We start from the raw sequence: 71,615 nt of genomic DNA on the forward strand, positions 1-71,615 counted from the left end.
AAATAAAAACTATAAGAGGTGAAAAATAAAAAGAATCTACGTGCATTATATCCAAAATAGGAGGAACCAGCTCCTAGCAACGAACCACAACCCCTTCGACATCCGAAATAAATGGATTTAATGCAATTATTATATTGATGGCAGGTAAATGTTTGCATGACATTATTCATGGCTTCTAGAAAATATGAACGATTATGTTCTAAATCTCAATGTTGATTTTAATTTATTTTTTTATTTGGATTAAGTGAGATAAATATATAATTAGGAAGAGCTTAAACAGACGTGGAGCTTGGGAATAAAACCATATTGACTTTGATCTTCTTTGGGGGTGTGTATAGGAAAGTAGCCCGACAACTCACCAAGAGGCAAGAACCCATCTTAGCTATGATTTGCTTGGTGACATGCACGTTTTGGTCATTCAAGCCAGCCCATTGCCTTCATAGATTTTGCTTCGGAGATATTGTTTTCAAGATTGGGTTTGGTCGGTGTACATTATATAATTAATTGATTTAAAAACAAAATAGAAATGTATTTAATAGAGTTGATAAATACGTATGTACATAGACATGTTCTATGATTGTATTTTTTATCTCGAGAAAATAATCAAATATTATTTAAGATTTTAACGGATACTACTGGCCCTAATCTTTTGTTGAGGTGGAATTATTTAGTATTTATTAATAGGATCATAAATTTTATTAATGAATAAAAAGAGAATGGTATTAACATTATCCAAAGCCTAAACTAGCTATCCTTACATCACAACTCAAGACATCAGAAAGGATCTCCGCATCAAAGAAATGAAAATACGAGGTGCTTGAAAAAACATAACCAACGGCAATCACTCTTGGCAGACCATCCTCCTCTCAAGAGTTTTACAGATAGGCCATCAGAAAAGAAGAAAGCTCACACACACAAGCCAGAAGTAGGTCATGAGGTAAGAAAATGCAAGGCAAAGAGGACATATCAGTGGTGAAGTTGTTTGCAGAATCATCAAATCCAGGTGTATAAGCACCAAATACTGGCCATCAGCATGCTTCCTGGCATCAAAACTCGATAAAATCACCAGCCACGAATCCTGACACGAACATCTTCCAATGATACTAGAAATTTCTGCTATAGATCTTCACAAACTGGTTCCTCATTGGGACGTAAACATTCATAAGAACACACTGAAGACATTCGATATCACCAGCTCTCACATCCATATGGTGTGTGTGTGTGTAACCCAAGATTCCAGTCTAATAAAAAAAAGAAGAAATCTCTTTGAACAAGTCAACCCTTCATGCTCATTGTCTAGTAAAATACTTGGCATCATATTGTGTGTAACCCAAGATTCCAATCTAATAAAAAAAGAAGAAATCTCTTTGAACAACAAGTCAACCCTTCATGCTTATTGTCTAGTAAAATACTTGGCATCATATTCAGGCATTCTTTTACCCACAAGGATATAATGTAGATTTCTTGCAGAATGAGATTGGCCATGGGAGACTTGACGCTACCAATGTTTTTTATTTTTCTTTTTGGAGCATGCGCCCCTAGTGATTTTTAGTATATTAATAATGGACTTTGTAATAAAACCGAAAATAAAGGATGGGAAAAAAGCGAGGAACTGGCAAGCTTTCTAGCATTACTTGTGGTGGAATCTTCAGAAGTAAAACTGCTAGTTAAATTGTCTTCAGTATTTACGCAGTTAAGGTGCTTCTGCATAAATGGAGTTCTGGACAGCCCTGATTCAACTCTGCTGCATGAGACGTATTGCCGTCCTATATTGCCCCTGTTTCATATGGTCTATAGGCTCTACTTCCCTTTAAATTGCAGCATTCAATTTAACTTTTAAGACCATCTGTCTATGCACAATATAACAGCAAGATCATGAACCAGTTTGTCCATGCACAGAACAAACAGATCTTGGACTTGAAGATATTGCCCATTGTCCAACTGCTGCTTCATTGGGTTAATGCTTCTAGGTTACAAATTCATACTGTTTCAATCACTTGACAATAGCTCAATTACGTGAATAACTTGATAATAGAAATGAAAACACAACTCACGTGTAAAATCAATGGTAGGTTTTGCTTTCCTAGACATATTTTAAATGCTTCTTTCCATCTCTTTTCTCATATTTCTGATGACCAGAAACAAAACCAACCTCTCTTTCTGTCATCTTCTTGAAAGAAATGGTTCGGATCCCAGAAGACAATGACAACTGCTCCTGCTTTGCTACCAGAAGAAAATGAAAGTGTAACTTCTCAAAGGCGTCAGATGTCTTGATCACTAATTTTCTGCGGATAGAACACGAGATGTAGTTCGAAGGTACAGTTTTTTTTCAAGTACATTTTTACATAACCTACTCTTAACAAACAACGAAACATTCTACGATGAAGGGCAAACTGGACCAACTAGAGGACTTGCTAATCTTCTTCCTTGTTAGTTGATTTTGTGCTTGCATCAATCTGGTCAGCCGTCTCCTTACATTGTTTAACAACTGAACTACCTGATTTAATCAAGCCACTGAAAGAACAGAAGGATTGGAACCCTGGTTGCGGTGCCTGATCACTGGTGTTTTCACAGACAGACCTGCAGCACCAAAACAAAAATACTGGCTCCTCAACTTCTTACTGGTTGAGCTTTCTTTCTCTTTCACATTTGGCGTTCCATCATCGAATAATCTATTGGAAGTAGATGGCCCAGCGACATCACTTTCAATAAACACACCTTTCTGTTTGTCCAATGAACTAGGAGAAGAAATGGATGATTTTGAAAATGAACTTGAGCGTGATCGACCTGGGATAGTTATTTGTGGCAAGCCCTGCATAACACCATGCATTATCCCTGAGGCCAGCTTCTTCTTGGCTGTTGGACTAGACTGATTACTCCTGACAGAAAGCGTCCTCTTGTTGTTTGGAATGGATGAAGCATTTGAAAACTGCTGACGAAGTGGGGTTGGAGTTTCCTCTGAACCACTGAATTTCTTGCCCGAAGCCACCGAACCCTGATCGATTGATTTCCTTAATTTTTCTGATTTTTTATCCTTCAGCCGGGGCCATTGGAGAACCCTTTTCAATTGCTGAGCTGCATAATTGAAAGAATCTCTTCTCTTATGAAGTGCTGAGCCCTGGTTGTCATTGGTTTGGTCAGGGTGACTCAACTCAGATGAGGATGGACTCACTCCTGCTGTGGCTGGATCTGCGTAGGCATCAGAGGCAATTTCAATGCCCGTGTACAAAAATATTTCATTGTCAGAGATTCTAAATGAAGATCCTGGACTGCCTCCATTGCCTTGCATCTTTAAGCGAGAAGCAATGGCTCTTCTTGTAGTGTAATCCTGACAACCAAATATTCCGCCTGCTGAAATGAGTTGCCTCATTAGTATATCTGATGATGCAGAATGTGGCCGTTGCCTAAGGAGATCAAGTGGGGTCATGCCATCTGCATCACGAACATTGACATTTATAGATCTTGCAGACATTAGGAGCTTTGTTAGATCAGAGTGAACATTCCCAATAATGGCCATGTGAAGAGCAGTCCTTCCCTCATTGTTTTTAGCATTTATGATATCTTCCATTTTGAAAACTTTACCACTCATCAACTGCTTCATCAGCTCAATCTGCCTATCCAATCTTCTAAAAGCAGGATTCTGGAAGCCAGACACTGCCATGTGGAGAAAAGTTTCTCCAGCAATGTTTATTGATGAGGCCAATAAGGGGGATGCAACAATCAAAGCTTCAACAACTGACGATTGGCCCCTGTAAGCAGCAATGTGCAACGCTGTGTTCCCCAGATTGTCTGTGGAGTCCATGATTTCAAAGGATGCTATAAGATCTTTAACTACCTGCATAAAGAGCAGAAATGCTTATAAGCTTAAAAGATCCAGTAGTTGCCAAATTGGGATGTTGGAGTTTACTCATTCACAAAAGAACACATCATGATCTCATCATTGATAATATTTTCACAAGATCATTACAGATAATAATGGCATTATGCATAATGTTTCAAAACCAAGAGCGATGATCTAACTATTTACCATCACCCATGATGAGCATTTAATATGAGAATTTACTCACTGTGAGGTTTAAATGAGTTGCTTGGTTTGATGTATGAACTAAACTCTATGATGCGTATCCTGGATCATGGCGTTACAAGATTTATGGGCATACATGCAAAAAATCTAAAGTACAAACAATTATCCATAACTTCAGATAACTAATTTGGAACCACACATATTCAATTGAACACTTATCAAAATATTCATCACATGATGGTTATATTAAAGTCTCACTGGGAGATCAAAAACTGAGGTATGTTGTACTCCTTTCATGCCTCATCTTGGGACACTAAGCATGGATAACGGGAAAAGAAAAAAAACCTTACTTCTCAATCAACAATAAAATTAACAGGAAATGCACATTAATGATAGGCAGGATCTAGATGAGCCCTTCAATATCACCTGTTTTTGTTCGCCATTTTGAATACTAAATACTACTTAAAACTTCAACAGAAAGTCCACTAGAAAGAAAAGAAACTTCACACTGGGTATAAATTTGATGTCAACTGCAATACAAGGTTATGAATTGTGTGTAGCCTCTAATTTCACTTCATAGGAAGAGAAAAACAACAAATCAGCTTGATGTTAACAATGTAAGATTGTAATCAGAATTAGTTCAATAAATGGCATAACAAATCTCGACTTGAACACGTTAGTTAGAGCCTCACCTCAACCTGCCCTCTGGCAGCAGCAGCATGTAAGATCGTTGCGCCCTGCTTATCTCTGTAGGCCAGAACATCAGTGCAATTACTTAGGAGCTCCTTCAAAATGATCAAACTCCCTCCTCTAGCAGCGGCATGAATAGCCCTGTTCATCATCTCCCACTTGTAAAGAGACGGAATTTCTCCTATGTGCTCCTCAAATTCTCCTTTAGCTGTCAAAAACCTTGGAGAGATAGCAAAATCATAAATAAGCCTAAAAACCTCAGAGTTCTTACTCCTGGCAGCAGCATAAAGTGTATCAGTAACTCCATACTCTCCCTCACCAAAAACAAGTAAAGGGTTCCTCTCAAGAAGTTCCTGAACAAAACTTAAGTCTCCAGCCGAGGCAGCTGTGTACATAAGCCATCCACCATAGCCAGCTTGGATGAGAGAGTTCTTCCCCTTCTTGGATTCACACTCGTGGAAAAGTTTTCTTGCAACTTGAGAGCGACATTTAGCAACATCATCAAACTGTTCCTCGTCATCCCACACAGACTCAAGGCGGCGAATCCGCCTGAGAGACGTAAGGTTGATGAGGTGATTGTTATCAATTCGAAGGAGCTCTCTTACCAAGTCATAGTGACCATTAGCAGCTGCCCAATCAATGGGAGAGGCAAACCACCACTGGTCTCCTGTACTCTCCCATCTAAGAGGAAAATATGTAGGAGGCATATTGACAATTAGAGAACCACAAACAAGTCACGACTGCAAGGTTGATAAGATTATTGTGGAAAGACAAAAAATTTATGCAAGTTGATCGGTGTCCTTATGAAAAAGAATTCAAGGCAGCTTAAAATGGCAAGAAGCTGTCTTGTCAGCTAAACATTTATCACACTGAGCAACTGAGGAGAGGAGTAAAGCAGGAAAAGTACTTCAAAGGCAGAAAGGAAAAAACCCAGCTCGAGACTGGAAGCACAAGACAGAATCTCCTGAACTAAAGGCAATAGAACAAGATCAACAAGTAATTTTCTGAACTAACAAGACTTGAGAGGGCTAAAACTTACGAAACAAGTAGGGAATAACCACATGCAAAAAAGATAAAAAGATAGAGATGGAGAAAAGCAGCTAAAAAGCCTAACCAGGGACTAAGAAGATCTAACAATAACTCAAGCAGTTGAACCACCTGCATCAAAACTCATTACAAGTCTGACAAAGACCAGGAACCAGAACAAGAAAAGAGCCACATGGAAAGAAAATAGAGGGCACCTATCACAATAGTAACCAACCAGCTAAGATTATACGAGAAGGGAAACAGAAATCATTCCCCACACAAAGAGAACCCAGAAAAGGTTACATGCAAGTCTAGATATAAAAGGTAGCATATAAAGCATTAAAGCCAAGAACCAAGCTGTTTTCAGAAGACAACAAGACAGAGATTATATGTGTTTTCAACAGAACTTGCAACTTTTTATGGTGGTAAACAGGAAAAGATTTAGACCCAAAAGAGTATTATAATGATGATGGTGAAGTATGGGCACACAGAGAGATGTTTTTGCAGCTTTTTCTTTGGGCTTTGGAGTGATGGTAATGGTGGTACCAAACTTAATCAATGGAATGAAACTTTTACAGTACACAGATAGAAGTGGGTGTAATAATAATATTATTATTAATAATAATAGAGCTAAGCTAAGCTAAATCTTATCTTTTTTGCATCATGTACATATATTCTGGCAAATGAATTTGTTTACACTTTATCATTTAGGATTTAAATCTCTAATTTCTAGTAAATACACAGTTCAACATGAATGATTCAATAAATAAATAGATTTCAAGATTAATGATTAATTTAAACTTAGATTAGAAAATATTTAACTTTAATCGTTAAAAAACCAAGATGAGAGAATATGCTGAAAGAAAAAATAATAATAATCTTGAACTATTAATATCAAAAGAGGCTTGTAATTTACTTATTGTTATGGTCTATGGAATGTTGATTACGCTACCAAGACAAAGGTGGGGAAAGTGGTGGTTCTCGCATGTTTTCGGGATATTTGAGATGCGGTGCTGTTCTGGTTTAAAGGTTGTGTTTGAAATTATATAGGTGATAATGATTTAAAATATTTTTTATTTAAAAATATATTGAAATAAATATTTTTTATTTTTAAAAAATTATTTTTAATACCAATAAATAAAAACAATCTAAAAATATAAAAAAATATTTATTTTAAAAATAAAATTCAAGATTTGAGGAAACATGAATTACACTGCATGTCTAAACATATTTTAAATTTTAAATTATTTTTTATTTAAAAATATATCAAAATAATAATTTTTTAATTTTAAAAAAATTATTATTCACATAAACATATCAAAATAATCAAAATATATTTAAAAATAATAATCTTATACAAAAATAATAACTTTTTAAAAAACATAATTCCAATTGTATTTCCAAACACCATCTCGTCATCATCTTGATGTGTTTTTAGAAAAATATTACTTACTCCATTTAACAACATTAGTCTACAGAATTGAGTAATCAGCGCTGAATAATTCGTGCAAAATCTTATTAGTTTACTAGTTATGAAATGGTCGGCTGCTTTTGCAACCGACTCTTTGATCTGCCTACCATATCTTATGTGTTCCCAGATAATTATTGTGGACCGACTTTTTTTAATTGAATCAGCGGTGATAAATTTGCAGAAAATAAAGTTATCAATTGAATGATCTATTTTTTTAAAAAAAATGTAAATTGATTTTACCGATCACCGGATCTCGAGTGATTCAGGTTTTTTACTAGATTTATTTCACCTCTTATATATATATATATTTTTAATGAAATTTGACCCCCACAAAGTCTGGATTCCGTAGCAATGGTGGCATAAAAAAAAAAAAAACCTACGTGCTACAAGGCCAAGAAGGACCAAGTATTTGTGGATCAACTAATCTAATTAATTTCAATTTAATAAAAAAACACAATTAATTTTGAAGGAGAGACTATACTAATTTAGTAATTTTAATTGAACTTATATAGCCAGACCACTTTTGGAGTTCGTCTGATTGATTGATGAATCCGCACTCCAATTGCTTATATAGCACTAGATAGGTTGTTAATGGTATGCAAAGGATCTTACCCCCTTTTTTAATTAAAAAAATTAAGGTGTTGTTAACATATTTTATTGTAATAAAAAATTATAATTATAATTCCTAAATCAAGTTTTACTTTTAAAAAATTCCTAATAATTTTAATAAAATTTTATTAAAAATATAAATAAAAATACAATTCTTGTGTGTTGTTGTGAGCAATTTGTTTTACGTGCCATTAAAATTGATTTTTTTAGTTATTCTTAAACCTTTCTAACTTGATTTTTCAATTTTTATTTAACTTATATTTTTAATTAAATTATTGAAAACATCTACTTAATTTAAGTTAGTTGACTTGATAAATTTAAGAATCGCATAAAAAATTTATAAAAAAAAAACATATGGATTGACCTCCTTATAGTTTAATAGGTTCATTTAAATAAAAAAGAATACTTATTTAATTATATAATAACAAAAATAAAAAATAAAAAATTAAAGTGAAATAATAAAAAAAGATTAAAAAAAATATTGTTTTTTAATTATTTATTTTGATTCTTGTCTTTTAATCTTTTTTTATTAATAAATTAGGAGAAATTTCCATCTATAGTTTGATTAAAAAATGACCTAATCAAAGAGATTAAAAATCAATAACTAGAAGAAGAAAAAAGAACTATTGAAGTCCATCATTTGCACTGTGCAAAACCTTTATCCATTTTAATCTTTTACTTAATTAGTTTCTCCATGTCTTTTTGTTTTTTTCTTTGTAAAAAAATCTAAGACTTAAATAATATTACTGATATTAAACTCAGTTTGGCCGGTAACCACTTGATGAAACAGTGCACGATGAACAGTCGATAAAATCATTACAGGCTTGAAGAAAATAGTACAACTGAAATGATGCTTCTTGGATACAATATACAGTTTATTTCCAAAAGGAATCCATGTGAGAGGATCAAGCCTTCTAGGTACAAGTTATGATTTTGATCCCCTAATCGATCTCTGGCCCCCCTGATTGATCTCCGGTCTCCCTTAATTATTTCTTTATCTTCCCTCCAGCGCACCGTCTTCTCCATGGTCTGTCAGCTAAGAGTTTCATCGCTCATGTTTCCACTCCACCATGGGCACCCTCGTCTAGGTACGACAGAATTGCAAGCAGAGAGCCTTGCTGGGGACCAGAATTTGCTGAATAAATTGTCCTGTTGGGAATTTAGGCTTGATGATTAACTCCCAGCTAAAAATTGTTGGGGTTTGGGCTGCGCATGCAAGGATTTCGTTTGAGATTTGGTGAGCTGTTATGGCAAGGTTCCATGAAAGTTCCAAGTCCAACTACTTGATCACTCATCAACTCTAAAAGCGAAGATGGCCATGTGAGAGAGGCAGCTTTAACTTTTTGGAGTGCCATAATTCAAGGGTCTGTACAGAGGGTGGGTTGCCATCTTTATTTAACCACAATAATGCATGTTCTGTCAAGTATCAGTTCCTTGCTCGTATCATTTTCTTGCTTCCCCGACCTTTTCTTTTCATCTGCTCTTACTTCCACTGGTCTATTTCTTGCGTTGTCTACGATACAACCTCGTCTTCACATGGCATAAAAGTAAGGCATGGCAATCTCCATTGCATCACAACAGCCTGGTCCCCAGTCCATAGCCGTGCTAGATATTTTAAAAAATTTATAAATTCCGGATGGGGCGTTAATAATTTTTTTATTTTTGATATTCATACATTAAAATTATATATTAATTGAAAACACAGAAAAAACATTAATGTAATGTTTTATCAAGCTAAATACACTTTTAAAATATACTCAATCACATTTTCAAACACAACTAAAAGGACAAGGGCCAACGACATACCTGGGCCACTAGATTATAAAGATTAAAGGATTATTGTGAACATAATTACCTGTTCCAATATCACACTTTTCTCTACATTATGCAACAGGAAAAGTTCGGCAAATAATAAAAATCTCAATACTGTCGTACACCAATTCATTATCAAAGAAGGGCCACCAAGTTATGATTCAAGAGAAAAGGGATATGCATGCACCACTCGGCGTATAAGTTGATAGAAAAAGGATAGAATCACCTCTGCTAAGTTGGGTAGGAAGGCAACAAGAAGTGGCTTCCACCTATCAAGTTCAATGGCAATGTTTGGGCCCAGCTGTATAAATCAATGAACTTGAATTGCATGAGTTGAAGCAAACCCTACTCCTATTTTTCATGTTGATGCAGAAACAAACAGGTGGGAACCCAACAACCGATGAAAGCTACTGCTTCCCATCTGAAAGGGTGGCTCCGTATGTTAGGCCAAAACTTCTGTCCGGCTTCAAACTAGTTCAGCAGAGCAAGAGGTTTTTGAAAGTGTTTCCCAATCTGAACATCATACTTGATCGCAATTTAAACATACCATATGCCTAATGGGTCCTGCTCTGCAAAACTACAAAAGCACGCACATGCCACGAATTGAATGTGATGCTACATGTGAAAAAGAAAAAACTCATTATGCATGTCCATGGCTCAGCTGAATTGCGAGGCATCCTGACATGATACTGCATAATTTACCACCACCCCACATTGTAATTAACCAAAACACGGTATATGGCAATCACTTCATAAAGTGAAACAGTTAAAAGTCGAGGTTGCAATTCTCTGACCAAGCAATGAGGCACTGCTGTCTGGTGAAAAGAATAAAAAGCCAATATACAGTAGTCTCATTGTAATTTCTTTCCGTTTATTCAGGAAGAAACCTCATTATAGCAATCAAGTAAAAGAAAAAACATGGAAGAGGTTGTAACAGTGGCGAGTCAACAATCAAAATCCTTTATCCATTAAATATGATGGATTATGCTCTTTTAAACAGCACAAAATGTTCCAATGAAAAGATAGAGAGTATAAAAGATAAAGTACTAGGGCAGGTACTACATACATATGTCAAAACATTTATGCATCCCTCGAGTTCCATTTCATCATTTTTCACGCAACTCAATCACATCAAGGAATCCAAGAAGAGAAGGATGGATCGTACTTAACAATGAGACAATATATCTTTTACGGATTTATTTCTATCAGTTCTTGGCTTTAGAAAAGTTATTTTCCTTGATTCTTGCCCGGTTGTCCAGCTTGACAAAGCGTTTGAGATCTTCGTAAGGGAGAGTTTCAATATTCTTCCGTCTCAGCTCGCTCAATGCTGGACGTTTATCAAGCAATCGCCATAGCCAATCAGGGTATTCAGAATCGTCCAAGACCTTGGGATCTGTTCCATCCTTGAGAATATTGGCACCAACTGTAGTTGTAGACTTGACTTCTTTACCCAGCGATGATGCTTTTGGAGCATCAGCTGCTGCTCCCCCTTTGCCACCTTTCTTTTTTGCCCCAGCAGAAAATGTTCGTCGATCCACCATCCCCACTGCCTCCTTAGTAATCACGATACCTCTCAAAGATTTAATGCAGTTCATTGCCATAACTTTAACCCCGCAACACCAACTTTCAGAGGCACAATGAGAAAAACATCCAAACAAATAAGATCTCATTCACATTCATATATAAGTACACACTTTCACAAAACCACAATTTAGCATATCTCTAACTTCTACTCAATGTGGTATTTGTTTTACTTAATAGATGCCAACTTAAATTCATGATAAAATCCGAGTGCAAACCCAATTCCCACGTTCTCACAGGAGTTCATGGAACATTCTAGGCAGATTAAAAAAAAATCAAATTACAAAGAATTAAAAACAGAGATTCTCTAAAAAATGGTTATTTCCCTTTATCAAGTACAATCTATAATTGCCTCAATTACATTTTTCTACTACTGCATACATTCAGAGTGGTTGCAAAGAAGGGAGACGTAATATTCAAACTGCAGCTATGGAATTACAAAGAAGGGGTTGCTCAGTATTTTTCTTTCCCTTTTTTTTATCACACAACACAAGAACTGCAAACCCTCCTAAATTCTTAGCTAGGATGCTGCTTTGATGAAAAATAAAACCCCTATTTTAGTTTCCTAAGGAAAAAAAAAAACCCTTCTTTTCCATTTCTACCACTATAGAAACCCCAAGTATATCTCTAGCAAGCATCCAAATTCATTTAGAATGCTGAGAAGCACAAGATCATAATAACTAAGCACCAATCTAAGTAACTCAGCAGTAAAGTAGAATGGTACCTGGTAGTGCCAGTAGAGGAGATCAAAATCTTCTGACAGAGTTGCCGTCGATGCCAAGAGGGTGACTGAGGAAAGAGAAGAAGCCCTAACCAGCTCTTGATGCTCGATGGCGTTTAATCTGGGTTCACTAAGCTTACAAAGCCCACCTTGAGTCTTCTAATCAGAGGCTTTTAGCCCAACCTATTCCATTGGAAACGAATGGGCCTCAACTTTCTGCTAGCATGTTTTCCTAACTGAGGGGCGTATTTTTGTAATCCATACATGCATACGTATATATGACCATGAATATCTTCCACTGGATTTTATACTTTTCACCTCAAATAATATGAAACAATAATATATACACGTTCACACCCATTCATATTAGCGTATTAACCCTTGCTATAGCAGGTAAATAATATTTTTTTATAAAAAAATCTTAAAAATATAAAAAATATTTATTTTTTAAATCTAGTGGTATAGCCAAATCTAATAATCTTGGATCTAATGGCCTAGGAGACCTAAGAGCTAGGAGTCTAAGGATCATGTCTAGTAATTTATTTTTATTTATTATAAAAAATATTTAAAATATTTTTAAAGAATTATAAACTTAAACTTAAATGTTAATTAATTTTTTTTATATAAAAATATTTAAATTATTCTTAATGTATTTTTAAAAAAATTAAAATATTTTTTTATAAAAAATATTAAAACTATTCTTGAAGCAAACAAAAATTCTAATTAATTTTTTTTATTTTTATAAAAAAAATTTAAAATATTAATTAATTTTTTTATAAAAAAATATTTAAACTATACTTCTTCTAGATAAAAATTTTAATTTTTTTTAATTTTTTAATTTTTCTATTTAAAGTATTCTAAATAATGTTTTTATAAATAATTTTTTATTAAAAAATATTTAAATTACCCTTGAAATATCATTGACAAAAATGCTAATTAATATTTTTATAAATTATTTTTATTTTTAATAAAAAATATTAAAATTATAATTGAAGTATCATAGACAAAAATGTTAATTACTTTTTTTTATAACTATTTTTTTATTTTTTACAAAACAATATTTCAACTGCATTTGAAGTGTCCTAAATAAAAATTTTAATTATTTTTTTATTATTTTTTTTATAAAAAAATTTAAATTATCTTTGAAATATCATAAATAATTTTTTATAAATATTTTTATTTTTTATGAAAAAAATATTTAAATTATTTTTTAAGTATCCTAAATGAAAATACTAATTAATTTTTATATAATTAATTTTTATTTTTTATAAAAAAATATTTAAATTATTTCTTAAATAATTATTTTTAATAGGATTGAATTTAGTGTCATTGTCAAATTTAATAGCCTGGGTCAGGCAATTTTTTTTAAAAAGAAACAACACACTCCATGATCGTTTTAACAACTAGAGTATAATTTATAACACAAACGCTTTATATATATATATATATTATTAACAATGTTAATTTTTTTATTTTTAAAAAAACATAAAGTGTATATGTGTGTTATTCATAAAAATAAAAACTTATTTAAAAAAGCAAAATTTTATAGATCAATTCAATATCTCTAGTTTATTTATATAATTTTACTCTTCAAAGAAAAGATTAGATTTAATTTTATTGATCCTGTAATTTATTGTAATGTAAAAGTTTTTTTTTCTATTTTTCTATTTTTCTAACAGTGAATTTTTATTCGTGGGTTCGTGAGTTTTTATTTATTAAAAAAGTTTTTTTTATAAAAAAAAAGATGTCAATCGATTGTTTCTTCTTATGTCAGAATAGTTAAATTTTTCAAGAATTTAAATCAAATTCAAATCGACGATGCTATCTAATGGTGAGTGCACTTTTATATATATATATATATTAAAAAATAAAAAATTAATATTTTTTAATGTTTTTTAATAATTTTGAGATATTGATGTTAAAAATAAAAAAAAATAATTTTTTAAATAAAAAATATTTTTAAAAAACATGTTATATCACATAATAAATACACAATAAATAATTTCATATTATCAAAAATAAATAAATAAAACTGAAAAAGAAAAAAAAACATATATTTTTATTTTACTTGTCAAGCAAGCAGCAACCCAAACATAATTAACCCGACCCGCCCCATTCATTTATGCTAAAACCTCTCCTCTCCTCAAAGTCACGTCTGTCATAAACCCTAAGACCCGCAAAACACCTACTTCACGTCTTCAACGATGGGTAGCAGCCAAGCAGCAGTTTCCTTCCTTAACAACGTCGCTCGCGCAGCTTTTTGTCTTGGTGCCGCGGCCACCATTCTCAACTCCTCTCTTTACACCGTCGATGGAGGCCAACGCGCTGTTCTCTTTGACAGATTCCGTGGAGTAATTGATACTAGCATTGGTGAAGGGACTCATTTCCTCATCCCTTGGCTTCAAAAGCCATTTATCTTTGACATCCGTACACGACCTCACACTTTCTCTTCTGTCTCTGGTACTAAGGATCTTCAGATGGTCAATCTTACCCTCCGTGTTCTCTCTCGTCCTGAGGTAATAACGAAATCATTTGCTTTTGATTGAAATGAACGGAAATGGATGTTGCTAGATTTGATGGTTTTGTAAAGGTATAGCTTTGTTGTTTCTCTTTGTATTTTTCAGGTGGTTTTTTTTTTTTGTGTGCTTTGACATGGTTTAGTTAAGTAGCACAAATGTCAGGTGAATTGGAGATGGGTTTTAATTGGTTTAGCTATTGAGCACATAAAGGAGATGAATTGTCTGTGATTGTCATGTTGCTTAGTTGTTGGGTTTGTCCTTGTGATGGGTTTTTGGAGGGCTTTTGTTTTGTTTTTAATATGCGTTTCATATGGTTTAGTGAGCTAGCAGAAGTTAGGGAGATGGGGTTTTAGTTCAGATTGCTAGCAAAAAGAAAGAGGCTTTTTTATCTTTTCATTGTATTGTTTAGCTGGGCTGTTAAATTATGAATTGGGATTTTGGTTCTGAAGATTGAGTGAGGACTGAAGTCTTCTGTTTTTTTTTACTCCTTTTCTTTTACTAAAATCAGACTGAATCAGGATTTTACATGGTCAATTTGTATGATTGTATTTTTGTTTTGTGTATATTTTTTACTGAAAAATGGTTATTTAAGCAGGTGTCACGTTTGCCTCATATCTTTCAACGCCTTGGGCTTGAGTATGATGAGAAGGTGCTCCCCTCGATCGGCAATGAGGTGTTGAAGGCTGTGGTTGCTCAGTTCAATGCTGATCAGCTCCTCACTGAGCGTCCTCAGGTGTCAGCTCTGGTCCGTGATGCACTCATCAAGCGTGCAAGGGACTTCGACATAGTGATGGATGATGTGGCTATTACCCACTTGTCTTATGGAGTGGAGTTCTCAAGGGCTGTAGAGCAGAAACAGGTTGCGCAGCAAGAGGCAGAGAGGTCCAAGTTTGTTGTCATGAAGGCTGACCAGGAGAGAAGGGCTGCAATTATCAGGGCAGAAGGTGAGAGTGATGCTGCTAAGCTGATCTCTGAGGCAACAACAAAAGCTGGTATGGGGCTCATTGAATTGAGAAGGATTGAAGCATCAAGGGAAATCGCTTCAACTCTGGCTAAGTCACCCAATGTGGCATACCTTCCTGGTGGTAACAACATGCTTCTGGCACTGAATGCAAACCGGTGAATAGGTATTTTCTACTTCTTTTCATGTTTACATTTGGGTGTTTGAATTTACCTATGGGAGTTCGATTGATATTTGGTGCTTGCCACTGGAATCTTTGGGTTGGCAGTGCAGTTTTGATGATGTGGCTTGGTGATTAGTATGAATGTTTTTGCCCTTATGTTTGGGTGCTTGAATTTGCCTGTGGGAGTGGGATTGATCTTTTCTGTTCACCACTTGAATTTTTGTCTTGACAATAGAATTTTGATGCTGCTGCTTGGTATAATTAATATAAATGCTTTTTGTACCTGTACTTGGGTGCTTGGATTTCAATGTGGGCGTTGGAATGATGTTTGGTGTTTGCCATTTGAACATGTGGGTTGTCAATGGAAATATTCTGCTGCTGCTGCTTTGTGATTTTAAGTGTAAACGGAAATATTCTGCTACTGCTGCTGCTTTGTGATTTTAAGTGTAAATGCTTTCCCATTGCTTTTGCCTCCTCACCTCACCCTGAAATCCTCCAGTCAGCTTGTTTGTGGTTTCATTTTTGTTTCTCATTCATCTTATTTCCATGTAAAACATGGCTATCAAATCTCCTTTCAAGCTAGTCTTAATAAACTCATGGATCTCAGCCCAATAATTCCGCTACTTCACATTGTCATTGAATATCTCCACTCAAATCTCCTTTCAAGCTTGTCTCAATAAGTTTATGGATCTCAGCCCAATAATGCCACTACTTCACATTATCATCGAATGCCTCCACTTATAGATCTGTCTTCATAATTCTTGATTTCATTTTTATATTTTTTGCAGGGTATTCTGGCATGATGTAATGGCATTACCTGATTGTGAATTGCTGGAGTATTACTTCCTTTATTAGCATAAATCTTTTGATTTTGAAGAGACCATATATCATATGAATCTGTTAAGATTCAGAAGTTGCAGGATGTCATGTTGAAGGGAAAACTTATGGATTTTTGTTATATGACTATGCTAAGCTATTTCATAACTCACAAGGATTTGAATACTTGTGTGCTTAAAATTTGGTGAATGAATGTGGTTCTTGTTTGTGGCCTTTTTTTGTGGTTGAACATGCTTGAGATACAATAGCCTTTGCCATGATACATACTTGAGATTTGATTTTCTAACATCTGATTACGTAGCTGTTTAGATGGAAATATTCATAACTGTTAAAGAGAGGGAGTGGTCACAGGTTTTTGGAGTCATAGCTATTGTGCAGGTATGTGGATGATCTACAGAGGTTAACATCACCATGGCTTGCGCTGTGGAGAATGTTCATTTCCAATTTAGAATAGCTATTATGTATTTACATGTGGACGTGATGCTCTTGACTACAGTATAAACAATGCCTATCATTACAAGTTACTTGCCTGCTTCTCTCTCTGTTTAACAATAATTGATATGCCCGTGATGACTGTTATGGATGCTATACTTGGTCGTCGCTGAGGCAAATAATATATAGCATTTACCATACAATAATTACATGTTTGATACAACATAAGGTGATGAACAAGTACTTATTCCATTACATTATATTGCATATTGTGAAAGTGTGAAGCTTGTCTCCTCTCACTTAAAAATTTATTCTTGATTTTAATCTTCATGTTGGTAGTGAATCTTTGCATGTCACGGATTTATTATTACCATGTATTTGAACATGTTTGTGTTTGTGATTTTGCAGGGAATAATTCTGTATTTTGACGGCCTTTTTCCTAATGGCCCCAGTTGTCATATCGCAATCAGGATAGCCTTCTGTTATGATATGAATAAGAGGAAATGATTTAAAATTTGACAAAATTCTAAATAATATTGTTTACCGCCTTAGCTAGTGGATAACACTGACTCCTACTTTTCAGCACACAATCCCTTTTAGTCTGCAACAATAGGTATTTGTCTTGTTTTCCTTCGTGTCTAAGTTCATGTACACAGGTACTCAAGAAGGTAGATTGATTCTGTGTTATCTAAATCGAGTCAATTGACAAGTAGTGTGCTGGAGGGCTCGATTGCACTTAACCAGCACGCCATTCTCAGATCTTTAGTTGAAGTGAAATTAAGTGACGTGATTTGATGTCAATTTACTGAGCTTGAAAAATATCAACCAGTTGAAACGAAATTGCATGAATGGCACTTGGTTTCTTCCTTTTGAATCAGAACTTCGTGATGAGTACTTTTATGTCCGAACTCCAGCAATCAATTTTCATTTGTTAAAGCCCATTCTCTGCTCCTCTCCTTGTCTCCTCTCGCTTCATCAATGAAGCATTCAAGAATTCATCCATGGCTTCGACAGAAGGCCCCCTGAAATCTTTTTCAAGTTAACAGCATCCATGATCTTATCCCTCACTTCAGATGCATTCTTTCTTACCTACTTCCCCTTTCCCGTTTCATCCATTACCAATGTCATTGCCAACTCCATCATTTGCGATGCAGATATTGTGTTCTGTGATCCAAACAATATGTACAGAACTGAATTCACTGGTTTTGAATCAAGCTAGTTTCTACACAGCTGAGGTGTAATTCCAGCTTGATCTCGGCTTTTCGTCGACAAGAGAACTGGCCCAATTAACCAAACTGGGTTGCCTACTCATACAATATTTCACTGTTCACTCTTTTATAAAACATTGTTGATTGTAGCATTGTTTTTTTTTTTTTTAATTTTTAATTTGGCCTTAAACTTTTATCTTGTGTGATTTAGCCCTATTAAATCCAAATTAGCCTCCAATTGTATATTTTTTAAGGGGAGAGGGTTGAATTGAAAGATAGAGGACTAAAATGAAAAAAACAAATAGAATAGGAGGCGTGTTTGAAGTTTGTTTTGGAAGTTTTTTGTGTCCCCAATCTTTTTTAGATATTAGGTTACCTGTCTTTGTAATTTTCAAAAATTTTATTTTTATAACAAACTTTGTTCTCATCTTTTTCAGTTTTTTTTTGTTGAAGGAAAGAGAAAATTACCAAATTTCAATATATGTAGAGTTATTGTCGGTGATGATTTCAACTACCAAAACAACTGTTTTTTGTGTTGGATTAGGGGTGTGAAAAAAAATTAAAAAACTGATTAAATCAAGAAAACTAAAAAAAATAATCAAAAAAATCAAATTGTGAAAAAAAAAACTAATTAGAATCTTTTTTAAAATTTTCAGTTTGATTTTAGTTTAATAAGCTTGAAACCAAAAAAATCAAATCAAATCAGTTCAGTTAAAAAAAATATATAAAAACACTTTCTAATTTTTAACTCTAGCATCTCCTTACTTTGTATCCAGCAGTCATCCTTATCCTTTAGCCCTCACAAATCTTACAACTCTTAAATCTCAATTTCTCACACTCATAGCTCTCACAAGCCACCCTTTAGCCCTTATAAATCTCACAACTCTCAAATCTTAATTTCTCACATTTGTAGCCCTTACAAGCCACCTCTTAGCCCTCACAAATCTGTTACACTCTTAAATCTCAATCTCTCACACTCTTAGCTTGATAAAAAAAAATAATTTCTCTATCATTGTACAAAACTTCATGGCTAGATCATCCTCTGTTCGTTTTGATGTTAGCTAAAAAAATTTTAGGTTGTTTTTTTCTTGTATGGATGTAATCATCCAAACAACTTGAAAGTTAATCTTGGCTTAACCACTAGGGTATGACATTGGAAGTCATTCAATTTTATTTTTTTTAGCTAATTGATGTCATGTTCCCAAAGACTTTATAATGAAGCGATATGCATGGATGCTTGCATGTCTTTTGAGTGAATTCATATAAATTTTTTTAAATGTAATTAATTATATATTAAGAGCCCAAAAGAATTTCAGATATAACAAAATAGTTTTGGATCTTTCACTCCTGATTCATTCTTTTTTTATTAACCTATGTAATATTTATTTACATTCTGATTTTGTAGGAAAGTTTTTTTTTTCTTCACAAACATCAATGTTTTTATTTTTGTTTATTTTGCATAATGTGTTTCTGCATTTAACTTCTAGATTGCTACATTGTAGATTAAGTTGGCCTCACATAATACTTTTCTCAATTGTCAACATGTAATCAAGTTGATGTTGGTATAATGTCTCACAAAAATCTTGATATATTTTTTGATTGGGATGATGTGCTGCATAATGAAGATTTATATTTTTTGTATGAAGTGTTTTATGATAAGGTTATTGTTTTTTTTTAATGCCCTTTTCAAGGCAATGCTTTGTAATTTAAATTTTAACTTAGTGTGTGTTATTTAAACTTTGATGTAAGAGTCTTACTCCAAAAACAAATAGTAGGAAGGCTTGCATTATATTGAACACAATATTGGCACCAATAATGTAATTTAAACAAATATTCAATGTCAAAAAAATTAAATATATTTTGGAATTTTGTAATAAAATTAGACAATATTAACATTAATTATAAGCCCATCAAAAAAGCCCATTAGAAAGCCTAAAAACGTCCCAAAACACAATACAGGTTTTTGCTGGTTTTTTTGAAAAATAATTGAATCGAGCCAAAACTAGTCGGTTTGAATCGATTTCTATTTTTTTTTATAAAAAAAATCAATTTGGTTTGAACCAATTTCTGTTGTTTTTTATAAAAAAAAATCAGTTTTGTTATTTTTGTAGGTAAAAATTGAACCAAACAAAAAATAATCACCCCTATATCAGATAGTTTCATATGATAATGAGGTTACAATTAGATTTTTTTTTAATCTTAAAAACACCTAGAAAAACATATCTAGACTTGACAATATTTTTGGATTTCAGGTTGATTTTGGATTTTTAAACCGGTTTTTTTTCTGTTTCTAGAGGCCATGGATTGATTTAACAAGGTTTTTAGAATATCTCTTAGTTTTGTTGGTCAATAATGAGTTGAAAATAAATTTATAGGTAAAAGAAAAACCTCATTTTTCTAGCCACACTACCAGCTGGATTAAAGACTAAGTGGATAACATGTTGATGCAAACAACACATTATTTTTTTTTTGGAAATGATTGGGGTGGACGATGCATCATTTACCCTATTAAACTTAAAAACAATAAAAAGCTTAGGCGCGAGCCATAACTTTTGAGCCTAACTTGATTCTTTTTCATAAAGAAAGATATATTTTTTTAATTGATACCTTAATTTATATGAATTTTTAAAAATAATCTTTTGATATATGATTTAATTAATACCCTTTTTCTATGATTGTTTTCCAGTTTATTTAGCTTTTTTTTTAGATTTTGATTATTATTTTATGATAATAGGTGTGTTTAATTTTAAAGAGGATTGTATGATTTATATGTGATTCTTTTTAAATTTTTTTTTATAGAGATTGAATTTTTTTTTTAGTTTTTAGAAGATTTTTAATTTGTGCAACATTATATAATATTTTATTTTATTTTATTCATGAAATATGAAAAGCTAACATGGATTAGAATCTTTTTTTTTTTATCTCATTTTGTTTTCAATTTTATCATTTGATATTGTTTTTTAGTTTTTTTTAACAATGAAATTACAGACAATTATTATTTGTCAAAAAACCTATCGTTAATGATTTATCCTTTATATTGTAGGGAAAAGTAGATCAAGGCTGATAAAATAATTTTTCTAACTTGATTTTGTGTTTTTGGATCAGTTTAGAGGTTTTTTGAGTTGAAATATTGGTTTTTTAAGATTATAAGAATGTTTATTAAATGTTTTTAAAAATTGTTTGAAAACCTCCTTGTTTTTCTAACCATTCATTTACTAGTCAGAAATTAGACATTCAAATGAAGTGTCGTTTGATTAATTTATTTTAAAAAAGGAGAATGACATATTATTTGCAATTGGACAAAGAAAAAAAATGAAAAAAGAGAGAGGAAAAACCAGACATGTGACCTTTTTATTTTATGGATTAGTCATACTAGCCCACCTAAGTCTATGCATCTAATCTCTTTTTTTTCTTTAAATTATTTTTTCTATAACGTAAATTTAAATTCATCAATATATATTTTATTTTTATTTGATCACTTTCTTCTGAATGTCTACTTTTAGTGTTTTATAATAAAATAAAAGATAGATTTAAAAAAAACATTATTGAATCCAAGGAAGTTTGTTCCTCAGGCCTTGGATTTCAGGGGTTAATCAGGCTACCTCATTTTAATAAAAAATATTATTGTTTTAATATTTTTTTTTAAAATAAAGTGAAACCACACTATCTTGAAGTATTTTTATTTTTTTAAGTCAAACCAGCCTCGAAATTTTTTAAATTAAGATTAATTAATTAAAATTTTATTTGGGGTATTATATAATAAATTATAATTTAGTTTTACTTTTTATTTTTGTAATAAGATTATAACATATTTCTCAAATATTAACAAGCACTTTTTTGTTATAGCCCTTAATGATATATTTTTATCTTAAATTTTATTTGACCGCTTTTCTTTGCGTGTCTATTTTTATTATATAATTAAATAAAAAATTAATTAAAAAAATAACTTGTTAAATCCAATTGAATCCATGACCCATGCAGAGGGCTTGGATAGTTAACATGGTTGATAAAAACATCGCCATCCTAATTTTTTTAAATAAAAGAACAATAATTTAATTTTTTTAGTCAAAATAGGTTTTAAATAAGACCATCAAGTCTTGTTCTGATGTGCTATTTCAAAAATATCACATCAAGTTAATTCAAATATAATTTTATTCAAAACACATACTATGCTAGAGACCGTGTTGTAGGGTAAAGTTGAATTAATAAGAAGAAAAAGAACTATGCTAGCAAATTATTTTTTTGTTTAGTTTTGTTTATTTTTCTATAAAAAATATTTACATATAATTAAATAAAAAAATTAAACAATATAACAAATACAAGATGTTGTTCCTTTATTTGTATTTATCTTTTAGCTTTACATTTTAGTTTTTGATTATAGTTAATAACTTCTTTTAATATTTATTAATATATATAATTATCAATTAATTTTATTAAATACATATATCAAATTTTCAAATCACATATAAAATTTTCTTAAAACCTTAGCAATACATATATAAATTTTTTAAGTTAAAATTAATTTTTTATCCAGCTCATGGTACCATGACTAGTGATTGCTAAATCAACTTCTAATAAAAGGTGACTGTCTTAAATCGAATTAATTAAAAATTAAAAAATTATAACTAACCTCTATTATTTTTCTAGAGTTAAAAAAATAACTTGTTAAATCCAATTGAATCCATGACCCATGCAGAGGGCTTGGATAGTTAACATGGTTGATAAAAACATCGCCATCCTAATTTTTTTAAATAAAAGAACAATAATTTAATTTTTTTAGTCAAAATAGGTTTTAAATAAGACCATCAAGTCTTGTTCTGATGTGCTATTTCAAAAAAATCACATCAAGTTAACTCAAATATAATTTTATTCAAAACACATACTATGCTAGAGACCGCGTTGTAGGGTAAAGTTGAATTAATAAGAAGAAAAAGAACTATGCTAGCAAATTATTTTTTTGTTTAGTTTTGTTTATTTTTCTATAAAAAATATTTACATATAATTAAATAAAAAAATTAAACAATATAACAAATACAAGATGTTGTTCCTTTATTTGTATTTATCTTTTAGCTTTACATTTTAGTTTTTGATTATAGTTAATAACTTCTTTTAATATTTATTAATATATATAATTATCAATTAATTTTATTAAATACATATATCAAATTTTCAAATCACATATAAAATTTTCTTAAAACCTTAGCAATACATATATAAATTTTTTAAGTTAAAATTAATTTTTTATCCAGCTCATGGTACCATTACTAGTGATTGCTGAATCAACTTCTAATAAAAGGTGACTGTCTTAAATCGAATTAATTAAAAATTAAAAAATTATAACTAACCTCTATTATTTTTCTAGAGAATCTAAACACTCTCTTTCTTCTCATGCATCCTTATATCTGTGAGAAAAAAAAAAACCAAATTAAACGAAAAACACTCTCTTGTACTCTTGTCCTTAATTGCATGTAATAAATATAATTTTGCATGATTTTTTTCAGAAACCTTGGTTTTCTCTTCCATGATTTTTCCCTCTAGTCTCTCTCTCTAATAACACTACACCCCCACACAGAAATACTAAATTTGAAGCTAAGATCTTTGTTTATATATATATATATATACATATATATATATATATAATCTCTTTGTTTTTAAAGGATCAAGAACGGTTGTTTTGCCAGGTTGAAGACTTGAATGGGATTGAAGCCGTAAAGACTTGTGTTAGAAGCGGCAGTGGCAAGAAGGTTAAAGAAGAAAAATCAATTTCATCATGGTTCTAGCTTGCTTTTTTCCTTATTTTTAGTCCTCACTAGTAATTTAGTCATTAAAATTATTATTTTGAGATATAAAGTTTAATGAAATTATTAAAGTTCAGAAAGCGAACCATAATTAATTAAATCTTAAATTAAATATAAAGAAACAACCCAATATAAAGTGCACAAAAAATTAGGATGGTGATCCGACTTTTTATTGGGCCTCTGAGCTTTAGAGGAAGATGGGACTTTTAAAGGCATGGATTATTATGGGAGAAAATACGTAACATGGGTGGAGGGAAGCTGGTCATCCGAGCAAACATGGCGTCCCTAGGGAATATACCAGCAGGAAATTTATCTCAAGTTATCAACAATGTCATCCACAGCCACATTATTCATGTAAAATAACAGGTGAAAAAGGCATTTCCTGCCGAAGAAAAGGATGCAACGAACGAAGATGTACGCGAAACCCAAATTAACTCGTAGAATTAAGGAAACTGTAGCAACTTCCCAATTTGCATTAGGGGAGAAAACACAGGAAACATGATCATCAAAGTAAAAGGTTGGAAAGAGACCAGATGGTGTATATAACCAGTCCCAAAAATAACATGGTTCAATTATAATTATTCCAAAAATCTCCTAACCCTGACTCATTAAACTGCATGCTAAGCCGAAAAGAGGAGGCTCTCCATCGCAAGATCAAGCCAGAACTACAGAGCCGGCTTATTGCACAGAGGCGATATGAATGATTAAGTCAATCACGCGAGAGCTGCATGGAAAATACAAATAAAAAAACATTAAGGATCAGATAAAAGAAAGACAAGGTGACAGAGAAAAGAAACAACAAATCAGCCAAGTATAAAATCAAGATAGCTTTGAATAGGTCTGGAAATAACCATTACCTGTAGCCCCATTCATTGTCATACCAGGAGACAAGCTTCACGAAGTTATCATTCAATGCAATTCCCGCCTTGGCATCAAATATGCTTGACCTGTCAAATTCCAGCCATTGAAAAGCCAGCATAAATTTTAAATCCACCTATAATAGAACAAGGAAACCTTTTTCTTTCCTTTTTTTTTTTGAAAAGAAGTTGAGAGTATGCGAGGGGATATGTTCTCATGTTTATAGAGAGAACTCCCTCCCTTTCTCTATGCAAGGGCAAACCATGTCACTTGGAGTCGATGCATAATTGTATATCATCATGATCTCCTCACCTGCTGTCACCCATGAAGTCGGTTGAGACAACATCATCCTCAGTATAACCAAGGATTCCCTTCAGATTGGTCTCAGATTCCTCCCTGCATCACACACAAAAAAAAACAAAAGGACACAAGGCATGAGCGATCAGAAACTTCAATAGGACAGTCAATCATATAATGCTACCCTTTGAATAATGTCTGGCAATTTAGTAAGTGTAATTTGTGAAGTCCCTTTAAAGACTGACACTCAATCACTATAAGAAAAACTAAATGGTTCATGATCTCTTCATTGGAAAGTATTCAAAGATTTTCCAGGCTACAGCAACATGCAGGGCAGAAACCAAAACAAAAAGGATGAAGATAATTGCAGATGAAAAGAAAAGGGTTTATGGTTTATGATCCTTACTTGATAGCTGCTTTGATCTGGTCATATGTAGCCATCCTTACTTAATAGCTGCTTTGATCTGGTCATATGTAGCCTTCTTCTCAATTCTCACAGTGAGGTCAACCACTGAGACATCAACTGTGGGAACGCGGAAAGCCATTCCAGTCAACTTTCCATTGAGTGCAGGCAAAACTTTCCCTACTGCCTACACAATCACAAAATAACACAGATTTTAATGGGATTTGATGCCAGACGAGAAGGAAAGAGAGAGAGAGAGAAGAGAAGAGTGGGGAGGAAAAGAGAATTTGAGAAAGTGTAGTTTCAATGCCGTCTAAAGCCCCACCAAAAAATTAGATTAGGTGCTATATTCATAGACAACCAGGAGTCATTAACGAAATAACTTAGAGAGTAAATAACTCATAGCCCAACAAAAAACAGCTGGTTTCAATACATTCATTTTTTGTAGATAAAAATTACAAAAATCCTCAAGAGGTTCCTCTTTCAGGGTTAGAGACAAGTTAGCCACATCGATGACAGCAAAATAACACAATATCATGCATCTATCATCACATAAAAAGGGATGCACAACATGCATACAAAAGTAAATTAGAAATCCAGATAAGCAGTTTTCTAGTAAGATAGGTATCCCATGAGGAGGTTGTTGATCTTTACTTCTTGGCATAAAGAGACAACGAGAAACATGAAATCTGGTAGGATTGATGGTGAAAATAGACAAGTGGTTTTTGGACAATGGACACTTAAGATGTCTGAGAAGAAGTCCAAAAAACAAAGGTTCGCCTATCATTATCTCACTTCTATAAGAAACCATTGCTGGTCAAAATAATGCATGCGGTATGCAAAGCAATGACAGGTGAACTATTTGATGCCAGTCATTAGTACCTTAGCAGCTCCAGTACTGCTGGGAATGATATTGAAGGAAGCAGCTCTACCACCTCTCCAATCCTTCATTGATGGTCCATCAACAGTCTTTTGTGTGGCTGAATAACATAGAACATAAGAGAATTAGTCAAGGAGAAAATGTCTACATCAATTGGATTCGAGTAAATAAAAACATAGCACACACCAGTAATGGAGTGGATAGTAGTCATAAGACCCTCAACAATACCAAACTTGTCATGAATGACCTACAAGCATATACATACATACAAGAAAGATGTCAGTACAAAACTAAAAAAATTATTGTCATCCCTTTACAATAAGAGAAAAGGAAAGAGCCCACCTTGGCCAAAGGAGCAAGGCAGTTGGTAGTGCAGCTGGCATTGGAAACAATGTTGAGATCAGGCTTGTACTCCTTCTCATTGACACCCATAACAAACATGGGAGCATCCTTGCTAGGAGCAGAAATAATAACCTTCTTTGCACCACCCTAGGATCAAACCATAAAACCAAGTAAGATACGTATGCAATTCACATAAAACATGCTAAAAACTAAAACTAACAGCTCGACAGCCAACATGCATTTTAACAAATCCTTCAAAATGTAAAAGTTAACAAACCTCAAAACAATAAGAAAAAGTTAAGCTTTTAAACTTTGTTTTCCCAAGAAATGGAAAATTCAATAGAAACTTCATTCACACCCTATCATAAGAGGACGATTTCCCAGAAAAAATCAAGTGACAGATTTTTGAAACATCATAACCTTTTCCACCATAGAACATGCATTTTTACACTACACATTACAAACCTACAGCATATAAAACAGGATAAAAAGTTACAATGATTGAAAACATAGTTCAAGATTTGAAGGAAACTATCTAGAAATAGTGCATTTCAAAAAAATAAAAACCCAAGCAGAATATAATCTTTAATATCCAGATACCCATACCGTAAAATATGAAAATAGAAAATATCAAACACCTTCAAATGAGCTGCAGCTTTGTCCTTGTCAGTGAAAACACCAGTGGACTCAACAACAAAATCAGCACCAGCAGCGCCCCATGGAATCTCCTCTGGGTTTCTAATTACAAGTAGAAACAAAACATCAAACCACCTCGTAATATAAGTACTTTGATTAACAAATTCTACAAAAAAAGAAAGAAAGAGTTAGGCATACCTGACACCAAAAACAGCGACTGGCTTGTCACCAAAAAGAAGAGTCTTCTCATCCTTGACCTTGATATCTCCGTGCTTCCATTGCCCATGAACAGTGTCATATTTGAACATGTATGTCTACAAAAACACAGCCAGCGTAATATATAGTAGCGGATCAGACGACATGTCATTCAGGATGTTTAGATTTCAAAAGAGCCAGAAAACAAAAGGTCAAGTAAAATAAAAAAGAGAGTAAGTGCCATGTAATCAGTGGTGATAAAAGGATCGTTGACAGCGACAAGCTCAACATCATCTCTCTGCAAAGCAACTCTCGCCACCAAACGCCCGATCCTTCCAAAACCTACATTTAATTTGATTTAAAAAACAAAATAAAAACACTAAACACAACGACGACGAGGTTGAATCGCTGACCGTTGATACCGATCTTAATCTTGGCCATGATGATGATGATGATGATGATGATGAAATGGAGTGTAGCGTGATGGTGAGTGAGGTGCTTACTCTTCTTTATATATAAATATTATACAACGGAATTAAGGAGCGATTCTTGCGATCTTAAGAAGAAACGGTTAGGGTTGAGCGGACTTGTCGAGGCGGTGATTACGTGATAACCACGTAATTTCCTAAAATTGGAGGGATCATGCACCGTTTATTTCGATAACCAGCGGTTTAGAATTGGTCAAGAACTCCGAACAAGATTTTTTTTTTTTTTGAAAATGCAAAAATTAGTAAGCTTGGAAGGAAGAGAATATTTGACATAATGACAGACTCCGTGACACTACGATATCCTTATTTTCTATTTTACCTCTACTTTATCAAGATGGCCACTATGACATCACGATAACTCTACTGGAAATTTTAAGGAATACGCTTTGTTTGTTTGATTTTATTATAATGTATTTTTTGTGCTTTATATGCTGAATATTTACTTGTTTTTTTTTTAAAAAATATTTAATATGTTATTATTTGATTTTTGATTTTTTCATACAAATATTTTATTTTGAATGCATTTCATGTTTGCTTTGTTTGGATATAAATTTATAGGATGGATAAAAAAAAATTTGAATAACTGATTAAATTAAGAAAATAAGAAAAAAACAATTAAAAAAATCAAAATAAAAAAAATTGAATTAATTGATTAAAAAATCATAAAAAAGTTTTGATTCAGTTTTTAAAATCTAAATTAATTAAACAGAATCAAACCAAATTAGTTTAATCAGTCAGCACTTAAAAAAACAAGTATAAATAGTTTTAACCCCAAATCTATCTTCTTCTCTTCCAATCTTCCATCCTCTCTGTCTCTCATCTCTCATCTTTCAAACTTGCCATGTCAAAGGAGAACTGCTGATGATTCTTCCATCTGGCTGACAGGGTAGGTATCTGGAGGGGGTTGTTCATTTGTTTATAGAGGATGGATGACTGGGGGATAGGTGGTAGTTTGGAAGTGGGAGGAGGCTATGTGGCTAGCCTTGAGGTAGGGAAACGACTGGTGGTGGCCATTAATGGTCAGAGGCAGAAGCTGACAGAAAGAACAGGGATCAGAGTAGAACAGAACCAGAAAGATATTCTAGGGGCAGGACTTAGATCAAGGAGAGCTTTCAAACAATGATATATTCTAAAGATTCGAATGATCAGTTTTTGTGAGGGTTAAGACACACAAGATATCTACAATTGGAGATGATCCAGCTATGGATAGAGAAGATGTTTATTTGCCAGCACAGCCTCTATTTAGTCGCCAATTCTAGAGCTTCTAAATACATTTCGGTTTGAACCAGATTGAAAGGGAAAAAACCAAACTAAAATTATTCAGTTTGAATTAGTTTTTTGTTTGGTTTGATTAAAAATTTTAAAAAAATTGATATAATTATTTATTTTGATTTAAAATCAGATTGAACCGAAAAATATTTATTCCTATGAATTTATGCCCTTCCTCCTTCTACACCTTTTTCTTTCGCACACATATTGCCTTAAGCTAGCAATCAGAAAATTAATGGTGTCCTAGCGGATTTCACTGTGGACTAGAGCTCATGAAATCTCGATTTTTATTAGAAGTCTACAAGGTCATCATTAGTACCTAACCTATCTAAACATAATGGCTAGAACCTTTCTTGATTAAGGTGTCTTCTTATAATATCATTGGACAAGCTCGACGTGTATGAAAAATTTCATGAGATAAATGACAAGACAATGAAGATCTACTTGAGAACATGCTGCAATTTACACATTCAAGCAACATTGAGTTAATTTGTGTGATGAATTAATAGATCATTTCACACACACACACATATATATATATTTATTTATTTTTGGTTGAATCAAAATCTTGAAGTTTTATTTTTGATATGTACGAGTTAATGCATTAAGCTATTTTTATATTTTCAGATGAATGGAATTTGTAAACTACCTGCCCATAATCCAAGGATAATACGTCAGCACATTTCCCACATTTTTGATTGAATGGAAATCTTCAATTTTTATTCTCAGAATAGGTGAATTAAATTTTAATGGTTTGAGCACATTTCCCACATTTTTGATTGAATAGGTGAATTAAATTTTAATGGTTTGATGTTGGAGAACATGTATATTACCTAATTTTCAAATGAATAGAATTTTAAAGTTCTCTTCTCATGTTCTATGGGTTAACGCTTGAAATGATTCCAGATTGTCGGATGAAGGGAGTCTTAAACAAACTTCATAAAATGTATGGATAATGTGTTATGCTATCTCCCACATTTTAATTGAATGAAAATATTTAATTTTGTTTTCAAAATGGATGGATTAATACACGGATCTACAAGGCAGTTTACCAGGTCTCAGTCCCGTATACAATGGCGGAATCAGACAATATCCATATCCAATACGATCATTTTAGCACCCATCATCATGCATTCTTGCATCTTTCACTTATTTTCTTTGCAAATTGCTCCAGTAGTCGAATGCAGAATAAATGCCCCTCCTGAATCCGATTCCCTCCCGGACTCTACAATACAAGACTCAGAGAGAAGCAAATGAAACACCAAAAAAGGGCCCAGTTAGAAGTGAATCCTCAGAGAAAAATTGACAAATTAAGAAGAGAGGTACCGAAAATTACAAATCTGATAGTGTAAGCGCAGCAAGTCATCCCAATATAGAAAAAGACATCTAGGAGAAATCAAGACCTGACACAGGAACAAGTACCATTTGTCAATAGGCAACCTAAATCCTGAGTGCGAGCAGTTTTCTTTGTTTTTTTGTCCCCACAAAACCATGGAGCAAATGATGCCTCTCTAAGGTCTCTATATGCTATATGCTATAGTACCTCCTATAATTGACTAGACAGATGAGGAGCCGAGAATGACAATGATTAAAATGAATAATTTTAGGGTATAATAATAAAATTAATTGGGATATATATAAATTAATTTAAAAATTCATATTATTTTTAAAAAATATATAAAATATATTGTTAACAAAAATTAAAGTGTAGTTCTCATCAAGAAATTAAACTCGTGTAATTTAAAATATAAATTAAATTAATTAATATATATTAAAAAATAATATGAATTATATTATGAGATCTCACTTAATAATTTAAATTTTTTAATTGAAATGATTCATTAATATAGTATCAGAATTTTAATAACTTATCAGTCATAAATTTAAATCTTATTATTTTTATTTATTTGATAAAAATTAAATATAAAATAATATATATCTATATAAGTTTCAAGTTTAAAGGACTTTTATTTGAGGAGGTATGCTAAAGAATAATATAAATCATATTTTAGAATCTAGTTTTAGCTATTCGATTAAGATGTTTTTTTTGATAATTTGAATTAATTAAATAAGTTAGTTTTAGCTATTAGATTAAGATGATTTTTTTGATAATTTGAATTAATTAAATAATATTATTTTATTTTTAAATTAAAAAAATATTATTAAAAAAATATATTTTAATCAAATACCTAACCATGTTCAGAAATTGATTTAATAACCGTGGTTAAAACAAGGAGCAGTGTACCATTATTCAACGGATACTTTATTAATAATCATACTGAAGAATTAATTACAACAAAACCTTATTTTATCATTTATCAATAAAGTTACAGGAAGCTCAAGGACGTAGATCATAGCTTCCACTCTCCCAAGAGTACACACAAGTAATTCCACCATACTATATTTTCTTACTAGAACATGTCTGAACACAGAATATGGATTGTAATACTATAATTGTTTTTATTTATATTAATCTAGACATATGGATTATGATGCTACTAATTTTCTTTGTTTTCCTCGTAGTCTTGGCTGCTATAAGGGCTGAAAGCTTCCGAGAACCAATTCTTCTTCCTCCAGGAATTCCATCCCATCTCTTCACAGATATCATCGCTGTGGTTGATACTGTAAGTGGAAATGCAATGCCTCTTGTAAAATCTGGTAGTCCTCTTCATGACTTGTATCTCTTCATTTGTCTGTTCAAGCATCTTTTCAATGCCTGGAAGCTTGAATTTCTCATCTGCTAGTCTAGCTAGCCAAATGCATCGCAGCTCTGCGGTGTGCAGGTTCGATACACTTTCAATATATCCCACGAAAGCCATGTTAGGAATCAATGGATGAATCGTGCCCCTGCCAGATATGTATTATCCATTTAATCAGGTTCATGTATCATCATTTTCTAGAAAATATTCAGCGTGAAATCATTTTACATTGATTTACCTGTACAAGGGCATGATCCCAGAAGAGTCTACAACAAGACTGGAAAAGGGTTCTGGTAATAAATCTTGGAGCTTCTTTTTTCCATCATAACCAGTGGCAAGAAGCACAACATCAGCCTCTAATCTGGTTTTATCTTCAAATTCAATTCCTCTACTCCAAAACCACCACTTTGATGATCTTTTGAACAGTATATTTCCCTTGTCTGCCTCTTCAAAGAAATTTTCAGGCAAGACAGCCATTTGGCAAGATGCATAATCCTCCACAAATGGGTGGTCTGGTTTCAACCCATACTTTACAAGGGGAAGCTTCCACGCCAAATAAGACTCTATGAACTTGGAAATTCCTCTTCTCTGCTCAAGAAATTAAGGATAAATATGATATTTGATTACCATAAACAATCATAGTATATGTTATATATTGTCGTCATTAATGGAGGGGAGAAACTAAAATTGATCAAAATATAAATACCATGGGAGATAGAAGAAGGCACAGAAGGGTCTTGAACAAGGTTTGGTATGGCCTTTCATGGAGGAATTGAGAGGACCTTGTTGAAAAAAACAAGAAAAATGGCAAGCCCCAAATCCAGTACGAAGGAACAGTCCAATGCAAAGTCCTTATCACCATTGTGCACGGTTGTCCTCCTGGGCCTTCAACGAAACAACAAAACCAATTACACGTCACATACAGTATTCATTATCAATACAGCCAGTCTACCATCTAATTGCATTAATTTCCTTAGGAATTAGTAAACGAGGAGACCCCCTCCCTCTCCCTCTACCCCAATGACCAACGTACGAACTGCATCTATAAATATATAGAAGATGGGCAATTTGTTATTTAAGTCAAGGAAGTCAAACTTTCCCACTTTATGACCATTTTGACTGCCCTTCTCAGTCTAATTAACAAAAGAAAACATGGCGTCATGCCCCCATTGCTACCCCAAAAAAAATTAACAAAAGAAAATTAATCATGAAATTATTATTTTTTGTTTTTTAAATACAAAGTCTAGTTCATAAGGGAAAATTTTACGATACTCAAGTAGTAATTAATGAGTAAGAGTATTTTTATCTAATTTTTTTTTTAAATGAAGCCAAAAGTAAATAACCTTGAAATTTCTCGTTTATAAGGACCAGTTCTGATGATCAATTAGTAGGTGGTGATAGAGATTGATAGATATACCTTGGTTTGCAGTTGCACACTCCACAGCTAAATCAATAGCTGATTTCTTGTAGCCAACAACGGCAACCTTCTTTCCTTTGAGAAGCTTATGAGCAGCATCTTCGTCGAGCTTGGCATAATCCAGAGCGTGCAAGACTTTGCCGAGAAATGCTTCTTCGCCTTGATGGGGTGGAAATACTGGCATTCTTGGCAAGTCTCCATACTTTCCAATGCAAACGACGAGAAACTCGAAAGCATACCACTATATATATATATATATATTCCATAAGTCAGATCATCATGATACAACTCAAAAAATAAAAAACTTTCACAATTTAATATTATATATATATATATATATAATTACAACAAGGTTTATTAGTTAACCACTTTCCAATATTAGAGTGCATGAGATATCTCATCTTTTATTAGCTTCAGTGAATTAAAAATTGAAACATTCAAGACGACCTTTTTTTCTTTTCTTTTTGAGAAGTAAGCAACAAATTCAAGACTTTTTTATATTTATTATATAACATATATTTGAATAATAGCTAATATTATGAGAGCTAGCTAGTAATAATTCACTTAATTGAATTATTTGATTTTGTTCTAAGAGATAATTAATTAGATTTCAAATCTCACTAATTGGGAAGTCAAGTAAGAATTATTGGCTACATAATCAAGCAATTAATTGAACATGATAAACAAAAAAAACTAAAAAATTAACAATATATATATATATATATATAGCCTAGTTCTAATACTCATTAGGCATAAATCTCTTAATTGCTATCGGTACTGTTTATATCTCTTACGATGTCTTGAACTCGAACCTTTCTATAATTATATTAACTAGAAAAACAAAAGGGAGAGACGATTAGCAAAGCACACGCACACTCTTCAAAGCACGTATATATGTAGTAGCTGTTAGAGAATTAAAATAACCTGAACCTTCGTGGACTGGTTAGTCTCTACAGCTACCTCCCAAGCAGGATAGCCATTCAGCAAGGATCCATACTCTTTTGGTTTCATGTCAAGTTGGCTGGTTCGGTCACCAACGTACCGAATCTCCAGCACCTTGGAGTTGAACTTGACATATTTCAACACATCGAAATGTGTAGCATAGTTGTGCAAGTATTCCAGAACTTGGACATGAGAAGGAAAACTCGCATTATCCCTCTCGGGCCAAGGGTAATCTGAAAACTCGAAATCACATCGAGGTGTTTGGAGTTTAGTCGAGCTAAAAGAACAATGTTTCCAGACACCCCCAATTGAATTAGTGGCCTCAAAGACCAATGGACCGTAATGTCGAAGCTGTTTAGCGGCAGCAATGCCGCTAATACCTGCTCCAATGATCCCAACTTTGCTGGAACACTGAATGTGGTTTTTCTCAGAAGCCATTTTGGTATATGATGATATATAGCTAGAGCTAGGCTTTATCGCTTGTGTTGGCACTTTGAGACTTCATGTTCTGTATCCTATTTATAGGGCTCGAGGAGGTGACCCTTTCCTCTTGTAATTGCGAAGAAATGATTTAAGTGACCACATATTATTTTTTTTTTGTAAATAGTTACGTAACATATATTTATTAAGTGAGTAGTTTCATTGAATAGTAGTAGTTCACGTTATTATCACTTTGATTTTGGTTAATGCATATGATGTGATAGCTAGCTATATTATATTGTCTTCAAAACGAGCTGTAAATTTCATGCTACCTTCTCTCTTGTTTCATTTAAAAGAGTATCTGTTTCTGAGGAAAGACTTGTAACCAAAATGTTTGGCAGAATAGCACTTTCTCTAATTTCAGGTTTCAAGTTCAAATATCCATTTGGAAATAATTTTATCAATTTGAGAGGGGTACAAATCTGTATTTTTATTTTTTTAATTAACTTTCAATTTGCGTGTCAGTTTATTTTACGGTCCTAAAATTTATAATTATTTAAATTTTTAACAACTTTAAAATTTATAAAACTTAAACTAATAATTTTTAAAATATAAATTGAAAACTCAAACAATTAAATGACACCTTTCGTAATTAAAAACCTTCACATTCTTGGTAGGTAAAAGGGAAACGTAATTAACTTAAGTATTTATGTCAATTTGCGTGTCAGTTTGCGTGATTTTACTGTCCTAAAATTTATATTTGTTTAAACCTTTAACAACTTCAAAATTTATAAAACTCAAAATAATAATTTTTAAAATATAAATTGGAAACTCAAACAATTAAATTACACCTTTCGTAATTAAAAACGTTCACATTCTTGGTAGGTAAAAGGGAAACGTGTGCATGCATGATGATAGTCCGCACTACACTCAAGCTTCTATGAATTAATGTACCTGATGCCTCCCTATATTAATCACGACTTGCCCTAGCGTCGATTATATATGAAAGAACATTTATACATCATTGACAACACAAATACCGGCGGGTTTCACCTCATACATGAAGAATTAATTAATTATGCATTGACTCCAACGGGAGTCCGAAAAGAGACAGTATAAGATTGTGGTCAAATTATTATGTTTATATATGGGAACACAGGAATTCAAAGCTTCCTTCAGCTACATGGGAACACATGAATTCAAGGCTTTAATTCTAAGCTAGCTAACTCCCATATATATATATATCTGTTCGTCCTACTCCGGTTGGAGTCAATGCATAATTAATTCATTCTTCATGTATAAGGTGAAACCCGCTGGTATTTGTGTTATCAATTATACACACACACACACATGCATGCATGTATCCACCTCCGCTGATATACCAAAGATTCTTAAGAATAATATGAAATCATGGATAATTTTAAAATGCATGTGTTGCCTTGATACTAAGATCAAGTCTTCTTCTTTTTTAAATGAATTGAACAACAAAAGGCAGAGTCTTCTTTATCACATGTTGAAAGCATCAGTAATTTTAAAATGTGTTGACTTCATACTTTAAAATGTAAGATCAGGTATTTCAGTGATCAGTTCACACCATTGGTTGTTTTACCGTAGCATATTTATTTAAACATTATTACTTATTCTGAGACCTTCTAATATAACCTGAAGAATTAAAACTTCAATAGTATACCAAGTAAATATAAATAGTTGGGTGAAACAAAGAAACGATTTCCTATTTTAAATTATGTAGTGTTAAGAAGTAATATAAAACAATTCTTATTTTAAGCTTTTGTTTGAATTAAGATGATTTTTTTAATATAATATCATAATTTTAATGAACAAATGCTCTCGTGAATTTAAATTTCATCATCACACTTTTTTATAATTAAATTATTTAAACGGTGAACTTTACATTAAAATAGTAATATACATGCTATAAGGCAATAATTTAGTCTTTGTGTTTATGAAATACATGTATTATACAATATGGATATGATAATTCTTGAAGGTTTAGGTTATTTTATGTTCCCACACATCAACTTTTTAAATATTATTATATTATATAAAAAATAATTTAGTCTTTGTGTTTATGAAATACATGTATTATACAATATTATTATATTATATAAAAAATAAAATTTAAAAATAATAATATTATATTGTTCTATAAATTAAAACCAGAGAAAATAAATTATCATATTTTTATGGAAAATATTTCATATATAAAAATATGAGTGTTGTTGAAAAATATAATTAAACAAGATATTAAAGTAAATTTTTGTTTAATTAAATATTCAAGAAATAATTATTTATCATTTAAAAAAAATTTAAGTAACATTTTTAAATGTGGGGCTTGCTCGATTCTAGGTTCTTCGAGAATTAGGGATGAAAAATGAGGGAGACGAAATTCCACAAACATGTGATATCTTTCATATGTGATTGGATTTATTTCTAGTGTAGAGCAAACAAAACGAGAGGAGTGTGAAAACCCAACAAAATTAGACTTTTTAAAGGAGAGGGATATATTAAATAGCAATTCAGTGACGACAAAATATAAGTTGTTCGGTCAAACACATTGTGTGACAAGGGAAGCATCCAAGAAGCGAGAGAAGAAGTTCTATAGGAAGGTGAATAAATATATTTTGATTTTATATCCGAGGGCCGTATGACTTTATAAAGCAATTAAACACGTTGGAAATTTGTGCATAATGCAGCTGATGATGTATTTTATATGCTAGAAGGTTACCCCGCAATACGCTATATATGGACACATATAAAAAAAAAAATTAATGCAAAATAAATATCCAATAGCTACTAATACTTTTTTTCCTATTAAAAACAAATTTAAATTATGCGATAGTTGATTTGATATGATTTAGTTAACTTGATAAATTTAAAACAACCTAAATAATTAGTAAAGACATAATTAAAAGGATAATATATTGTATCGACTCGAGTTAGCTTGTTAATCTGGCATATTCATGACTTGAATCATGAAATAATAATAATCTTGTATAAAGCAAATCAAAACAAATTATAAAGTTAAATTCTTAATCAATTAACTATTAAAAAATAAAATTGAAAAACCAATCAATTGAAAAAAAAAAGCAATTTGAGTCAACCCAAGTTAACTTGATAAATTCATGACCTGAGTAAATCAAAATAAATTATGAATCTCAATTCTCAATCAATTCAATGTTGTAGGATGAAATTAAAAAAGACCAACAAAAAATAAACATAAAAAATAATTCGAGTTAACCTAGGTGGATTTGCCAAACCCATTATCTAAATAATGATATCGGAATAATTTTATAGAAAGCAAACAAAAAAAATAATTAGAATCTACCCGAGTTACACAACCAAACCCGTGACTTGGATTATGAAATTAGAATAACTCCCTATAAAACAAATCAAAACAAATTACAAAGCAGAATTCTCAATCAACTAATTATTAAAGAATTAAATTGAAAAAAAAATCTAAAAAAATACAATAAAAGTCAATCCAAATTAACCCAAAAAACTTATAATTCAAATTACAAAACTAGAATAACTTGATAAAAAATAAATAAAAAGAATCACAAAACCTAATTTATAATCAATCTAATTCTAAAATATAATATTTTTTAAAAAATATCAATTAAAAACATCAAACCAAATGAGTTAATCAGCAGGTGACAAGAAGAAAAAAAGGAATTAATTTTTGCTAAGTAACAAATAACAATATTGTCAATGTTACCTGTTTCTTTCAATTTATTGGACTTTTTAATTTCCTCCTCGATGGTCAGTAGCGATCAATGATCATCCACCACCCCGACGCTCGACGTTGTTAGGCAAGCAGCCACCAGTCAATTCACTCTCATAGTTAGACTAACAAGACAAGTTTGCCTTTTTGTTTTTTTTCCTAAAACAACGATGCTAGTAGCTCTTAGCCACCATTTTTTTTTTATTATTTATATGGGGTGTCTGGGCCAGCTTACGCGCACCACGACTAATCTCCACGACTCACTGAAACTCTGATAGCTAGACTAACAAGAATTGTACATAATATTCCAATTACAGTTATTAAATTCAATACGAGAAACAGGCAAAATTGTACATAATATTCCAATTACAGTTATTAAATTCAATACGAGAAATTGGGTGGGTTTTATTTAATTTTTATTTTTTAAAATCAAACTGGATTTAATCAAATTATGGGTTACCCAACTAGATTGACTAGTTCAAAAATTTAATTAGAAAATAAATAAATCAAATCCTGAATTGACTAGTTAAGTAGGGTTGAGTAACAGTTATTCCAATAAATAAAATGCACGGTACATATACACTGAAAAGTTTCAAATGCAGAGAAATCAAAAGCCAAGTGATACCAGGAAATTACCTGACTAATTAAATTTATTTATTTTTTATTTATTTTTGTCCCGTTGGATCATGGAAAAACCTTTGCCCATGACAATGAAAGATCTTGCTTTCCATTTTCCAAATGAGAAGAAAACATGCACGTGCTGTTTCCACCCAAATGGTGCTTTCCATGTGCTTTCTGAATCGCAGCAACCTTCCTTCCAACAATGAAGACTTTACACTGGTAATTAATTATGAAAAGACAGGGAATGACAAATGGGCGCCGAGAATTTTGGGTTTTGGTCAACATCTCTTAATTCACCTCTATCCATATCTTTTTTTTTTCCTTGAATAGAATCATAATTTATTAAAACATGATACACATAGATGTATATTTACACTTATTTATTATACATTCTTAATCAACATTTTTTTTTATTGGAATATAAAATTATTATTCTTTAATTTCTTCTAATATTTTAAATTATATATATTAAAATGAAATGTATTAAGAAATTATTTTGATTCAATAGTTTAAATGGTTATATGATATAATTTATATTATTTTTTAATATATCTTCTTAAGCGAAAATGCTTGAAATTTATAAAGATATATATTATTTTATGTTTAATTTTTATCAAATATATAAAAATTATAAGATTTAAATTTATGATCGTTTAATTATTAATATTTTGATATCATATTAAAAAATTAATTCAATTCAATAATTTAAATTATTAAATAACATCATAATATATAATTTATGTTATTTTCTAACAACGTATTCTTCACCACTTACATTAGATATTGAATAACAGAAAAACAATGGAAAATTGGCAGAATTGACTACTACGAACTTTTCGAGAAATCACCAAGTCATTGGCATCGTTATCAAAATCGTGAGATTGAGCGTAGAGGAAATTCTAGATACAAGAAGTAGAATTAGCTTATTACAACCTTTAGCTACTGCTCGTGAAAAATGACCAGGTCTAGTCCTTTTCTCGAACAGAAGTCTTGATGGAATCGCGGTGTTAAGTGAAGCCTAATTGGTGAGTTTTAGATTGCTTTTCAATACATCCTTCAAAGTATTTTATTTTAGAATACACATACACTCACCGCTACTTAATTTGCATTCTATTTATTTTAATTAATATAATAGAGGTGACTTGATCAAACTTATAAATGTTTGATCATGCATTTTATAATACCAAGTCAACTCATATTTCAATTTAAAAATTTAAATTATTAAGAAATATTTAATAAATACTAATAATAAAAGCCTAATTAGAGAGTAATAAAATAGAAAAAAAGTGATCAAAAATAAAATAAAAGAAAAGAGAGTCAAACTTAATCGAATTCAAAGCTAGCCAAATCTAACCAAAAAAAGAGAGAGAGATTGGAGAAAATAAAAGGAAAAAAAGAGTTAAACTCACTCACCAAATCTAAAGTTGGCAAACCTAATCTTAAAAAAAAGGGAAGGGTCAAGTCTAACCGGACTTAAAGCTAGCTAACCTAATATGAAAAAAATAAAAAAGAAAAGAAGAACAAAATAATTCCACCTAGACAAAATAAAAATAAAAATAAAAATAAAAAAAGTTTAATTAAGCCTAATTTTAGGTTTAATTATGTCTTTTTTAGCCCAACCAAGGCCTATATATCAAGAGAAAAGGAGGAGAAAGAAGTTGGCTTATACAAAGGTAAAACCAAGGCCTATATATCAAAAGAAAAGGAGGAGAAAGAAGTTGGCTTATACAAAGGCAAAAAAAAGAAAAGAAGAAATTAGATTATTCTTATCCTATGATATAGAATACAGGTTTGGTGGGTTAGCCCAGATTGATTTGTCTTTAAACTTGAAATTAAATATCTATTACACTAACTCATGTTGATTCACATGAGTCTTTTTGTTATTTTTTATTCTATTTCATCATTTCATAATTAATTTATTGAAAATCAAATAATATCGTTTTATGCTCTTGAATAAAAGTTTTTTTCTCTTGTTATTGTGGTTGTTTGTTTTATAATTTTTTTGTTTATTTTTTTTTTAATTTTATTAAAATAAAACTAGTTTATTTAGTTAGTAAAGATTATAACTTGAGTTATTAAATTTTATTTAAATAAACATATCTCTAACACCTAAATATTTTTTTTAAACCTAAATATTTTTTTTAAATCAAACTTGTGTCATATCACAACATCGTCTAGTTTAGTTTTGTAATTGTGATTATATTTTTTTCATAAATGAATATTTTCATATTCTTTAATTGTCAATCTATAAAATTTGTACAACTATTTGATTTATTATTTAATTTTTTTTAAGTTTCAGTACATTTAATATATACTTTAATATTAACTAGTATGTTTTTTATTTAAAAATATATTAAAAAAATATTTTTTATTTTAAAAAAATTACTTTTGATATTAGCGCTTTAAAAACACCAAAAAATATTAATATGAAGTAAATAAATTATTTTTTTAAAATTTTTAAATATAAAAATAAATAGGACTAAATCAAATAATAACCCTAATAATAACTTTCTTCAACCACGATGCGCACCAAGTATGATAGAACCCAAGGAAATTATAGAAATCTTCATTTCATTTATAAGTTTTTTCACTATATTGATTTGAGAGGGATGTTAACAATGCTTACCTTTTAATTATTTAAAAAAAGCATTTTCTAATAGGTTATTTAATTTTTATAAAAAAATAAACCCTAAACTTCAAATCAAAACTATTTTTATTTATTAAAATAATATTATTCTTATTAATTAGGATTGGATTATTATTGAACCAAGTTTACTTTGTATTTGATCTATTTAATAACAAGTACTTAAATACAAATCAAGATTATTGTATTTCAAATCCATTTAACTACATCAGGCTCAAATTCAGATCAAGATTCAATCTATTGATAAAGACCAGAAAAAAAAACTAAATTGTGGAAATCATTAAATTCTATCATCGACAAAATATTCAAAAGGCAACTCCCACTTTCTTCTTCTTTCTTTTGGGTTCTGGATTTCTTATCAGAAATGCACCTCACACAGTGCATGAAAATGATTCCTCACAGTGCCATTCAATTAAATCTATCTAGGCTTAATTTTGGGGTTCTGTAGAAGTCTTCTGGTCTCTTAATTTATATTCTACTTTTGTTTTTAATAATATAAAAAAGTTGACAATTGATGGTCAATACTTTTAAAACTAATCAAAGTGATTGTGAAAATTGTAACTGTGCTTGTTAATTTTCAAAGACTTATAAGAATTGAAGATTATTAGAATTAATATCGATTATTTTCGTACGGTATCAAAGCTTTTTTTCCATATCTTGCTATCTTTAATTTTGTAGTATAAATCTTGAGGGTTTTTTTTCCACTCAAACGAATGGACATATGGGATTTCTATGATACGCTAACGTGTGGAATTTTACACAACAAAAAGGAATATGCTCATGGGGTTTGGGACAAAGACGCCATGTTCATATCCATATCAGTAACAATGACAAAACGAACCATGCATGCATTTGCCTGATGGTTTTGATCAATTGGCATTTTCCCCAGGAGTCAGGCAGCTTTAGAAAGGAATTTCTTGCAATCCAATGAATCTTACTATTGAAACAGGTTGTCTTGGTGACCTTGTGTCCTTGAAAGTTTACAGGAAATTGAAGCAACATTGACATCTTCAGCAGAGCTATATATATATACTCTTGGCTGACAAAACATACCATCACTTAGTCAAGAAACTTGTTCTTTTTAGTGATGTCTTTGGTTTTTGTTCCTATTTTGTAGAAAATACGCTGTTGGCTTTGTAATGTTTGGTCAGGATCGCGACGTCTTGTATATTTAAGGGCGATGGGTGCTGCCTGCTCAGGCTGGCCAAACTTTTCTTTCAGTCTGCGCATTTCACTTTTAATTATATATATGGCAAGTAAACTTAGTCGTAAAGACAAAAGCTTGCTTTATCTTCTAAATTATGGTTAATTTTACACTGTTTGTGTTTATTCCACGTCAGTTTTCGGAGAATTAATCACCAATTGAACGAATTTCCATGTTTCTTCTTTCCAGTTTCTCAGTCAAATGATGGCTGCTAGCTATCTCATTTAAACAATAAATTAATAAGAGATTTAATAGAATCTTGCTTCGCGTTCCTTTAAAGACTTTAACTTTGATGACCATGAAATAACTCACCTCTTAATTCTCCGTATATTTATCTTTATATTTTACACATATCTCTAATATATCCTTTATGTATAATTGTATTTGTTATATTCTTATGTCATAATATTTAGCCAAACTAATTACAATTATAACGATTATCCTCCTTAAGTACATGGGTTTTATTAATTTTTATACAAATTAATGTGAAAATGTAGACAACTCTTTTTATTTTTAGTTTCATGATGAGGGTGTCTTCAGGCCAATTCATGCATCAATCGAGACTACCTCATTTAGATGATTTTAAGGGTGTACCTTCTACTTTAGTGTAAAAACATTATAACTACCCTTTTAATTTTAAATAATTTCACTTAGTAAATTTATAAGATAATTTCATATTGAAAAACATAGATTAAATAACAAATTTTATGTCCATCCCTATAACAACAAAGAACATTTGTTTCAAAATTGGGATCTTTGTTCAACTTTGCCATCCAAGTCTTCATTCTTAGAAAGAATGATACGATTGGTTAGAATTTATATGCCTTACATAAAAGTATTTCTTGAATTTATAGTGTAAATTTCTTAGCATTGTTACTGTTGATGTACCCCCACTTTTTTTTTAATAGCAGTATTAATTCAATACTAATTCTAGCTTCTACCGTGATCAATCATGCCTTACTTCTTATAACTCTCCTATTATTCCAGGGGTAGTTATTGTTGTTATCACCTTGGATAAATGATCATTATCCACCTTTATCTTCTTTTCTAAGAAGGAAATATGACTAACCTCAAGTGCCTTTTAGATTGGATTTCTAAAGACAACACAACAATTAATATTTAACAAGTCTTCATGAGTCCTACAATTTGCACTATTTTTTCTTCTCAATATGTTTAGTAGTGAGAATCGTGTGGTTATTGTTGTGTGTGGTCCCGCACCATGTGATGGTGGAACCACCATATTAATTAAGAAGAGAGGCAGCTGGCCCTCTTTAAATTAAATGGTTCGGGTACTATAAACGTAGTAGCAAAATTTGAACAAGAGAGGAGAAGAAAACTAGGAGAAAGAAAGAAGAAAAGGCAGCAGAGCAGCTTATGTTCTTCCTTTGATTTCCAGCTCGTTCACCGTTGGATCGGGCAAAGATTTTGACAGCAGCTTCTAAACATGTTACTCTTCATTTTGAACAGTTGGATCGAAGATGGTGGTGTAGAAGCTGGCCATTTTGACAGAAAATAGAGCTGTCAGTATTTGTGAGTTTTTCTTAAATACTTCTTCTTTAATCTTGTTGTATTACAAGAATAAGTTGTTCTTGATGATATATATGTTGTATCCCTTAGTTGAAGCTGAGGAAGAACAATTGTGAACCCATTATTTGTTGATAGTAGAAGTTTTTAGATGGACTACGGTCCCGTGATTTTTCCCACATCGGGTTTTCCACGTTAAAATCTTGGTGATGATTTGTGTGATTATTTGCATTATATTCGGTCATTGTTTGATTTTATTTTACTGCATAAAAAAGGGAAAGGATTAGGACTTTGTGAATTGTGAATTGTATTCCGTTGAATTGATTTGGGTAAATTGGTGTCCGGTTGTTCCTGGTTTTCCCAACAAAGTGGTATTAGAGCACTGGTTATATAGATTGAATTTCTTGTGCAGTTAAAATAAAAAAAAAAGATTCGTGCATGGTAAAGCTCACTTCCTCTAATTATTTTCTTTAAAAAACAATAATGGAGGATCACTTATATTACAATGATTTGGCTTTGCCGATTGAAGTAAAGGAATAAAGCCTGATGAAATGGATGATGCAAAATGAAATGGGCTTAATAGAAAGGCTACTGCTAATGTTAGAAAATGGGTATCTTCTAAGTTCATTAATCATATTTCTTAAGAACATGACTGCTATACAGTTTGGAAGATGTTGGAAAAAACATTTGCTAAAGAGAGTGCACAAAACAAGGTTTTTGTAATTAGAGACCTTATGAATTTGAAGTATAGAATTGGTGAAGATGCTTCAGTGTATATAAATCTATTCCAAGGGTTCTTGAATCAGCTGTCATTGATGAATCTTGAGTTAGCCAATGAAATGCAAACACTAATCCTATTGAGTTCATTACCGGATTGGGAGACTTTGGTGGTATCACTTAGCAATTCTACTCCAAATGGAAAGATCACTTTTAAAACTATAAAGGATTGTATCCTCAATGAAGAGAATAGGAGGAAAGGGACAAACATTTTTTAGTCTCATGCACTTGTTATAGAAAGTCGAAGGAGAAGTCCAAGCAGGTTCTCTCACGACAAGCAAGATAGAGAATCCAACAATAGAAAAGACAAATGGAAGCCAAAAGAAAGATCTCAGTCAAGGAAGGGTTTTAAGTGTTATTATTGTGACAAGCCTATGTATATGCAAAAAGATTACAAAAAATATAAAAGAGATAAAAAGGGTAAAGATGAAGACAAGAATAAAGAGAATGATACAACTGCAATTGTATTTGATGGTGATGCTGCCATTATTTGTGATGATGGTTGTGTTAATCTTGCATCTCAAGATACCACCTGGGTTGCAGGTTCAACAACTTCTTACCATGTTACACCCCGACATAATTTTTACACATCCTACACTGCTAGTGACTTTGGTCAAGTTAAGATGGGAAATCAAGGGATGGCTAGTGTTGTGGGCATTAGAGATATTTGGTTAGAAACCAATACTGGGTGCAAGTTGCTACTCAAAGATGTTAGGTATGTGCCTGATATGCGCGTACACTTGATCTCTACAGGTACTCTTAATGAAGAAGGCTATCATAATTATTTTGGAGATGGTAAATGAAAGCTCTCCAGAAATTCCCTAATTGTTGCTAAAAAGAAGAAGATGGTCTCTACATGTCACAAGCCAAGGTGATCAAAGGAGAGGTGAATGCAATTGAAGATTGTTCTACTGATCTATGGCATAAACGACTTGGACATTTGAGTGAAAAAGGCCTTAGCATCCTTGCCAAGAAGAACTATCTTCCATTAAAAGGTATAAACTTGAACACATGTATTCATTTTTAGTTGGTAAACAAAATAGAGTTATGTTTCAAATATCACCTTCATATAGAAGTCACATGTTCTTGATTTAGTTCATACTGATATTTTCTCTATGATTGATAAGTCTTTTAGGGGTGCATTGTACTTTGTTAGTTTTATTAATGATCACTCCAAGAAAATTTGGCCCACATATTTGAAATTCAAAGATTAGGTGCTTGATGTCTTTAAGGATTTTCATGCCAAAGTTGAAAGAGAAACTAGTAGAAAGCTGAAATGTATTTAAGCTGACAATGGTGGTGAATACAGGGGTCCTTTTGAGAAGTACTGCAGGAAACATGGTATCGAGTTAGAGAAGACAATTCTTAAGACTCCATAACAGAATGAAGTGGCTGAAAGAATAAACAGAACCATTATTGAAAGAATTATATGTATGCTCTCTCTTATAAAGCTGCCTAAGTACTTTTAGGGTGAGGTAATGAAGACTGCAATTGCCATGATCAACCTTTCTCCATCAATTCCTCTTGAATTTGATGTTCTAGATAGAGTTCGGAAAGGAAAGGATGTCTCTTATGCACACTTGAGAGTGTTTGGATACAGAGCATTTGTACATATTCTTAAGGATGAAAGGGCTAAGCTTGACAGTAAGACAAAATAGTGTATTTCCTTGGGCTCTGAAGATGATGAGTTTGGCTATAGGTTGTGGGATCCAAAGGAGAAGAAAATTGTGAGAAGCAGAGATGTTATCTTCTTTGAAGATCAAACCATTGAAGACTTTAAACATAAAGAAAAAACAAAGTCTACTGTTTTTGTTCTTTCTAGTTCAAATCCAATACCTACTCCATAGTTACCTTTGATGCCTGTTAATCATGAGGGAATTTGAAAAATGATGATAATAATGGTTTTCTTGTTGAGCCATTAGTTGGTGATCCTGAATCAACTAATGATAATATTGATGTTATGCTTGAACAGGTTATGCAGGAAGCTTCAGATGAGTCACAATTGATAAGGTCAACTAGACCTCGCCAACCTTCCACCAAATATTCTTCTCATGAGTATGTGTTGGTTACTGATGAGGGAGAGCTAGAATACTTTGATGAAGCTATGTCACATAAGAAGAAAAGTAAGTGGTTGAAAGCAATATAAGAAGAGATGAAATCCTTACATGAAAACCATATTTTTGAGTTAGTGAAGCTTCCTAAAGGTAAGAGAGCACTTAAGAACAAATAGGTGTTTAAGTTGAAAATTGATGAACATTGCTCACAACCAAGGTATAAGGCAAGATTCGTTGTGAAAGGTTTCGGTTAGAAGAAAGGTATTGATTTTAAAGAAATCTTTTCACCAATGGTCAAGATGTTTTCAATCTGAGTTGTGCTTAGCTTAGCTATTAGTTTGAATCTTGAAGTTGAACAACTTGATGTAAAAACTGCCTTTCTCCATGGTGATTTAGATGAGGAAATCTACACGGGGCAGCCTGAAGGGTTTGAAGCAAAAGGTAAAGAGCAGTTAGTTTGCAAGTTGAAAAAGAATATATATGGGTTAAAGCAAGCTCCAAGACAATGGTACAAAAAGTTTGATTCTTTCATGGTGGATCATGGTTATGATAGGACCACTTCTGATCATCGTGTATTTATGAAAAGTTTCTAAATGGAAACTTTATTATTCTCCTATTGTACGTGGATGATATGTTGATTGTTGGTCATGATGCTAATAAGATTTAGATGTTGAAGGAAGAGTTGAACAAGTCTTTTGCAATGAAAGACTTAGGACCAACAAAATAGATTCTTGGCATGAAAATCACACGTGACAGGAAGAAGGAGAAACTTTGGCTATCTCAGGATAGATATGTTCAAAAGGTACTTGAGAGATTCAACATGAGCAACTCCAAACCTGTTTGTTCTCCACTTGCTAGCCACTTTAAACTAAGTTCTAAGTAGTGTCCTTCAAGTGATGAAGAAAGAGATGAGATGAAAAGGGTTTCTTATGCATCTATAATTGGTAGCTTGATGTATGTCATGGTTTGCACAAGACCGGATATAACTCATGCAGTTGGTGTGGTTAGTTGGTTTCTCTCCAATCCTGGTAAAAAACACTGGTCAGCAGTGAAATGGATACTCAAGTATCTCAAAGGTACTTCTAGTTTTAGCTTATGTTTTGGTAATAATAAACCTGTGTTGGATGGATACACAGATGCAGATATGACTGGTGATGTTGATTCTAGAAAGTCCATATCAGGATACTTGATGAAGTTTACAAGGGGAGTAGTCTCATGGCAATCAAGGTTACAAAAATGTGTTACATTATCCACTACAGAGGCTGAATATATTCCTCTTACAGAAAAGGGACAAAAAGTTGTTATGGATGAAGAAGTTCTTGCATGAACTTGGCCAAGTTCAAGAGAACTTTATGTTGCACTATGATAGTTAAAGTGCAATCCATCTCAGTAAGCATCCTACTTTTCACTCTTGATCAAAGCACATTGAGGTTAGATATCAATGGATTAGAGATACTATGGAGATGAAGTTATTTGTTGTTGAAAAGAATACTAATAACAACACGTCAGACATGATGACCAAATCTCTATCGAGAGAGAAGTTTGAATTTTACAGAAAGAAAGCAGGCTTGATAGAGCCTTCTAAATTGAAGCTTATATGTTGATCGCTAGTATGATGAATTCCTCACATGGTGCGAATGGGAGATTTGTTGTGTGTGGTCTCGCACCATGTGATGATGGAACCACTATATTAATTAAAAAGAGAGGCAGCTGACCCTCTTTAAATTAAATGGTTCGGGTACTATAGACGCAGTAGCTAAATTTGAACAAGAGAGGAGAAGAAAACTGGGAGAAAGAAAGAAGAAAAGGCAACAAAGTAGCCTGTGTTTTTCCTTCGATTTCTAGCTCGTTCACCATTGGATCGGGTTGAGATTTTGACAGCAGCTTCTAAACACGTTACTCTTCATTCTGAACGGTTGGATTGAAGATTGATGGTATGGAAGCTGACCGTTTTGACAGAAAATGGGGCTGTCAATATTTGTGAGTTTTTCTTAAATAATTCTTCTTTAATCTTGTTGTATTCCAAGAATAAGTTGTTCTTGATGATATATATGTTATATCCCTTAGTTGAAGTTGGGGAAGAACAATTGTGAACCCATTATTTGTTGATAGTGAAAGTTTTTAGGTGGACTACAGTCCCATGGTTTTTTGCGCATCGGGTTTTCCATGTTAAAATCTTGGTGATGATTTGTGTGATTATTTGCATTATATTCAGTCATTGTTTGATTTTATTTTACTGCACAAAGAGGGAAAAGGATTAGGACTTGTGAATTGTGAATTGTATTCCGCTGGATTGATTAAGGTAAATTGGTGTCCGGTTGTTCCTGGTTTCCCAACAGTTATCAATGAGCTTAATTTTTCCCCCATGCATCAGTTGATCAAAAGTTTCTTTAGCTATGTTGTTGTTAAAAAAGTATTATTTACCCTTATTGAGCACTTCAATAGCTTTTGTGTATTTTCTACTAAGCTTGTTGGCCTCTTTATGCTTTCTTAATATATTAATCTTAAACAATCATCTCTTTTTAAGTTTTGAGATCAAAATTTATTGTTGCTTAACTTTCTTAAACTCCTTTTCAAAATCTGAGTTGATCATTGTATAGGCTATTTCAACCTCATTCAAGTATCCAATAGGTAGGTTCTCCTTAATGGCTTCTTTTCTATTTGTTTTCCCAACATGTTTTCATACCAGATAACATTGTATGAAAGGATATAAATATTAATATATTTGATTATGAATAACCTTTTCTAGCATTCCATTGTTTTCCCTCTAGAACTAACTTGATGCATTTATACTCTATTATAACTATATTGGAATTAACTTGATGCATTCCTACTCAATTTTATTAGAATTAACTTCATGCATTCCTATTTTGTTACACTTGGTTTTAAGATTCTTGAAACAAAGTATATAGCTTTTTATGGACTCTTTTGGTCATGAACAATTCTAGTAAACCTAACCAATATTACTGTTAGTTTTATTTTGTAAAAGTCCTCATAAAAACAAGCCTCTATATGCTCTTAACTATTGATGAATTTTAGTTGTAGGATGAATGACACGACTAAAACATTGATGTCTTCTCCCAAGTGCAGGAGTGTCGAAGTAATAAATAACCCGGCAAGACCGGAGTTGAACCATAGAGAGGTTAATTGTACAAATTATAAACAACAACAATAGTAACAACAACAACAATAATAATATTAACAATAATTACAATAGTAGTAGTAGTAGTAGTAGTAATAGTAATAGTAATAATAATAGTAGTAGTAGTAGTAGTAATAGTAATAATAATAGTAGTAGTAGTAGTAGTAATAGTAATAGTAATAATAATAATAATAATAACAATAATAAAGAAAAAGAAAAAGAAGAAAAGTTGATGAGAATTTTGAGATGAAAAATTAATGTAAGGATTAAACAATGATAACAAACAATGTCAAGGTTAGAAGATCCACTAATGGTATGTCAAACAAGTATAGTATAAACTCTTATTATCCAATTGAAAACCACACACAAAGGAGGTTCCAATCAGATTATAGATTATTAACATGATTACATTAGTCATCTTATTCAATTAATGCTAATACTTGTAAATTTCATCAAGCATTCATGATTATAACTTATGTTAACAACAAATCAAGTTCCTTTCATAGCTCAGGTGTCGGTTATACCATACAGTATGGGCTATGAAAGTGCCAAGCATTTGTTGTACCAAGTGTTCTACAACATAAATCAAGATTGGTCATTTAACAAGTAAAGTATTAAAGAGTGAACAAGATAACAAATACAAAACATGTTAGTATCAAACATTAAAATCCATATTAAGTTTATACTATACTTATTCTTACACCATTAGTGTAACCTTTTCACTTTGACATAATAAACTTAGCTAGACATAATGAAATAAAGAAAAATAGATAAACAAAATAAGAACATAAATAAGATAAAAGTTAACTAAGTAAAGGAAAGGAAATGAAAGGCATAAACTTGATATTAATGAAAGCAAAGCATAAACATTACAAAAAATACAAAGAGAGAAAGCAAGAGCATGATCTTGATCTGGACACCAAGATGCCTAAATACATGACAAATGCCTCCTTTTATAGGCCAAAATTGGAAACTATTGATTTGATGACTAATTGATGAGTGGATGGCCAACTCTTGACTTGGTGACAATCCTTATCTTCTCTTGTCTGCCCAAAACGTCATTGATAACGTCAAAATTAGAGCCACTCAAAACATGAAAGTTGTAGGAAATTGTCTCAACTTTCTTGTGTAAACAATTCAGCTCATTTCAATTTCTAGAACTCCAGATATGGCCAAAATACTGAACAATGCTCGGGCTGGAAGACAGATTCGGGCTTCTTTGTTGTTGCAATAATTTGGACTTGAAAATAGCCTTTTTAGATCTTGGGCTCCATATGAAAGTTGTAGGCCTATGTCTTACCTTTCCATCCATATAAAGTAGACCTAAATCTGAGATCTATAGCTCCAGATATGACTCAATTATCGAACAGTATTCCAGTTTGGATTGCACCGACATCTCTTTTCTAAGTTTGGCCATCTCTTTATCCTTTCAATTTTAGTTCTTAAATTCATCAATCAAACCTTTCATTTATGTGATAGGCCTGCATTTAAAATGAATATTTACCACAAATTAAAGGTATCTTATATTATTAGATATATTATTATAAAACATGCTTTAGTTAAGGAGTTATTGATACTTCAAGTGGAAAATGATGATATAAAACCTTAATAAAAATGCAATTTTAAGTACTAATCAATGGAGAACTAGTGAAAGGTAGCTTTGATTAATGCAGAACTAAACAACTTTAGGTTTATGCAGGGATTAACAACACCATACATGTTCCCTTGTTGACTTATTATCTTCAAGGAGACAAAGATAATTATGCTTAATGAGTATGATTTATTTCAATGTTAAGAGGAAAAATCATTCATGTCAATAAATTAAAGAAGTACTTTTAATTAGTATGATTTATCTTAATATTTTTAGGTAGAATTTATTAGTGCTTCATGCTATATTTCAATCTTAGTTTTCATTGAACCTATTTTGTATAAAACACCTTATGAGATCTAGTTTGAGATAAAAAAAAACCTAATATCTCTTAATTTGGTTTTTTATTCATTTTTTTTATTCTAAATTTGAAAGGAAGTTTGATACTAAATCCTATTAGAGTATTTTTCTTGGTTATTTCACTACTTGTAAATTATATCTATATATAATAAAAGTAATTTATGTGATTTTCTTTTAATCTAAACCATTCGATGCAAAAATATACTAAAGAAACCTTTGCAGATGTTGATCTTCATAAGTTGAACATGGATAGAGCTTAACAGAATACATTGACAAAAAATGAATATATAAAGGAACCTTAAACTACACAAAAGTAAGATAACCATGAAATGATATGTGATAAAGAGAATTTTTAGCATGTATATTTTCATTATTCATGCTTAATTTTGAAATATTTTGAATGTGATGCACAAGCTAATTAGAATTTTAAATTCTTTTTTGAACTATTGACCTCGTGAGAAATTAATGTGTTTTCAGATATGAGGTTACTGATCAAACAAAATCCACTAGTAAACCTAACATTGATTTATAGTATGCTGCAAAGGAAGCTATACAACTCAATTCCAGAAGTTCTTCACCATTTTCAAATATCTGAGATGAAGGTCTACAAAATATATAAGGGCTTATAACTCAGTTTTGCTATTTCGAAGCCCAAAAAGCAAGTAAAAAAATAGGGATTGAATCAAACCTGAACTTCTTACACTCCATATACTGTCTCGGTTTATGACCCTTATATGAAGTCTTGGAGGTCCAAAAATTACAAGATTAATGTCGTTGGAAAAAAGATTTGATTTTCTACAATTTCTCTAGAAATAGAGATCTTTGAATTCACATGTTTCTTGCCTCAAATCTAGCCCGTAATATCTGGGTAGGAAGGAATTCAAATCAGAAAAGAAAATTATCTTTATTCCAGCAGGCATAAAAAGATTTTATATATATATATATAAACAAACGGCCTATGCTTCTTCATGCAATTTTTTGGTTAATCACATGATGCAAGGTGAATATCTTAGCAAATTTAATAACTTTTATATTAAAAAAATCACACAAGTTTCACGTAACTTTTTAAATAATAATGTTCATTCAAGCTATGCAAAGAATACGATTTAGGGCTCTAATCAAGAAAAACAAAAGATGGTCACAGGACTTGTCTGGAAATATCTCTTTTTTCTTTGCTTGATATTTCTTGGATAACGTTTGATTATTGTTTTATGATATAAAAAAAACAAAAATAATTACCCTGTATATTTCTTATTTCTCTTCATTTATTAAATTAAATTATTGAATATTTCATTCTACGTGTAATGCTTATGTATGTTTGGCCAACATCTACATGATTTAGAATTCAATTTGAGACTGAGAAGTGATAATTATTTTAGCTATTGTTTGAAATACCTTAAGAAATCTAGATGATAGAGATATTCTAGTAACTTTTGTAATCATTATAGGTTTTACGATACTTAATAAATTTCAATAAATTTAAAATTTTTATAGAATATATGAAATTTGTTTGTCAAAATAATACATTGATATTTAAAAAATTAATGTTTAAATTAAAAAAAACCTAATTATTAATATTAAAAATAATTAATTCAATTGAGAAAATTTACATAATAATAATTACGAGAAGTCAAATATCATAGTTCACCTTACACACCAAGATTTTTTTGTTTTTTTTTTTTGGTCTGGCTCAGTGAGACGAGGGAATGAATAACCACAAACAACAGGGACCTGGAGAGAAAAGGCCAAGGATCGTGCTCTTGGACACTGCCAGTTAGAAGAGTAAGCCACGGCTTTAACCCTTTGATTAATTAATCATTACTACAAATTGCATAGAACATTTAGGATCTGGCATCTAATGATTCCCATTGCTTTTTATGAGACAAAGGCAGAAACTCATAATTTATAATGCAATCATAAGAAATAGCAAAAACAGAGACCGAGTAAAAAGATCATTTCTGTGGAATGAAATGAAAATCAGGTAGTATATAATTAACGTGAATGTTTCGATTTTCTGAGGGATTAAAAGGTAGGTCTGTGAGCAAAATCTTACATTCTACTCGTTGCATCTGTTGAAAGAGAAAGCAGAACAAGGCTAGTTATGATAACAAAAGGGAAGTGGATGTGATCTTTTTTTTTATTAATATAGGTGTCCGTCCAGCTTGCGTGTATTATGACTAATCTCACGGCCTAACTGAGAATGACAGACAAGTGCACAGAGAGAATCGAACCCGGGTCGGCTGCAAGACAAGCCTTGCAGTGAACCACTAAACTAGATCCTCAAGTGCAACTGGATGTGATCTTGATTGAGAATATGATACACTGTATTTTTAAAATTTTATTTTTATTTTTATTAAAAATTATTATTTTTTATACTTTTAGATTGTTTCATCTTTTAATATTAAAAATAAAAAAATAATATTTTTATATATTTTTAAATAAAAAATATTTCAAATAATACTATTATCACGATCCAAAATAGATTAACGGTACCAAAACATGACCCATATCGTCCCAGTTCTGAATGGTGCCACTGTTAACAACATAAGGCCCTGTTTGGTAATAAGGTTGTTTATGGGGCTGTTTATCAAACCCAACCCAAGTCACCAAAGTAAAGATGTGAGTAGATGACAGAACACCAGTTGACAAACAGTTTGGTGTGGCTAAAGCCCATGTTAAGAAAGCTTGTGGGAACAGAGGAGGTTTCCATTTTTAGGCGTTTTCACTTTCACGACTCTAAAGCAAAAATCTCTAGCAGGAATTGCAGAACCGTGCATGTAACAGAAAACGTCTTGTAATCTTAAAACAACAACAGCAAATCAGTGGGATATTATAATTAATTAATTACTTAATTAAGTTGCAAACTAAACTAGGTCTAGAAACCCCTGTGCATGGTTGCTCTCTTCACAATTTAATGAGGATTGCTATTTTTAAAAAAAGTTCATTTTGGTCTCTGGAATTTTTTATTCTTTCATTTTTGGTCCTTATTGTTTTTATCTTTGACATTTCTATCCTATAACTTTATTTTTTTAATATCTTAACCCTAGAATGTTAATTGAAGAAATAGAAAGTTGCTGAGAAAAATAATTCAATCATCCATAAAAAAATCTTGATATTAATAAGTTTATATTAAAAAAAAGAGTTCGATAAAAGTTATTTTGGTATTTAATAATATATAAAAAAAATAGAACCGGATCCCAAATGGTCATTTATATTTAATTTGTTTTTGAGTTTTAGAGATAAATAGAGGGCTTTTAAGGTGGAAAACGAGATTATTGGGATTTAAAACATGTATTTTGGATTTTTTTATTATAAAAACAAGTTAAAAATTAGATTTTAAAAGTACTAAAACTTAAACCTTATTTTTTAAAGACCGATGAATATATAAATGAGTGAAATGTCATCTACTTAGACAAATGACTAACAACAAATGATGTGGCTCATTTAAAAAGAAGAAAAGGTACGCAGGATTGGACTTATCCCATATGTAAGCCCAGGCACGCTCGGGAATTATTTTTTTTTCTTCTTAAAATCTCTTTTTTAATTAATTATTTTATTTAAAAACAGAGTAAAATTATATTTAAATAAAGCTATTGATATGATATTAAAAAATTATCTAGTTGTCATTATTTTTTTAAAATTATAACTTTTATGGTAATATTAGCAATTATTTATGAATAACTATATGTAAACTTAACTTACAAAAATTATTAAAAAATTGCACATGACTATTCAATGAGAATAAAATATATATGTATTTTTAAAATTTTTATTTCAATTTTTTATATAACTTTCTAAAATTAATTATCTTTTTATTTTTTTCATACAATTGTATAAAAACCATTGGGGCTTTATTTTTTTATTTTTTATTTTAACTTGTTTCATGATAAGTTTTTATATAGAAAATCTTGCTTTATAAAAGATATTTTTTTGTTAAGAAAATAAAAAGAAAAAAGAAAAGAAACAAATCAATGAACAATCAAGGAAATTTTGACTGAAAAAATACATTTTTTACTCAAGAATTTAAGTCATTTGAATACTTATAAATACATATTTTTGTTGATTACTATAAAAATAAATAAAAATAAATTTCAAACAAGTCCCAACAACATATCACGCGGATAAAAAAATACTAATTATTAATGTAGATGTATTGTCAACAGCACACCTCTACTAGACTCATAAATTAAGCAGTACCCACAAGTATTGAAAATGATACCCAGGTACCTTTTCCAATGTTAAATAATCATTTGAATATCTATAAGAACCAGATATATAATTAAGAATGATGATAATTTTAAGCAAGATTGTTTATTTATTTATTATTTTCTTAACTCAGTTTCAAAAATCTTAATATTATTGGGTCTAAGAGATTTTTCTTAAGTGAATTTGGAAGAACATGCTGCAAGTTAGCATTTGATAGGATGGATAATTAATTAATTAATCTCCCAACTCCATAGTATACAATTATCTCATTAATATTATTTAGCACTTTTCAATGAATTTTATCTTCCTTGCCCTGCATATACTAAATTAGAATAAAATCTCCAAAAGAATAAAAGATTTTATTAATTAAGTAAATGATTACAGATCATGAATTAAAATCTTTATATCTAATACAAGATCAAAAGAAATAAAAAGTCAATATATCTAATAAGGGCAGCAAGTGTCATGCTTATTTCCTTATTTAATTTAATTTAATTTAATTTTTATGACATTCTTCTGTTAAGATGTGTCGTCAATCGCTATTAGCTTGGCTCCCAAGGCTCACCTGTCGGTGCCTTTCTTCCCAAGCTTTTTCCATCACCGACTTAAATTCCTATAAATTCAAACAACCAAAGTAACGTGTTCTTCATCAACAAGACTCTTTCTTTGTTCTGTTTTTTGTTTTTTTGTTTTTTTTAATCTTTCCAAGCCCACAGTCCGAAGCAGGCAAGATGAGAAGAGAGGGACGGCCACATGGAATGGTAAGGGCCTATGCAGTCTTGCCACCTCCATGGAACCCTAAACCTGGAGGAGACAGAAAATTCAACAAGTTTGATACACCCACAACAGCCGGATTGTTCACCAAGGTCTCATCAAAGCCCACAAACCACTCCAAATTCACAGGAAAATGCTGTAAGCCACGGTGCTCAGAATGTCACCTGCAACCATGCTGTAAGGCCAAGCACAAAGTCAAAGGATCCCACAAGGTAAAATCACAAGATGTTTTGTCTAATTCCAGTGCTCAGTTTATTGCTTGGAGGGTTGTGAATGGTCGGCATGGAGCCAATCTTTCTGGGTTTTCTGCTACGGGGATGTTGAACCAATTGGCCAGTACTGGTGACCATGAATATGCAGATGATGAAGTTGATGGTTCGGGACATGAGATTGATCAAGAGTTTGTTGATGATGACGATGAGAATTATATTGGTGCTTGTGTTAATATCAAGAATATTGAAGACGAAGATGGTATGAGTTACTGTGATGTGGGATTTGAGGTGGACCTAGCTGAAGGAGATGAAGATTGGTGTTTGGTGGCAGAGAAGGCATGATGCCATTGCCATGTCTGTCATACATTTCTCGAGCATTTTCTATAGTACTTTCTTCTAATTAAATAAATGTAATTTGTACAAGTTGAATTATTAGTTAAATAATTTTTATATCTTGTATTGAAAATTTCTGCAAAATATTCTTGTAACTAAAATGGAGCTTCGATTTAATAAACTACACTCACGCTTGAAGTTTTGGAGGAGGTTCTAATCCCGCGTGAGCCATTTCCAAACAAAGTAAAATATTATGGGCCGCCTCCTTTATCTGTTGGGTCTTTCGGCCTGCTTACCCAGATGTAGAGTTTTTTTTCGTTTTTTAATTGTGCATTTAAAGTTTCGTTGACACTCAAACCAACTTCAAGACATGCTTCCTATATATATATATCTATATATATATATAATAAAAAACTTTGAAAATACTCATTTGAATAGTTTCTAATATAAAAACTTTAAACTTGCAACTGGGGTAATTTGATTTTTTTCTCATGATCTATTTAATATTATTAAATTGATTTGGATAAATCAATTTTTTATAAATTTTTACATAATGAAATAATTAAAACATCATTAAAAGAAAAGAAAAATACTAAAATAGTTTCTAGCTTTTTTAAACATGGTGAATGATTGATATACTAACCGATTGTCACTGCATTTCAAAAGTACTTTTGAAAAAATTTGATTTTTTTTTTGTTTTGAATTAATATGTTTTTGATGTTTTCAAATCATTTTAATGTGCTGATCTCAAAAATAATTTTTTAAAAAATAAAAAATATTATTGACACACTTTTCTAAATAAAAAATATTTTGAAAAGCAATAGCACACTCCCAAACACGTTTATACTCTTATAAGCAAAAATTCTTTAACAAATAATTAAGAGCTTTTTCATATTTTTATTAATATTTTTTTTTGTAACAATCAACTTTACTTAAGGCTAGTTTTGTCATTTAAAATATATAAATATTAATAAACAAGTGATTGATAGTTGCATTGCACATAGATTGTTTTCAAGCTAATTAGATGTCCTGTGTGATCGCATTTGACGATCAAACAATAATTTTTAAAGTAGTGTTTGAATTTTGTTGGCAACTCCTCAAACCTTGAGCAATATGTGTGATCACCAGACCATAATGATAATATTTTTTGTTTTTTTTTTTTATTATTTTCCTTTCTTGATTTATGAGCCTTACCTTTCATGTTTTTAAAATAGCTTTTCAATTTATTTTTATTTTTATAACTATATTTTATTTAAAATAATTTATGCAATTAGATTTTTTTTCCAATAACATCCTTATTTAATTTTTTTATATATGTCATATTTCGTTCTCATTTATTTTATTGTTATTTATTTTATTTGAGATTATTTTTAAAATTATATCTTTTTTATAATTTTATTATCTTTTATTTTTTTCTATCAAAATTTTTTCTTATTCTTTTTATTGTTATTGTTTTTACTTGAATTTTTTTTTAAATTGATAATTTTTTATTTCATCTTTTAATATTAAATTTATTGGCAATTGAGCTCAAGTCTAAAATTTCATAGCTTATGAATTTGGGTGACTAATCCAAGATTAAGATTTTCATAAGTTTGAATAGGGTTTTTTTTTCCCCTTTTTGTAAGCTCATGTATTTTTTTTTCTTTCATCCTTTGGTATTTATGTAATTGTAGATTGAATTTCATTATGTTTTTTTTTATTTGCTTTCTATAAAAAGTTTCATTAATTTTGAAAATGATCTAAATTATCTCAAGTCTTTTTATTTGTCATTATTTTCTACATTTATTTTTTTTAGAGAAATTTTATTTTTTTATTTAATTAAATTAATTGATTAAATATAAATATAACATGCTCATTTTATAATTTTTTATTTGTATTGTTTTTTGGGTTGTTGCTCTTATGATGTGTATGACTTCTTTCATTGTTATCATCAAATTTTTTGTAGTGATATTAGAAACACTTCAATAAGTTCTTTCTAATGGTAATGTGGTATTCACGGCAAAGCAACGATGATTTCCTAGCGTTATTTATTTTTTATTTTATATATTTTGATTTTTTTAATTATATTATTAAATTAATTGAGTTTATTAATAAAAATGGAGACATGAACCAAGTCTCAATTTTTATTTTTTATTTTTTTGCTTTCTCTCGGAACGTTGGCACGTCTTAACATTCCTTTATATACATAATGCAATGCCACCAAACGTTGCATGAGCTAGAAATTATAGTTTTCGATCCGTACATGTTATATGTAGTAGAAAAATTGCATAAATGTTATAAGAAATAAAAATAGTTTAGAATTATTCAATTATTTAAATTTTAATAATAAAACATATTATTATTATTATTATTTGAAAATTTAAAATATGTTCTTGTAAGACTCTTAAACATCTTGAAATGAAAAATACAATTATATCAAATGGGAAAATTTGATAAAAAATATTTTAAAAGATTGAATATTATACAATAACATAATCAACAAAAAAAAAAAGAGTAAAAGCATGCAAAGACTTGTCCAATTATATAAGGGCATATTAAGTTATTTGTCCAAAAAATTTAGAATTGTTTTTTTGAGAAATCCCAATCAACTTCTCCATTTTTTTTAAACCATGATCTTTTTTTTTTGTCACAATATTTTGAATATTTTGTTTTAAAAGTTAAAATCTGATTTAGGTTCTTCTAATACATTAATATGAAGAACAATCAATATAGTAGTGTTTTATTTTTTTTTAGAAGAAAAGGAAAACAATAGAGGAGTTGATTTAATAAGAGATTACTTTTTTCCAGCTATTAGCGTAAAGAGTTTACTATAATTAAGCTTAATTACATTATTTTATATTTTCATAATAAACCTTTATTTATCTTTCTTTCTCCTTTCACTGCCATTTCAACTTGGGGAGAATCCAACGTTACAGGAACATGTACTGATCCAAATGTTTTTTTAACAACCAATAAGAGAGCCAAATCAGCACAAAAGGTCACACACGTGGCAAAAGCCATTCCGTAAGCTTAATCTCACTTAATTATTATTTTTTCTTAGTTATTTTTGGGGGAAAAATAAAAAAATACTATCCGATTACATAAGGAGTCTCCTTAGACATGTTCTTCCAACAACTATTTTTCCCTGTAATGATATTGTGATCGTTGCAGCATTATTTTTAGTAACGTTTTGCGTTTTTAAATACTTGGGTTTTGATCATTTAGGACGTCTAATAAACCTTAATTACTCTTTTATGTTAAAATCTCAAATGGGTTTAATGTATACTGAATGGGGTTTGCTCAGCTACCCCACATTGGTTTTCTACTTTTATAAACTGAACCAAGTATCGTCTGATTTGATTTTCTAAATGCTTGAGTTTTTCTTTTGGGTTTATATTACTTTTATTGGATGATTTTTTTTCTTTACTAATTTTTTATTTGATTTTTTTTCTTTACTAATTACTGGTTGTTGATATTAAGTATGATTTTCAGAACCCAAAAGATGTTTATTCTAATATGACGATAGTCAATTGAACTATGATCGATGTCGAGGAATGTGCAAGTCTGACATTTTATTTTGACAACAAATATAAGTTATATGATGATGATGATGATGATGATGATGATGATCAAAGAACCTCGGAGCTCGAATGCTGCCAAGTCAGGGGATGCTGTTACTGTGATGAGGGATAAATATATGTGATTCCCAGAGCTGCCATGGTGTTTGAAACAAAAGATCACTCGTATAAGTGTTATAATAAATATGCAATTTTAAAAGGATTTATTATTAGTGAAAAGGTTGTGAAATCACCAATTATAAACTTTGATTATCATAAAAAATAATGACTGGAGGCAAGGAAAGAGATACTTTGAGATCACGAAGAAGATGACTAGGCCACTTGACTTCACCAGCAGTGAGAGTCATGGCTCGGTATTCAAATTCATAACTTGATCATGATACTGTAGGTTGCTTTTTAGATTTTTAAGAAACAAGATTATCACCAAAGAAGATTGTAAAACCATAAATAGATCGTCTTGTGTGAGGGCATCCAGCCCAATCAACATCAAAATAAGCAAGAAGGAGCTCATAAAGAAGATTAATGTGAGTGGAGATAGACCAAACTGATGAAGAGTCCCTTTAATGTAGCGAATGATCCTTTTTACAGCATGAAAATGATCAAGTGAAGGCTTGTGCATAAACTAACTGACAACAATGACCACATGAACGATATCTGGTGCAAGAGACCGATATAACAAGGGATCATGAAAGTCAAAACCAGTGCTAGAGAGATGATGAACAACGACCATAGGACTGCCTACTGGTTTGCGGTCCACTAACTGGGCACGCTGTATAATGTAACGTGCATATTTGATCTGATTTAGAAAAAGACCAGTAGGATGTTAATTTGCTTCCAAGCCTAAAAACTAGCTTAAGGATCCCATGTTCTTGATGGAAAATTCCCTTGTTAATCTACTAATAAAGTCATCCAGAAGAATCTAATTCTTGCTTGTCAGAACAATATAATCAACATAAAACAATAAATAAACTAAATTATCACCCTCTATAAAAACAAATAATGATGAATAAGCATCAATAAAAAGAACACAACATCTGTTAGAACAATAAAACTAAGCTCGGGAAGCTTATTTAAGCCTGAAAAGTGTTTTGCGTGGCCGCATGAGAGGTGTTTGAAATCAATATAACCGAAGGGTTTCTCCTTGTATACTTTTTCGTGCAAAAAACCATCATTTTCAGTGAAAGTTTTGTAGATTAAAAATTTATACAGGTCACACTACCTTATAGTTAATTTCAATCAAATAAATAGAAATGATAAAATTTAAATTCGTGATTACTTAATTATCAAGTCTCTAATACTATATCAAAAAACAATTTCAACTCAATAACTTAAACTATTAGATAAAGTTTCATGATAAGATTTATATTATTCTCTAACACTAGAGTTAGAGGTGTTTGAAATCAATATAACCAAGTAGTTTTTCCTTAAATAGTTTTTTGCGCAAAAAAACCATAAAGGAATGCATTTTTAATGTCATTAACTTAATGACGAGGTCAGTTATTGAAAATCACCAAAGATAAAACAACTTGAATTGTAGATACCTTAACAACAAGGCTAAAAGCTAAAAGTATTTGTAAAATCAAAACCTGATAGTTGAGTCTTCCCCTTCGCTTCAAGTCAGGCTTTTAGGCTATCCACAGAGCCATTAGATAAATACTTCACTCAAAAAACCCGTTTTGAACCCACAATGTTTTTTGTAATGGGGTCGAGGTATCAGAACCTATGTTAGCAAAAGTAAGATAAATGGTGTCGTAGTATCCAGAAGATACACTTGTTATAGGCTAGGTTATCGGCCCCCTGAGCACAATGCATATGTGAGGAAACCTCGGCAGGAAACAAGAACTGGTTACTTGGGGCATACGACCATTGCACACCAACCTGATGGAAAGTTTCGTGTCACGCATTTTGAAACATAACATAATTACGAGTTTCTTACCTCAACTGCTGCTCATTTGTTACCATCACAGAAGAGGTTGACTTTTGCACGAGCATTTGAAGCTGAATTATGTAATGACCCTCAGATAGATGGAGCACCAAAACTTGGCTCGTCTGGTCATTTATTTTGTCGCTCATTTTAAAGAAAATCACAATTCTGATCTTGTTGTAGCATACAGAGTTTGCAAATTATGATTGTTAAAATAATTAAGATCAAATACAAAAAAGAGACTAGAATTCTGAATAATCTGTATATTATGAATACTTAATCTTAACCTAAATACAAATAAAGTATATATAGATTAAACTGAAAGTATTATTCTACCCTTAATAAATAAGATTACATAAATATTATTTAACATCTCCCCTCAAACTCACGATGCGGCAGCTACGAGCATCGAGAGTTTGCCAACTAGAATACAAAAACGAGAGATGGAATGTGCCTTGGTGAAGAAATCTGCAATCTGCAAGGAAGAAGGAACAAAAGGCAAAGCAATAGTACCATGCTTGAGATGATGACGAGTAAGATGACAATCGATCTCAATGTGCTTAGTTCGCTCATGAAAAACCGAGTTGTGAGTAATCTGAATAGAACTCTGGTTGTCACAATACATAGAAGTGGCATGAGAAAAGGAAACTCCCATATCAGTAAGTAACCAACATAACCAAACAATCTCTTTGGTAGTAGATGTCATGGCACGATATTCTGCTTCGGTGGATGATTGAGAAACAATAGATTGTTTCTTGCTTTTTCAAGAAATAAGAGAATCACCTAAAAAAATACAAAACCCGGTAACAGACTTACAATCTATGGGATACCTACCATGATTAGCATCAGAGTATGCACGCAACTCCAAGGAAGAGGTGGATGGAAGTAAAAGACTCTGAAAAATTGTACCCCGAAGATATCGCAAAATACAAAGAACAGCTGCCCAATGAACAGTAGTAGGAGAAGCAACAAACTGACTAACAACATGAACAGCATATGCAATATCTGGACGAGTAATGGTGAAATATACCAAACTCCCAACAATAGTGCGGTATAAAGTGGGATCTATCAAAGGTAAACCATCAGAAGAAGAGCACCTTGCATTAACCTCAATGGGAGTATCTACAGTTTTGTTATCAGTAAGTCTAGTCCACTCAAGAATATCTGCAACATATTTTGACTGAGAAAGAAGGTAACCTCTAAGTGAGTATACTACCTCAATACCCAGAAAATATCGAAGATAACCCAAATCCTTCATTTCAAATCGTCTAGCCAACAACTGAAATACCATCAATGTCATCACCAGTAATAATCATGTCATCAACATATAAAGACAGAATGATATGACCTGTATCAGTGCACTTAATAAAAAAAAAACAGAATCATGACTACTAGGAACAAAGCCAAGAGATGAGATCACAATAGAGAATTTCTTTAACCAAGCACTAGGTGCTTGTTTGATACCATATAATGCTTTCTTAAGCTTACAAACATATCCAGAGTCATGTGAAATACTAGGAGGGGGTGCCATGTAAACTTCTTCTTAAAGATCTCCATTCAAGAAGGCATTTTTAACATCAAGCTGACAAATATGCCACTGATGAATCGAAGTTACGACAATAAGAGTACGAATAGTAGTCATTTTTACAACCGGGACAAATATCTCCTCATAATCCATACCATACTGTTGAGAATATCCTTTTGCAACCAGCCTAGCTTTGTATCGCTCAATAGACCCATCAGAATTAGTTTTAATCTTATACACCCAACGACAACCAACAACACTCTTACCACGAGGTAGAGGAACCAGATCCCAAGTATTTGTCTTATGCAAAATAGAAAGTTCCTCATCCATAGCTTGCTGCCAAAGTGGATTAAAAATTGCCTCTTTATAGGAAGAGGGCTCAAAGAGACAATGAATAAAAGCTAAAAAGGAAGTAAATGATGAAGAATAACAAGAATAAGCAAAATCTGGTAGTTTTGTGGACTTACGAATACGGATGGACTGACGTGGATGTGGATCCACAATCTCAGATGAAGCTTGAAGGGTTGTAGATGAGAATGGAGCTTGAGGTGTGCTAGAGAGTAAAGTACCAATACCTGTAGAGTTATGAGTACAAATTGATCGAACATGGGGAGAGGTATCATTACCAGAATCCTTAGAAAAGGGATCTATATGAATAATATCAGATTTAGTCATGTTATGAGTAGTGGATGGAATAGAAAAGAAAGGTATGTGCTCAAGAAAGACAACATGACGAGACATATAAAGTTTCTGAGTTATTGGATCAAAACAGCGATACCCCTTTTTACCTTCATCATAACCCAAAAAAACACAAACAGAGGATCGAAAGGATAACTTATTGCATTCTACATGAAGACAAAGAACGAAACAAGTACAACCAAAGACTCTAAATGAGGAATAATCATGGACATACCCATATAACTTTTCAAAAAAAGATAGACCCGAACTATGAGAAGATGAAATTGTATTAATCAAACTTACTGCAGTAAGAACAACTTCTCCCCAAAACTCACTAGGAACAAAAGTAGATAATAAGAGAGAATGAGCAGTTTCGATAATATGCCTATGTTTTCTTTCAGCAACACCATTTTGGTCAGGAGTATCTGTAAATGAAGTTTGGTGGATGGTTCCATCTAAGGCAAGCAATTGGTAAAATTTATTAGAGGTGTATTCCCCACCCAAATCACACCTAAAACATTTAATCATGGCAGAATATTGAGTTTTGATAAGAGCTCGAAAAGCTGTATATATCTCAAAGAATTCAGAACGATGTTTCATTAAATAAACCCAACAATAACGAGTATGATCATCAATAAAAGAGACATAATATTGAGACCCTCCTTTTGTGGCAACAGGAGAAGGTCTCCATACATCAGAATGAATCAAATTAAATGGTGAAGAAGAAACAGAAATACTTTGATTAAAAGGTAAAGCAGAAAATTTTACCAGTTTACATCCACTACAATAAAAAATGTCAGAAGTTTTTAAATTTTCTAAATCTCCTGAGGATGCCAAAAATCTTAAACGAGAAGACGAAACATGACCTAGACGGGAATGCCATAAATAAAAACTAGAAGATGAAAGACTTAAACGAAAGGAAGACAAATCAACAGTAGTAGTAGCAGCGGCAGCAGTAGCAACTGGCACTTTTAACTCATCCAAAATATATAGTCCATTCTCCCTACGGCCTGTCCCAATCAGCTTCTGAGACTGCAGATCCTGTACACAACAAAAAGAACCTGAAAACATGACTAAATAATCATCAGAATCACATATTTGACCAACAAACTCAAGATTCAATTTGAGTTTTGGAATAAGATAAATATTAGGGAGAGATAAGTGAGGTGTGATAACAGAACCAACACCTGCTAAGGGCATAGGAGTGCCATCAGCAGTCATAACAGGAATGAAGGACAAAGGGGACACAGAGGTAAAAGATGAGGAACTTGGAGACATATGATGAGAAGCACCAGAATCCAAGATCCATTTAGAGTGTGACATACCTGAAGAACTATGAGGCAACTGACCTATGGAAGAAGAAGCGGACATTGTTTATGGCTGCAAGGAGAGAAACTTATGAAATTGCTCAGCCAAAGTATTGGGATCGGTAATAGAGCCTGGGATAGTTACTGCTGCAGTATTATGGTGTGATGGTTTATAACTCTGAGGTGGTCTATGAGCAATAGGTTGTGACTGACTGCCAAACTTCCAAGCTTGATTCTGTTGTCTCAACTTAGGACACTAAGCCTTCCAATGACCTTTCTGCTTATAGAAACTGCACTCATCGAAGCCAACTCTTATGTAAGGTTTCTTCTAATGATTAGAGAATAGCTTAGAAGGTACTGCTAGTTCTGAAGGATTCGAAGCAGAAAGAATTCCCTTTTCAAAATAAGATTGAAGATGTATTTCTTCAGCCAATAACTCACTCACAATAGAGTCAATAGAAAGCAGTGGAGAACGATGCAGAATTGAATCTCTAAGTCTTTCGAAGTCACGGCGAAGTGCTGTTAAAAACTGTACTAATCGTTGCTGCTCTCTACACTCAATATAGGCACCACATGCCTTTAATTTTTCCAATTCTATAAGAGCCAATTGATCCTAAAAATCTGTCATAACAGAATAAAACTCTTGAATACTCATATTCTTCTGATGAAGAGCTCGTATGTCATTTTCTAATTGATACTATTTTGCAAAATTTGATTGCGTGAATAACCTTTGCAGATGATCCCAAACCTCTTTTGTTGTCTCATACTTCGCCAACTGCGTGCCTATCGAATGTTCAACAGAATTGTTGATCCAAGTAATGATCTTTACATTATTTGCCTCCTATGTATTTATCAAAACAACATCCATCTCCTCAATGTTCTTCGGTATCATATAAGTTCCACTAACATACCCCCACATCTTCTTACCTTTAAGAAAATTTCTCATTACATAGCTCTAATATGAATAGTTCTTCTCATCCAACCTCACACTCACAGACTGAAGCGAATCATCTCTTTCAGTAGCTATAATCAACAATCACAGAAAACTAGAATGCAAAAGCAGCGGAAAACCAAATACCAAATTGCAGAAACTGAACAGAAATTCAGAAACTAAACAAATATCTTCTCACTACTATAAGATTACTTCAAAACACAAAACAAATTTGCAGAAACTGAACGCAAATACCAAATTGTAAAAGCTAAAGGGAAGATGAAATACCAAAATAATTGCAGAAATTGACGAAATACCAAATTTTGCAGAAGCGGAAGACAAAATCTCACTCCAAAAAATTTATTAATTAAACCTGTGTTCGGAATTAAACCGCGAAGCTGTGTTTGGGATTAAACCTTATTCCATAAAACTAGCTCTGATACCATGTTAAAATAATTAAGATCAAACACAAAAAGGAGGCTAGAATTCTGAATAATCTGTATATTATGAATGTTTAACCTTAACCTAAATACAAATAAAGTATATATAGATTAAACTGAAAATACTATTCTACCCTTAATAAATAAGATTACATAAATATTATTTAACAATGATCACATAAGAGATTTTCTGTAGCTCAATTTGTTGAAGGAAATACAATAGACTGTTCTAAGCTGCAGATAGAGTCATCTTCTGAATTTGTATGTAGTGCCGTTGGAGACCAGGATGTGCATGGGTAAACTATCGTCTGGATGGATGAGAGAAATCAGAGCAGGAGAAGCAGAAAGGCTGCAACAACATTTTCAAAGCAAGCAGTTGAACATGAGATAACTAAAATTTTGGGCTGAAGAAAAAATGATGGTGATGTAGTATACTTTGATACAACCTACAGACTGTACAAAGATTGCCGGCCTTTTTGGCATGCCCTGGGGTGAATCATCACAAAGCAAAAATAGTGTTTTTTTGTGCTTCCCTTTTATATGATGAAAGCGATGAATTAACAAGTGGCCTTTTCAAACTTCCATGGCTGGAAAGAAGCTGAAGACGATCCTCACATATCAAGACGCTGTAATTGCAGAAGCAATTGATTCAGTATTACCAGAGACGCATCACAGAGTATGTGTATGGCACATGTGTCAACATGCACTTAAACAGCTAAACCACATGTTTTTGGGCTCAGGTTCGTTTGTAAATGATTTAAGCAGTTGCGTTTTCGATCATGAGGAGGATGGGGATTTTGTAAATGCATGGAATGTTATGTCGGATGCCTGTGGTCTCCGGGAAAATGAAAGTCTGCGTGAGAAATTCAATGAGAGAGAGAAATTGGCTATGACTTATGGAAGATACATTTAATGTTTGATTTTGATATACTTTCGTTTCGGGAAAGTATTGAACGAGTGGCATACAAAGTGTTAGAAAGTAATTATGATATATTATGATATGAACCTTGCCTAGACTAATGGCAGAAGTGGTGGTTCTCTTGGAGCAAACAAGGGATACATACACTCCTAATATATTTGATTTGTTCCAGCAAGAATATGAAACTTGTCTCAATATAATCATTAATCAGTACACTCCAAATGGGTCAGTCTGTGTATGAAGTGAGCATATATGGGCAAGAACAAGAGTATACAGTGAATTTCAGCTCTTCTGATATTATATGAAAAGGGAGTCCATGGGAGCTTTGTGCAGTCATGCACTGAAAGTTCTTGATTACAAGAGCATCAAGATGATCCCAAGCCAATACATCTTGAAGAGGTGGAGGAGAGAGTCAAGGGTTTAAATTTTGGACAACTTATGCTCACAGCTTTGAGACACTACTGCAAAGTAGCTGGCATAGCCGACGATAAACTCTCTGACCGGAAACTCTTTGACAATTGTTGATGGCTCCTAATACTAGAACATTCATGAAGATAAAAGCAGCTTGTTGAGAATTTTACTAGTTCTGTACACCATCCTGCTTAACTACTTTTAATATGAAGCCTGATTAACTCGAAAGATTACACAACTTTTGAGTTGCTATTGATTGAGTGATTGGTTATCGTTTTTAACTAAACTAAATGACAAGAACTGGTGGAGTTTGCTGTGTTGCACTTGCTATCCCCTCAACAGGCTAATTCTTGAATCTGTCTTTCACAATCTATCTGGATGTAATTATTTTAGTGTTGTATCCCCTAACGAATCTGAATTGAAGCTTTTAGGTTCAGCGTGGCCTACATTTATGCAATTAATAGTTAAGGTACACACTAGATTTACTCTATCTAATCTCTGCAATTAATAGTACTTTGCACACATTTATGAATTTGCTAGATTTGAAATGAAGTCTAATTTCCTTATCAAGCTCAACAACTCCACCGCATCATTCATGCTGAATATTTGGAGATGTATTCTCACGAGGACTTGCTTTGAGTCGTGAAGCTAGAGAACGTGGGTTATCACTTTTCTTTTGCATTGCATCTTTGGAACCACTATTCTTGAGTGAAGACCATTGAGGAAGTTGAGAGGTGCTCCGTATCTTGCTGGGAGTCATTTTTCTTCCAGGCTTAGGTGATATTTTTCTTCCAGCCTCAGGTGATTCAGAATGAGTCAGTGGAACCTGTGAGCCGAAAACGGAGAAGAAAAATCAGTCCGTTTGAGAAACATAACAAGCTATGGATATGAATTTAAGAATGGATTCTGAAAGTGTTACCTTTTCCATCTGATTGTTTGGTGCTACTCTCTGTTTGTAAAAATCAGGTAGCGGCCTGGCCTTGAAGCAAAGGCTTTGTCGCAGTCTTTTAAGTTCTGTTTCTGCCTTTTCCTGCTCAATATATAATGAAAGTCATGTAAGAAACTTAATTACCATAAATTTGAGTAATCGACTCAGTTTTTCTCATGGTAGTGTTTAAAATTACAGTAAATTTTTTAAAGTGTTTTTTTTTATTTAAAAAAATATTTTTTTATTTTTTAAAATTTATTTTTGATGCTATCACTTCAAAATGATTTAAAATTATAAAAAATATTAATTTAAAAAAATAATTAAAAATTTTCAAAAATATTTTTCACCTGTAAGCGTTATTTCTTCGAAATATAGCCTAGGTTCTCGGTAAGCTAAATGGGGTCTTTTACCTTGAGTGTTACTTGTAGCTGCACTTTTTGTGCCTGATAGGCATTGAATTTTTCTTCAAGCTTCTGAAAGCATAGAGGAGACAAGAATGAGTGAAGGCTTAACCACAACAAATATTATGGGCCAGAGAAGCACGATAATGTCTTCAACAAACAAAATATTCTTAGTTTTACTACTTGCCTCCTTTCTTCTTGCAGCTCTTTCTTCAGTCCTGAAGCTGAAGGGTATAGATGCACTTGGGGACTGTGATCTGTTTCTGCTGGAAGTCATAAACATTGAACAACTGACATGAAAAAACAATAATCAGATGTGCTTAAATTTCTTCTATGCAATTGATGCAACTTGGGTGACTGCAGAATATTTGAATTATCTACAGCATCATTAGTTAGCTAAGAGGGTTTTAATTTCGACACTGGTAAAATTACCTGCCGAAATTAAAACCCCTCTTAGCTAGCTGAAGATGCTGTAGATACATGAACTGCACACAGCGATTCTTTCCCAAGACTGGAAGTCTGAAATAAGTAGACTGAACTAGAGGAAGCTGTATTGATGCTGTATATGATATGGAAAGACATCAAGAAAGTAAATGGCTTTTTCTCATGTGTTCTATTCCTTGCATCATATGCAGGTACTTCAATATACTTCCCCATAGAAATAGGTTACCTGTAGCCAACATCATATGTAAAATTAACTATATATGTAATGTGT

General features: G+C 31.9%; 7 protein-coding genes across 12 annotated transcripts in view; 2 read left to right on the forward strand and 5 right to left on the reverse strand.

Annotated features, from left to right (window-relative positions):
* Positions 1-2,015: 2,015 nt before the first annotated feature.
* On the reverse strand, positions 2,016-6,352 carry LOC105140171 (Ankyrin repeat family protein). Its single transcript, XM_011046893.1, has 2 exons — positions 4,717-6,352; positions 2,016-3,835 (listed from the first exon to the last, which is right to left on the reverse strand). Exons 1-2 carry the CDS (start codon positions 5,419-5,421, stop codon positions 2,507-2,509), a joined length of 2,034 nt encoding a protein of 677 aa, XP_011045195.1. The 5' UTR covers positions 5,422-6,352; the 3' UTR covers positions 2,016-2,506.
* Positions 6,353-10,569: 4,217 nt separating this feature from the next.
* On the reverse strand, positions 10,570-12,045 carry LOC105140170 (Mitochondrial ribosomal protein L37). 2 transcript variants are annotated; one of them, XM_011046891.1, is made up of 2 exons: positions 11,938-12,045; positions 10,570-11,255 (listed from the first exon to the last, which is right to left on the reverse strand). In XM_011046891.1, exon 2 carries the CDS (start codon positions 11,231-11,233, stop codon positions 10,838-10,840), a length of 396 nt encoding a protein of 131 aa, XP_011045193.1. In that variant the 5' UTR covers positions 11,234-11,255; positions 11,938-12,045; the 3' UTR covers positions 10,570-10,837. The 2 variants fall into 2 exon arrangements, with proteins under 2 accessions (XP_011045193.1, XP_011045192.1); XM_011046890.1 differs by having other exon boundaries at positions 10,570-11,243; positions 11,938-12,044.
* A 1,985-nt stretch (positions 12,046-14,030) lies between these two features.
* Positions 14,031-17,723, forward strand: LOC105140172 (prohibitin-3, mitochondrial). Of its 2 annotated transcripts, none has more exons than XM_011046895.1 (3): positions 14,031-14,450; positions 15,049-15,580; positions 17,255-17,723. In XM_011046895.1, the coding sequence occupies exons 1-2, from the start codon at positions 14,139-14,141 to the stop codon at positions 15,574-15,576; spliced, it is 840 nt and encodes a 279-aa protein (XP_011045197.1). In that variant the 5' UTR covers positions 14,031-14,138; the 3' UTR covers positions 15,577-15,580; positions 17,255-17,723. The 2 variants fall into 2 exon arrangements, with proteins under 2 accessions (XP_011045197.1, XP_011045196.1); XM_011046894.1 differs by lacking the exon at positions 17,255-17,723 and adding an exon at positions 16,366-16,629 and having other exon boundaries at positions 14,033-14,450.
* Positions 17,724-24,270: 6,547 nt separating this feature from the next.
* Positions 24,271-28,256, reverse strand: LOC105140173 (glyceraldehyde-3-phosphate dehydrogenase, cytosolic). Its single transcript, XM_011046896.1, has 11 exons — positions 27,877-28,256; positions 27,705-27,805; positions 27,467-27,582; positions 27,271-27,370; positions 26,633-26,779; positions 26,477-26,537; positions 26,293-26,390; positions 25,455-25,597; positions 25,023-25,106; positions 24,710-24,799; positions 24,271-24,576 (listed from the first exon to the last, which is right to left on the reverse strand). The coding sequence occupies exons 1-11, from the start codon at positions 27,902-27,904 to the stop codon at positions 24,531-24,533; spliced, it is 1,014 nt and encodes a 337-aa protein (XP_011045198.1). The 5' UTR covers positions 27,905-28,256; the 3' UTR covers positions 24,271-24,530.
* A 3,206-nt stretch (positions 28,257-31,462) lies between these two features.
* LOC105140174 (probable flavin-containing monooxygenase 1) lies at positions 31,463-34,780 on the reverse strand. 2 transcript variants are annotated; one of them, XM_011046898.1, is made up of 5 exons: positions 34,267-34,780; positions 33,337-33,577; positions 32,626-32,804; positions 32,158-32,507; positions 31,463-32,067 (listed from the first exon to the last, which is right to left on the reverse strand). In XM_011046898.1, exons 1-5 carry the CDS (start codon positions 34,714-34,716, stop codon positions 31,719-31,721), a joined length of 1,569 nt encoding a protein of 522 aa, XP_011045200.1. In that variant the 5' UTR covers positions 34,717-34,780; the 3' UTR covers positions 31,463-31,718. The 2 variants fall into 2 exon arrangements, with proteins under 2 accessions (XP_011045200.1, XP_011045199.1); XM_011046897.1 differs by having other exon boundaries at positions 34,261-34,780.
* A 22,360-nt stretch (positions 34,781-57,140) lies between these two features.
* On the forward strand, positions 57,141-58,059 carry LOC105140175 (uncharacterized). Its single transcript, XM_011046899.1, has one exon. The coding sequence runs from the start codon at positions 57,292-57,294 to the stop codon at positions 57,886-57,888; it is 597 nt and encodes a 198-aa protein (XP_011045201.1). The 5' UTR covers positions 57,141-57,291; the 3' UTR covers positions 57,889-58,059.
* Positions 58,060-69,971: 11,912 nt separating this feature from the next.
* LOC105140176 (uncharacterized) overlaps positions 69,972-71,615 on the reverse strand; it is a 3,703-nt gene continuing 2,059 nt past the window's right edge. Inside the window, exons 6-9 of one of the 3 annotated variants that reach the window (XM_011046902.1) lie at positions 71,088-71,163; positions 70,910-70,972; positions 70,491-70,601; positions 69,972-70,397 (exon numbers count right to left, since the gene is read on the reverse strand). In XM_011046902.1, the coding sequence (XP_011045204.1) occupies positions 70,161-70,397; positions 70,491-70,601; positions 70,910-70,972; positions 71,088-71,163 (487 nt within the window). In that variant the 3' untranslated portion in view covers positions 69,972-70,160. Of the gene's footprint in view, positions 70,398-70,490; positions 70,602-70,909; positions 70,973-71,087; positions 71,191-71,615 lie in introns of all 3 variants that reach the window. The other 2 variants (XM_011046901.1, XM_011046900.1) reach the window with 2 other exon arrangements.

Source organism: Populus euphratica, unplaced genomic scaffold, assembly GCF_000495115.2.
Source record: "Populus euphratica unplaced genomic scaffold, PopEup_1.0 scaffold256.1, whole genome shotgun sequence".
NCBI lineage: Eukaryota > Viridiplantae > Streptophyta > Magnoliopsida > Malpighiales > Salicaceae > Populus > Populus euphratica.

What these genes read in the sequence shown, in the direction of transcription:
- LOC105140175 (XM_011046899.1), top strand. Translation starts at nt 57,292, where the DNA reads ATGAGAAGAGAGGGACGGCCACATGGAATGGTAAGGGCCTATGCAGTC.
- LOC105140170 (XM_011046891.1), bottom strand. Translation starts at nt 11,233, where the DNA reads ATGGCAATGAACTGCATTAAATCTTTGAGAGGTATCGTGATTACTAAG.
- LOC105140173 (XM_011046896.1), bottom strand. Translation starts at nt 27,904, where the DNA reads ATGGCCAAGATTAAGATCGGTATCAACG. An exon ending in GCAGTACTGGAGCTGCTAAG is followed by an intron (nt 25,598 to 26,292) that starts GTACTAATGACT and finishes GTGATTGTGTAG; the next exon opens with GCAGTAGGGAAAGTTTTGCC. An exon ending in GACAATGAATGGGGCTACAG is followed by an intron (nt 24,577 to 24,709) that starts GTAATGGTTATT and finishes TTTTCCATGCAG; the next exon opens with CTCTCGCGTGATTGACTTAA.
- LOC105140171 (XM_011046893.1), bottom strand. Translation starts at nt 5,421, where the DNA reads ATGCCTCCTACATATTTTCCTCTTAGATGGGAGAGTACAGGAGACCAG. An exon ending in CTGCCAGAGGGCAGGTTGAG is followed by an intron (nt 3,836 to 4,716) that starts GTGAGGCTCTAA and finishes CTCTTTATGCAG; the next exon opens with GTAGTTAAAGATCTTATAGC.
- LOC105140174 (XM_011046897.1), bottom strand. Translation starts at nt 34,716, where the DNA reads ATGGCTTCTGAGAAAAACCACATTCAGTGTTCCAGCAAAGTTGGGATC. An exon ending in GTGTGCAACTGCAAACCAAG is followed by an intron (nt 32,805 to 33,336) that starts GTATATCTATCA and finishes GTTTCGTTGAAG; the next exon opens with GCCCAGGAGGACAACCGTGC. An exon ending in GGGATCATGCCCTTGTACAG is followed by an intron (nt 32,068 to 32,157) that starts GTAAATCAATGT and finishes CATATCTGGCAG; the next exon opens with GGGCACGATTCATCCATTGA.
- LOC105140172 (XM_011046895.1), top strand. Translation starts at nt 14,139, where the DNA reads ATGGGTAGCAGCCAAGCAGCAGTTTCCTTCCTTAACAACGTCGCTCGC. An exon ending in GTGTTCTCTCTCGTCCTGAG is followed by an intron (nt 14,451 to 15,048) that starts GTAATAACGAAA and finishes TTATTTAAGCAG; the next exon opens with GTGTCACGTTTGCCTCATAT.